Source organism: Pleurodeles waltl, chromosome 4_2 (assembly GCF_031143425.1).
Source record: "Pleurodeles waltl isolate 20211129_DDA chromosome 4_2, aPleWal1.hap1.20221129, whole genome shotgun sequence".
NCBI lineage: Eukaryota > Metazoa > Chordata > Amphibia > Caudata > Salamandridae > Pleurodeles > Pleurodeles waltl.
The window spans coordinates 1016349370-1016421458 of NC_090443.1; the positions used below are offsets into that span (position 1 = coordinate 1016349370).

The 72089-nt window shown below is 45.4% G+C and overlaps 1 long non-coding RNA gene and 3 other non-coding genes across 4 annotated transcripts; 1 reads left to right on the plus strand and 3 right to left on the minus strand.

Moving 5' to 3' along the window:
- Positions 1-17228: 17228 nt before the first annotated feature.
- On the minus strand, positions 17229-17300 carry TRNAD-GUC (transfer RNA aspartic acid (anticodon GUC)). Its single transcript has one exon. It is a non-coding gene; the product is annotated as a tRNA-Asp (tRNA).
- A 474-nt stretch (positions 17301-17774) lies between these two features.
- Positions 17775-26025, plus strand: LOC138293594 (uncharacterized). The gene is made up of 2 exons (XR_011203056.1): positions 17775-17909; positions 21369-26025. It is a non-coding gene; the product is annotated as an uncharacterized lncRNA (long non-coding RNA).
- On the minus strand, positions 17939-18024 carry TRNAY-GUA (transfer RNA tyrosine (anticodon GUA)). The gene is given in 2 exon segments: positions 17939-17974; positions 17988-18024. It is a non-coding gene; the product is annotated as a tRNA-Tyr (tRNA).
- A 20801-nt stretch (positions 26026-46826) lies between the features above and the next one.
- TRNAM-CAU (transfer RNA methionine (anticodon CAU)) lies at positions 46827-46899 on the minus strand. Its single transcript has one exon. It is a non-coding gene; the product is annotated as a tRNA-Met (tRNA).
- Between the last annotated feature and the right edge of the window lie 25190 nt (positions 46900-72089).

Genomic DNA, 72089 nt, shown 5'->3' on the forward strand with positions numbered 1-72089 from the left:
CCACCTACTCCTGCGAGGCCCTCAGGATGCAGAATCGCCAAGACCTGCTCCTCCCATGTTGTTAGTTGCGGGGGAGGAGGTGGGGGTCCGCCGCCAGTCCGCTGTACCGCCAGGTGGTGTCTTGAGACCACGGAACGCACCTTCCCCCGTAGGTCGTTCCACCTCTTCCTGATGTCCTCCCGATTTCTTGGGTGCTGTCCCACTGCGTTGACCCAGTCCACTATTCTTCGCCATAGCTCCATCTTCCTAGCAATGGAGGTGTGCTGCACCTGTACTCCGAATAGCTGTGGCTCTACCCGGACGATTTCCTCCACCATGACCCTGAGCTCCTCCTCCAAGAACCTGGGGTGTTTTTGCCGTGCCATGGGGTGGTGTAGGTGATGTCTGGGGCGGTGTGTGGAGTGATAAGTGTGCTGATATGTAGTGGTGTGTAGTCTGAGGTGCGTAGAAGTTATGTGGGTGATGGTGTTGTGTGCCTGTGGATGCTAGTATTGTTGATGGTGGTGTCTCTCTCTGGCCTTCTCTCAGTAATTGTTGTCGTAAGGGTTTGTGGGTAATGTAGGTGTGTGTTTTATATTGTATCGGGTGTGTGGGAGTGGTGTGTGTATGTGTATCAGGTGTGTGTATTTCGAATTGTCCAATGTGGTAGTGTTTTGTATATTTGTGTGTATTTTGAGCGCGGCGGTGTGTACCGCCAATGGAATACTGCGGTTGAAAGACCGCCACGTGGATTCGTGTGTCGTGATAGTGTGGGCGTATTTCTGTTGGCGTGATGGTGGAGGATTTGTTTTCGCCAGTTTATCACTGGTGGTGTGGCAGACTTGTGTGGGTGTCTGAATTTTGGCGGATTCCGTGCTGTGGGTCATTATAGCTGTGGCGGATTTCCGCTGCCGTGGCGGTGTGTTGGCGGTCTTCTGCACGGCGGTAAGCAGCTTTTACCACCAATGTTGTAATGACCGCCTCTGTGTCTCTGCCTGTCTGTGGGATACATGACTGGGTCAGAATGACAGTTGAGTTGTTTGTAAATTCACTCTAGACAGTCACACAAAGGGAGATGAGGTGTGCCCTGCATATCCTGATGGGTCTTCCTGGGCTATAGTGGTGGGAGAAGCTGACACACCTGAATAGGGCTGTGCTTGTCCTTACACAGTTTCCAACCCCCTGGAGTGTGTCTGGGGCCAGGGCAGGAAAGACAGGGTCCTGTGCACTACAAATATTTATCTTTGAAGTTTGTCTACTTCAAAGACAGAAAAGGGTATAAGTACTGGACCTATGACCCCACAAAGTTAAAAACCTTATAGACTGAGGACATTCTGTCAGGAAGAAGAGTTGGTTGCTGTACGAAGGACTGCCATTCTGCTTGTTGTTATGCTGTGCTGCCCTGCTGTTTGCTGCTTCTGTCCTGGGAGTAAAAGGCCTGGACTTTGCTTTCTTCATTCTGCTTTCCACGGTTCTCCACGGACTTGAACTGAGCTTGCATCCTGTTAAGAAGTCTCAGGGACATCAAAGACTTCTTTGAACAGTGGCTGGGCTCTTCTGCTGAGAGTCCTGACCTGCCAGGTGGTGCCAACTCAAGTTCCTGGATCCTTGGAAGTGGAAGCTGGTGACCTGAAGAAGAAAATCCATGCACTGCACTAAGGAACTAAGGCTGCGTGTCCAGAAATTGATGCATCGCCTTTCCTGCGAGGAAAGAACAAATGCATCTCCTCCCCTGCCAGTAAGGATCCAATGCATTGTCTCACCTGTGAGAAAAGAATCGACGCATCACCTCCCCTGCATAGTAAGGAACCAACGCACCGCTTTGCTTTTCTGGCGCCTCACCTCCCCTGCGGCCCGCGTTGTCTTAGTTTTTTTAAGCATCCGAGGTACTGTGTGTAAAAAGGCTACAACCATTGATTCCTATGGATTAAGACTCACTCATTTAAACCTTTAAAAAGTGATATTGTTACTTGTGTATGTTGGATTTTTGTCATTTTGGTGTTGTTTCATTCAGATAAATATTGGCTATTTTTCTAAACTGGTGTGGAGTCCTTTTGTAATGTTTTCACTGTGTTACTGTTTGTGTATGTACAAATACTTTACACATTGACTCTCAGATAAGTGTGACTTCTTGCGCCAAGCCACCAAGGGGCTCATCAGGGGTTATCTTAGCTGTGTGGCTCCCTTACCCTGACTAGAATGAGGGTCCCTACTTAGACATGGTGCAAACCATTGCCAACTAGAGACCCCATTTGTAACACTGTCCATGATGATGCCAAGGTTGCAAGCGAGGTCTGGCCGAGTGGGTGTTGCTTCTAGTTTGGTAGGCCACCAGGAGTTGTTCCATGGTGGTGCCTAGGAGGCTGGCCTGGTTTTTAGTGGGTACCTAAGGTACTTACACCTTATACCGGGTCCAGTTATCCCTAATTAGTGAAATGTAGACAGTGTTTAGAAGCCAGGATCTCTAGGGGTAGTGTGGATGAGCAGCCAAGGCCTACCTAGGAAGCATGCAAAGCTCATTAAATACCAGTGTAGTCACACAAATACTCAGTGTTACAAAAATAAAGGTACTTTATTTTGGTGACACAAATGCTAAAAATACCTTAGAGACTATACTCCCTTAGGAGGTAAGTAGTATACACAGTATATACACTAGAATGCAGAAATAGCTGTAAAAACTGTTAGAAAATAGTGAAAATCACAATAGTTAGAAATAGGCCTGGGGGAACACAAACCATACACTAAAATAGTGAAATCTGAAAGTCAGTTTCCCACCTAGGTACGTGTAATATGTAGAGGGGCACTGGGAGTATTAGAAAACACCACAGGTAAGTAATAGAATCCATCCTAGAGCCCAGAAAAGCAAGAGAATATCACAGCAACTTTCCTAGAACACACAAGAACACGAGAAAGAAGATTATGCAAGAACCAGAAGAGACTGCAAGACACCAACGATGGATGTCTGGACCTGAAGACCTGTGGAAGAAGGGGAGCAAGTCCAAGAAGCACTGAAGAGTCCAGGGAGAACAGGAGCCCATGCTAACCCAGATGAAGGTGCAAAAGAAGAACCAATGGTGAAGAACAACAGTCAGTACTGCGGGTTCATGGTTGGTGCAGAAGATGTCCCACGCCGGAAGGAAGACTGCAGTCTGGTTTGCGTCACTGGATTCTGCCAACAAGCCTTGGCACACGCAATGCTCTCGGTTAGCAGACAATGGCGCTGTCCGGGACCAGGAGGGACCTGGTGGATTCTACCCAGGACAGGGAGTCAGAGGGGGCTCTCAGCAACTCAGAGAGCCCTCAGAAGACCAGGCAGCATGCACAGGAGTCCTACAGCATGGGGACAAAGAAGGTGCAAAAGGAGGCCCACGCAGCACTACACAAAGGGATCCCACGCCGCCGAAGAACCACGCACGAAGCTGTGCGTTGCAGGAAGGAGTGCTGGGGTCCGGAGCTGCACGGTGCACAAAAAAATTTGTGAAAGGATGCCAACAAGCCTTGGCAACTGCAAAACATGTGGTGCATGGGGGTACTGTCTTGCATGGGGAGGCAAGCTTCTACCTCCACCAAAGTCGGACAGTAGGACATCAGGACCGTCGGGACCACTTCAGTCCACCACCCGTGATGCTGGATCCAAGCACTTCATCAGGAGAGGGGACCCACGCCACTGGTCATCGCTGCAGAGGGGTTCCTGCTGAAGCAGGGGAGGGACTCCTTCACTCCAAGGGAGATTCCTTCGTTCTTCTGGTGCAGGCTGAAGACAGGCTGTCCTCTGAGGATGCACGACCATGAAACAGTTGCAGTTGCAGTTGCTGGCAGGAGCTGAAGATACAATGTTGCAGAAGGCTTCTTTGCTTCTTTGTTGCAGTTGTAGACTTCCTGGAGGGTCCAAATGCAGTTTCTTCGGTAAGAAGGTGAAGTAAAAAATGCAGAGGATTCCTGCTGGAGTCTTTCAATCCGAATCTGAAGAACCACCCAAGAGAGAGACCCTAAATAGCCCTGAAAGGGGGTTTGGTCAGCTACACAGGTAAGCACCTATCAAGAGAGGACTCTGACGTCACCTGCTGGCACTGGCCACTCAGATGCTCCCAGAGTGCCCTGCCAACTTGGAATCCAAGATGGCAAAACCCAGGGACCCACTGGAGAAGCTCTAAGGACCACCCCTGGGGTGGTGATGGACAGGGGAGCGGCCACTCCTCTTTCCTTTGTCCAGTGTCTCACCAGAGCAGGGACTGCAGATCCCTGAACCGCAGTAGACTGGATTATGCAAGGAGGGCACCATCTGTGCCCTTCAAAGCATTTCCAGAGACTTGGGGAGGCTACCCCTCCCAAGCCTGTAACACCTATTTTCAAAGGGAAAGGGTGTAACACCCCTCTCCCAAAGGAAATCCTTTGTTCTGCCTTCCTGGGCTTGAGCTGCTCAAGCAACAGGAGGGCAGAAACCTGTCTGAGAGGTGGCAGCAGCTGGGGCTGCCTGGAAAACTTCAGAAGGCTGTAATGACAGTACTGGGTGTCCTCTAAGGAGCCCCCAGAGTGCATGGAATCATACAACCAATGCTTGCAAAAGCATTGGGGTATGATTCCAACATGTTTGATACCAAACATGCCTATGTTCGGAGTTACCATTATGTGGCTGGACATAGGTAGTGACCTATGTCCAGTTCAAGCGTAAAATGGCATCCCCGCACTCACAAAGTCCGGGAAAATGGTCCTGGAGATCATGGGGGCACCTCTGCTAGTGAAGGGGTGCCCTCACACACAGGTACTCTGCACCCTGCCCTCAGGGCTGAAGGGCCTCTATAGGGGTGACTTATAAGTGACCTAATGTAGTGTAAATGGTGGTGAGAGGGTGCATGCACCTTTTCACGCAGGCTGCAATGGCAGTCCTGCAGAAGCCTTTACATGGGCTCCCTATGGGTGGCAAAAGAAATGCTGCAGCCCATAGGGATCCCCTGGAACCCCAATGCCATGGGTACCTAGGTACCAAATACTAGGGACTTATAAGGGGGCCCCAGTATGCCAATTGTGGGTGAAATACTGGGTTACCAGTATGCTATAACCATAATTTAAGGGAGAGAGCATAACTACTGGGGTTCTGATTAGCAGGATCCCCGTAGACACAGTCAAACACACTGACAAACAGGCCAAAGGTGGGGGTAACCATGTTAGAAAGAGGTCACTTTCATACAATTGGGAGGTATTGTTCCCGAAGATCAGCACTTCCCTTTTGTCTGTGTTGAGTTTTAGATAGTTCTTACTCCTCCAGTTGGTGATGCCCTTCATGCACCTGTGGAGATTGATCTTTGTGATGGAGGTGTCTTCTGAGAGGATGAGCTGGGTGTCATCTGCGTAGGATAAGATGCTCATTCAGTGGATTCTGCCTATGTTGGCCAAAGGGGTCATGTAGATGTTGAACAGTGTAAAGCTGAGGGATGAGCCTTGAGGGATGCTGCAGATAATATTCTTGGGTTCCGAGATGGATTCTCTGGGTTCATCGGATAAGGAAGGATGCATCTCCTTATATTCCGAGGGGATCAAGCCTCCTGATAAGAGTGTGTGGGATACAGTGTTGAATGCTGTTGAGAGGTCGAAAAGGATCAGGGCCACCGTTTCTCCCCGGTCAAGGAGGGTTCTGGTGTCCTCAGTGGCAGCTATCATGGCGGTTTTGGTGCTGTGGTTGGTGTACAATCGGAATTGTGAGGGGTCCAGAAGATCTCCAGGTGTTCTCTGAGTTGGTGGTTGATGGCCTTTTTCGAGGACTTTGGCGGTAAAGGGGAACAGAGAGATGGGACGGTAGTTCTTGAGTTTGCTGGAGTCAGCAGAAGGGTTCTTGAGAAGGGGAGTGGACAGAGTTCATGAAGGCTGTGGTGTTTTGGGTAGTGAGCTGGTCCCAGGTAGTTAAAAGGTGGTCAGAGATAGCATTGGGGTTTGCATCCTTGTCAGCGAGGAGGCTGAGGATGCCGGCGACATTGGGTTGGGGTTTGATGTTTTTGTAGATCTTGTCGTGGATGAAGTCCGCCAGCGTGTTGCAGTGTTCCTGAGAAGTGGTGGTGATGTTTTCAGTGGCTGAGGGGTTGGAGAACTCTCTGACGATGTAGAGGAGTTCTTTGCTGTGGTTAGAGCTCTCTTCGATGTGGATGACCAGGGCTCTCCTCTTCGTCTCTTTCAGTAGTTGGTGGCATTGGTTGAGGGATGACTTGAAGGTGGCTCATTCTGTGGGATCCTTGCTGGTGCGCCATTTCCTTTTTTAGTCACTTGCACTTGTGTTTCAAGGTTCTCAGTTCCATTGTGTACCAACTGGCCTGTCTAGTGGGTCTCTTGAGGTTGGTGGGTTCGACGGGGGCAACTCTGTTCGTGCAATTGCTGATCCAGGTGGAGAAGTTCTTAAAAGCCTGTTCTAGGTTGGTTGTGGTGTCAGGGTGGGAGGTGTTGAGGCCATCGGTCCACTGGCTCTCTGATACTTTGTTCCAGTTGCTGTGTAAGGTGCTGGGAGGCTTAGTGGTGGTGCCAGGGGAACCTGTGATGGTGAAGTGGATGATGGCATGGTCTGGTCAGGTGAGTTCGGTGACATGGCTGTACTTGACTCTGTCCGTGAAGAGTGGGTCGAGCGTATGTTCTGCGCAGTGTGTGGGATCAGTGACTAGTTGGGTGAGGCTGATGTTGTTCATGCTTTTGAGGAGGTTGGCGGTGTTGGCTTTGTTGAGGTAGTCGAGGTGAAAACTGAGTCCTCAAAGGAAGATGCAGTGCTTGGAATCAATGGGGAGCTGGGCGATGAATTTGGGGATACCATAGAAGAAACTGGGGCGTGGTCCTGTAGGTCCATAGGCAAGGGTGCCTCTGATGGTGGTTTTGCTGTCGAATTGGATTTGGAATTGAGGTGTTCCATGACAGGGATGGTGTTGTCTGTGGTGCTGGTCCATTGGATGGTTTCTTTTGTGGATGATGGAGATTCCAGTTCTGTATTTGTTGATGAGGTCCCGGTGTGCTATCTTGTAGCCGTTGGGGTTGCTGAGGTGATGTCGGGAGCAGATGAGGGGTTGAGCCAGGTCTCAGTCAGGAAGATGAAGTCGGGGTGAGGGAGGTGATGGTGTCCCAGATTTCTGTGGCATGCTTGCAAACTGCTTGCAAACTGATCATATACTCCGGAAGAGGCAGTGGAATTGCTCTGAAGCAGTCGTGGTTGATGTGCTCGGTGTGGTGATGGTCATTGTGCGTGTGGGTGCTCCGGTGTTGCAGGAGAAGTGACAGGTCCTACTGTTGATTGTGGAGAAGTGCAGCAGCAGTTTTTGTTGCGTTGTCTGTTGTCCAGGACTGGGAGATCGGCAGAAATGGATTGCTGTGTGGTGGGAGAACCAGGGTTCCAGGTGCTGGGAGAAGGCTGGGCATTGACAGGTGCAGACAGGCCTGCATTCAGTGCGCCAGCGCCGCACCAGTGGCATGCCTGCTGCAGGCATCCACTGCACTGCCACACCGTGGCCTCCATTAAGTAGGTCCTGGGAGTAGGGAGGGGCAGTGGGAAGGGGGGCCAGGAAGCAGGAGGGAGATGTGGCAGAAAAAAGTGCCTGGAAAAAGCGACAGGAAAAGTGGTGATTAAAACTGGTGGGAAAGCGAGCAGGAGAAGAAACAATAGAAATTAACAAAAGCAGTGCAAAACTAAACAAGTTAGACAAGATTAAACAAGATGAGTTAAACAAGGTTGAGCACAATAACACAATAACAAAGTGAACAATTCAGTAACCAGGGAGGCAGCAAAGCAGCAAGTGGGGAGCTTTCACGAAGGACCTGCTCACTGGGGCCGTGCTGCGGCCTCCATTATAGGTCCAGGGAGGATCTCTGTGAGGCAGTGGGCGGGGCTTGCAAGGGTGTGAATTGGGAGGGAGATGGGCCAGGAAAAAGAAGCGGGAAAAAGCGGGGGGAAAGCAGCAGGAAAGAGATCAGACAGAGAAACATCAGAAATTAACAAAGGCAGTACAAAACTAAACAAGTTGAACAAGATTAAACAAAGATAAGTTAAACAAGATTGAGCACAATAACAAAGTGAACAATTCAGTAAACGGGGATGTAGCGAGGCAGCAAGGGGGGAGCTGTTATGAGGGACCTGCGTATCACAGTGATGAGGATTGAGGGTGAGAGTAGAGGCTGATACAATGATTACTGTGGTATTTAATTGTTTATGATCTTATATTTTAATGTATTGCTTAGGTCTAGGCTGACACAGAGCTGACTATATTTTTATGTTATATGACTCCCCATTACTATGAACAAAAGGTGTGTGATATTACTTATGCTAACTCTGGCATCTTAGTAAATAGGAGTCAATTCCCCTCTTCAGGTTGTAAAAGCTAGTTAGGTCCTCTGTGACGCTAGGTATGATGGGATGGCATAGCATGGGATCGAGCCGTTTGCGAGCTCAGAAAAGCTTTGTACATCTGGCCCCAATTGTCATGTTGAATGAAGGTTTCAAGCAGCCCTTTTTGCAGATGTATTCACAGCCACCAAATGAATACATTTTTGCTCTTGTGTTGCACACCAATAGTCAAGGTTTTAACTTTCAAATCTATTTAGTATCCATAATGTGCCAAGATGTGGACTCTAAACTTAGAGTATGATTGACTCTTTTATTTTTTAATCCAAACCAGTGAGACAGTAAGGGCCAGATGTATCAATATTTCCAATAGCATTTACCTAATTGCGATTTTTTGCGAATCGCAATTAAGTAATCGCTATTGGAATGTATGGAACTCCAGGAGTTTCATATTGAGATTCGCAAGGGCTCATAAATGGACCTACCTCATTAATATTCATGAGGTAGGTCACAATTTGCAACCCAATCAAATGCGAATGGCTACAATCACAGGGATGGTGGCCTACTGGGCTCAACAGACTACCATGTCTGTGATTGCTTCTCAATAAAGCATTTTTTTTTTTAATGCAGCCCGTTTTCCTTAAAGGAAAACGGGATGCGTTTAAAAAAGAAAAGTGAAAAGTTTTCTTTTCATTTTTTAAGAGTAGGCAGTGGTCCGTAAGACCACTGCCTGCTCTTAAAAATGTTTTTGCATGCATTCGCAAATGTGTTACCACCAATTTGAAATTCACAAACACATACATACACAAATACATACCTCTGCGATTCGGTACGCCCTTGACACGCCTCTTCCTAATACCGAATCGGTATGTAGTTGCAAAACCAATTTGCGATTCGGTAACAAGTTCCTGATTCGCAAATTGGATTTGTTACATTCCAAAATGCAGTTTTTGCAATCGCCGTTTGCGATCGCAGGACACTTTGATACATCTGGCCCTTTATGCCGAGTGGTATTCAAACTCCTCTGTTTCTGGGAAAGGAATCTTCTGTGTTGTTTTGGTCCAGCTGGACGTTGATGGGCTCTCAGAACTTTGACATAATGATGCAGCTTTCTGCTGCCTGAGAACTGTTACTACTAGGCTTTCACCTTCATGTTGCTACTACATCATGCACGTGTCAACCTCACCTCTAGCATGCCAACCTTACCTGTCTGTTTGACTTCGGGCTTTACGTGCTCTCAAGTGATCCCAGTTTGAGGCTCCTTCTTTGATCGAGGTAGTTCCAAATGTCAGCACAATGTGTCCTGCGCTTGTATGTGCCTGCTTTCACAGTATCCATTAGAGCAGTGGTTCCCAACCTTTTGACTTCTGTGGACCCCCACTTTATCATTACTGGAGCTGGGGACCCCCACTGAATCATTATTGGAATTCAGGGACCCCCACTGAGTCATTAATGGAAGACGGCGACATGGCCTATACATTGTCAATGATTTGAACCACAAAATAATATGCAAAAGTACAGAAACAAGCATTCCATTTGCAAACAAATAAAGAAAAATCTAATTTTAAATGTAATAGGAAGGTGGGAGCTTTTCTAAGTTCTGTTGAAGCCATATATAGTCCATAGCATATTCTGTTTGATGCTCCTGCACTGCTCCCACGAACCAATTTGAGCATACTAATTTAATTTTTAGCCTCCAATTTCAATTTTTTTGACTTTACAGTATGTTTTACATTTTTCAATTGTACATTTAGCCACGTTATTTATATACATTTTATTAATCTGTTAATATTAGTTAATTTTCTAAGGAGTCGCGGACCCCCTGAGGAGGATTTGCGGACCCCCAGGGCTCCCCGGACCACAGGTTGGAAACCACTGCTTTAGAGAAAACCAATTTCTAGAGGTGGGCAAGCCAAGGAAGGCTCTAGAAGGGCTGGGTAGGCTCTTGTCCCATGGTGACTGTCAAGCCAAAACAGAGCTGAGGCAATGATCCCAGGTGTATTCCTTTTCTATTGCAGTTTTAAAGGACATAAAACACTTAGATGTGGAAAAGCTGAAAACCTGAAATGCAAAGAGGTGCTCTTCCTTTCTGTATGTATGAAGTCAAGCTAAGCTGCAATTCACATGTGTCTCGCTGAACACTTGTAATCGGACAGGAAACTTCTTGGGAAGTCAGAACACTTTGTTTTACAGATCCATATCATTACCATTGCTGAGATACTGACTTTCGCTCTCTTTGCGGTTTTTTAAGTCCAGGGAGGTCAGTGATATCAACATAAAATAGTGTTCTGCTTTCCCTTATGCTTAACTTTGCATTTTTTTGTGAGAAACACATTTTTATATTTTATAAATTTTTTGTTACGTCATTATTTATTGAACTTCGTGTCCTAGTTTAGTTAAAGAACTAATGGAACCCAAAGCAGTATCGTTTGGTGGTAAAAGGCAGAGACAAGAAGATATTCATTTAGTGGCTGAATTGCACATGTAGCTGGTAAATCTGGGTTCAAGTTCTGTCTTCCACCCTTGAACAAATTGTATTAGCCTATGATTATTTTCTTCACTGTGCCTTATTTTGCTTGAAGGTCAAACCACCTTGAAGGAACTCAGTTTAGATTGTTCGGAAGAGGCACTAGGCCTGGTAGCGAGGTGAGCATACATACAATGCTATAATAAAACCAGTGAAAGCATGTTTGCCTCATCAGGCAATGTCACATATTGTTGTCTGAGTGCTCAGTGTCCTCTTTAAACAAACATTGGCAAAGCCAAGTCTTGCTTTTATGATGTGAGTACTGATGAGAGTGCTGAGCTGTTGTCTTTGTCAAGGTTTGTCTGTAACATATTGTTTGAAAAAAGTAAAAGACAAAAAACATTTCAAAATACTGGAAAAAAGCACAATACACTGAATTAAATGTTTTCAATATTTGTAAATGGTATTTTTCATATCATTTTCACTTAGGAGACTGAACAGAATTTAAGAAGAATAGTGACGAGTCAGAAGGTAAACATAAATGCTCGCCAAGGCCTAATTTGCTTTCCACAGGATTCAGGATTTGTCCTCTATAATAGTCCATTGAGCAGCTTTATGAGGCTAAAGAGAAGTGACATGCTAAGTAAACCTTCTGCCTCAGAAGTAAGCTGAGTAAGTGCAGCAGATGGATCTTTACCTAGTGCCATAAAACTCTGTGTGTGCCAAAATATGTGCTTTTATGCAATGTGTGAAATGCAGGAGATAAAACAAAAACAACCTTTAGAGTCTACTCTTCAGCCATACCACATCAAACATATTCTTGTTGCTCTGCTGCTTAAACCAACAACCTCGGAGTGGTAGGGAAGAACACAGCACAAGGGGGCAGGTATTTGAGGCGGGCGAGCTACATACAAAGGAGAAAGCTAGAAAACACATGTACTCTCATGGAGTGTTGAATGAAAAAGAACAATATAGTTTCTGTGAACAGTGGAAGGGTATAAACAGGGCCACTGGAATTATGCGATTATGCAGATGCATTTTTTCCTGTATGATTGAGGATTTGCTGCATTTCCCACATAATCCATCATCTGCTGCATAATCTGCAGATTTTAACAAAAGATTCCTAGCTCAAAGGGATCAAAGGTTACTAAAAACAGAAGGCCCTTAGAAAAGGTTAACTGGTCATCTTTCAGTTACTTATTTCTTTTATTGGATGCTAAACTGGTATTAATGAGGCGGAATAATTGTATTACCATGTGTAAAAATTACAAAACAATGAAGCAATTCTATCAAAAAATGTGCAGCATTATGCCGCATAATTTGCCTTTTCTTAACGCATAATTTAGTCAACCCTTCCACATAATATAATGCTCACCTGCCACATAATTCCAGTGGTCCTGGATATGCGTCAGTCAATCAAAAGTATTGCAGAGACTATACTGCAGGGGAGGCACAAATACAAAAAGTACAAGTAAAACCATCAAATGGAAGCAAGCAAATGAGAGTGGCCCTGAAGCCAACCAATGGTAAGCAACGAGCAGCCTAGGAGGCTGCTGCCAGTTCACAATACGTCGTTCATAACTAGACAGCTTGTGCTGTTTGTTAGATGAAACCTAAAACAACACTTTCCTAGCTTTCTCTTCTTACTAGATGGCATAGTAGTGGTGCCTTATCTTACTCCAGCCTTAGAGCTGTGCAGCAAGTTTAAACTCATGCATTACAGGTTTAGATATGAACATCTGCTCATGTGCTCTAAAATTCATTTTACTGTGTCTGCAGCTCAAAGCCTGACGCTTCAGGATGGACACAACATGTATGTGGATTTGTTGGTGCCTCACAATCATTTCTACTCACTGGTGCCATTAAGACACTCTACATGCCAATTTTGCTCAAAGGTATCTTAAGGCACGGGCAAAGAAGGTCTGTGCCAAGGGTGCCCACTTCTAAACCCCCCTCTCCCAAGTAAACAGTGGAGGTTTCTTCTTGAGGGCGGGGCGCGTCGCCCCCGCCCACTGCGAGCTGCGCACAAAAAAAGAGAATGGCAATGAAAATATTTAATTGCCATTTTATTTTCCCCCCCGCAGCATGCACCAGCCCAGAAATATGCAGGGCATGTTCTCTGCTGCTGGCAGGAGAGGACTGACTCTGCTTCCAGCAGCAGAAGACTGGAGCAGTGCCTGGCAGGGACGCTCCAAAGAGCGTGTCACTTTGGCCAGCTGCTTTGCGCCAGCCAAAGTGACATATGCCCTTTGAAGCTCTCTGTAGGAGGCTGGACTGGCTTGTGGTGAGTACCAAGGGGTACTTGCACCTTGCACCAGGCCCAGTTATCCCTTATTAGTGTATAGGGTGTCTAGCAGCTTAGGCTGATAGATAATGGTAGCTTAGCAGAGCAGCTTAGGCTGAACTAGGAGACGTGTGAAGCTACTACAGTACCACTTAGTGTCATATGCACAATGTCATAAGAAAACACAATACACAGTTATACTAAAAATAAAGGTACTTTATTTTTATGACAATATGCCAAAGTATCTCAGAGTGTACCCTCAGTGAGAGGATAGGAAATATACACAAGATATATATACACAATATCAAAATATGCAGTAATAGTCTTAGAAAACAGTGCAAACAATGTATAGTTACAATAGGATGCAATGGGGACACATAGGGATAGGGGCAACACAAACCATATACTCCAAAAGTGGAATGCGAACCACGAATGGACCCCAAACCTATGTGACCTTGTAGAGGGTCGCTGGGACTATTAGAAAATAGTGAGGGTTAGAAAAATAACCCACCCCAAGACCCCTCAAAGAAGAGTGTTTCCATAGTGCACTAAAGTTCCCCAAAGGACAAAGAAGTCGTGATAGGGGAATAATGCAGGAAAGACACAAACCAACAATGCAACAACGATGGATTTCCAATCTAGGGTACCTGTGGAACAAGGGGACCAAGTCCAAAAGTCACAAGCAAGTCGGAGATGGGCAGATGCCCAGGAAATGCCAGCTGTGGGTGCAAAGAAGCTTCTACTGGACAGAAGAAGCTGAGGTTTCTGCAGGAACGAAAAGGGCTAGAGACTTCCCCTTTGGTGGACGGATCCCTCTCGCCGTGGAGAGTCGTGCAGAAGTGTTTTCCCACCGAAAACCCGCCAACAAGCCTTGCTAGCTGCAAATCGTGCGGTAAGCGTTTTTGGATGCTGCTGTGGCCCAGGAAGGACCAGGATGTCGCAAATTGCGTCAGGAGAGAGAGGGGACGTCGAGCAAGACAAGGAGCCCTCTCAGCAGCAGGTAGCACCCGGAGAAGTGCCAGAAACAGGCACTACGAGGATGCGTGAAACGGTGCTCACCCGAAGTCGCACAAAGGAGTCCCACGTCGCCGGAGAACAACTTAGGAGGTCGTGCAATGCAGGTTAGAGTGCCGTGGACCCAGGCTGGACTGTGCACAAAGGATTTCCGCCGGAAGTGCACGGAGGCCGGAGTAGCTGCAAAAGTCGCGGTTCCCAGCAATGCAGTCTGGCGTGGGGAGGCAAGGACTTACCTCCACCAAACTTGGACTGAAGAGTCACTGGACTGTGGGAGTCACTTGGACAGAGTTGCTGGATTCAAGGGACCTCGCTCGTCGTGCTGAGAGGAGACCCAAGGGACCGGTAATGCAGCTTTTTGGTGCCTGCGGTTGCAGGGGGAAGATTCCGTCGACCCATGGGAGATTTCTTCACAGCTTCTAGTGCAGAGAGGAGGCAGACTACCCCCACAGCATGCACCACCAGGAAAACAGTCGAGAAGGCGGCAGGATCAGCGTTACAGAGTTGCAGTAGTCGTCTTTGCTACTATGTTGCAGTTTTGCAGGCTTCCAGCGCGGTCAGCAGTCGATTCCTTGGCAGAAGGTGAAGAGAGAGATGCAGAGGAACTCGGATGAGCTCTTGCATTTGTTATCTAAAGTTTCCCCAGAGACAGAGACCCTAAATAGCCAGAAAAGAGGGTTTGGCTACCTAGGAGAGAGGATAGGCTAGCAACACCTGAAGGAGCCTATCAGAAGGAGTCTCTGATGTCACCTGGTGGCACTGGCCACTCAGAGCAGTCCAGTGTGCCAGCAGCACCTCTGTTTCCAAGATGGCAGAGGTCTGGAGCACACTGGAGGAGCTCTGGACACCTCCCAGGGGAGGTGCAGGTCAGGGGAGTGGTCACTCCCCTTTCCTTTGTCCAATTTCGCGCCAGAGCAGGGCTAAGGGGTCCCTGAACCGGTGTAGACTGGCTTATGCAGAAATGGGCACCAAATGTGCCCATGAAAGCATTTCCAGAGGCTGGGGGAGGCTACTCCTCCCCTGCCTTCACACCATTTTCCAAAGGGAGAGGGTGTAACACCCTCTCTCAGAGGAAGTCCTTTGTTCTGCCATCCTGGGACAAGCCTGGCTTGACCCCAGGAGGGCAGAAACCTGTCTGAGGGGTTGGCAGCAGCAGCAGCTGCAGTGAAACCCCAGAAAAGGCAGTTTGGCAGTACCAGGGTCTGTGCTACAGACCACTGGGATCATGGGATTGTGCCAACTATGCCAGGATGGCATAGAGGGGGCAATTGCATGATCATAGACATGTTACATGGCCATATTCGGAGTTACCATTGTGAAGCTACATATTGGTAGTGACATATATGTAGTGCACGCGTGTAATGGTGTCCCCGCACTCACAAAGTCCGGGGAATTGGCCCTGAACAATGTGGGGGCACCTTGGCTAGTGCCAGGGTGCCCTCACACTAAGTAACTTTGCACCTAACCTTTACCAGGTAAAGGTTAGACATATAGGTGACTTATAAGTTACTTAAGTGCAGTGTAAAATGGCTGTGAAATAACGTGGACGTTATTTCACTCAGGCTGCAGTGGCAGGCCTGTGTAAGAATTGTCAGAGCTCCCTATGGGTGGCAAAAGAAATGCTGCAGCCCATAGGGATCTCCTGGAACCCCAATACCCTGGGTACCTCAGTACCATATACTAGGGAATTATAAGGGTGTTCCAGTAAGCCAATGTAAATTGGTCAAATTGGTCACTAGCCTGTTAGTGACAATTTGAAAGAAATGAGAGAGCATAACCACTGAGGTTCTGGATAGCAGAGCCTCAGTGAGACAGTTAGGCACCACACAGGGAACACATACATATAGGCCACAAACTTATGAGCACTGGGGTCCTGACTAGCAGGGTCCCAGTGACACATAACAAACATACTGAAAACATAGGGTTTTCACTATGAGCACTGGGCCCTGGCTGGCAGGATCCCAGTGAGACAGTGAAAACACCCTGACATACACTCCCAAACAGGCCAAATGTGGGGGTAACAAGGCTAGAAAGAGGCTACTTTCTCACACTCTCCACTCAGGTTTCTAAGACAGCTGGGTAGAGACCAGACACAGGCCTTCGGGCCCGAAGGAGCGCTCAGCCAGGACGCTCCATCCAATCCAGGTACTTCTTTCATGCTGGTTAACCGCATGAGAGCAGCCTCTGGATTGGTTAGGGGAGCTCTTCTGGCATCAGAGATCAGAAGCACACGGCAGAGGATGCGCAGCCCCTGGGTACGTGCCTTTTTTATTTTTTTAAATGTGCAGTGTTTGTGTAATGCATGTGTGTAATGTATGTACGTGTGTAGTGCATGTAAGTGTGCAGTGCATGTAAGTGTAGTGTTTGTGTTATAGTTCGTGTTTTTTGGGCTTTAGGACAAAGGGGTGGTTTACTTTGGGGTTTTGGAGGGAGGGGGTGTTTTTTTTTTGCGAAGTGGTGGGACACTTTGCTCGCCCCACCACTTTAAAAAGGTACAAGCCGCTGCTGCAAGTAAAGCACGCTTTCTCAGTTTCTCTCACTCTTTCTTACTTTTATTGATTTCTCTATCAGAACCTCTTTCCTTTTATTTTCTTACCTCTTTCTCTGACTCTGCCTCCTTCTACTCAGCGTCATTTTAAATAATTTTGGGCAATGGCAAAATATATTTCATTGTTTTTTATGTGATGATTTAAGTATAATATTCTGAGGTGTCATGCAGGCTGAAATTACCAGAATATATGTAATAAAATTCAAACTTGTTCCAAGCAAATGGTACGATATTTGTCTTGCCCAGGGCTTCAAAAATCCATAAATTGACACCGTTTTTGTTTTCTCCCTATTGAAACTTTTCAAACTGCAATGCAATTACATTGTGATATAAAATTCAACAAATGTATGTTTGCAACTCTCCTTCTTAGGCGTCCCAAAACGTTGTATAGAACAACTTTTCATAAACGGATATCATTTTATCTTAACGTTTTTAACTGGGAATTAGGAACCTGTTTGGTGAAAAGCGCATAGCAAAACAAGCCTGGATTTTAGACTTAATCTGTAACTGATTTGAGAAATTCGATTTTAATGCAAATTCATGCGGGATTCTCAAGTAGCAAAAAGGCTATTTTGTTGAAAGTATAAAGAATATTTGAGGAAAAAACACGTAAAAAAAAAATAATAATGTCCTCCCCGTCGGGGAATTGAACCCCGGTCTCCCGCGTGACAGGCGGGGATACTGACCACTATACTAACGAGGAACTGACGAATACTCCACCGCGAGGAGGCTACTTATATTTTGAAACCGCCGGATGTGTTCCTTCTGACACAAAGTATAGTAATTTCTCAGGTTGCAGAGAGGGAATCGCTTCTGAAAAGGCTTTGTCCGGTAGAAAAATCCAAATTGCTGCAATTTTTTCTCGTTCTGTATTAAAGGAATCTTAATAAGACGAATCATCTGCTGAGCGAGCTCACGGTAAAGAGACGAACAAATCAAGAGTTCGAGTACAGAAATTATAGCAGCATCTATATTGTGTCATATGCGGCGCAATAAATCGGTGTACGCGGCCTTCCTGATACAAATCGCTTTGCGCATGCGCCATCTTTTTTAAGACGCACACGTAAAACGACCACAGAAAAGGGTCTTCTGCGCATGCGCCTCGTATCCGCGAGGCGAGCGTAAATTCAAACACAATGCAAGGGCGTTTTCTGCGCATGCGCTATCTTGCAGTGCCTCGGAAAGTAGTTGCAACTCTGCTCTCGACGGAGCTGGACGAGGGCGGTGAACTTTACCTGTGAAATGTGTGTGGGGCGGAAAATTCGATGTGAAATCCGTTAAGGTCTATTGACAAACGAAGTAATAAAATTAGGTGAGTAACCAAAAAAAAAAAAAAATATGTCCTTCGAGCCGGATTCGAACCAGCGACCTAAGGATCTCTGTTGAGCATCTACAGTCCTCCGCTCTACCAACTGAGCTATCGAAGGCCCTAGAGAGCAAGGGTACAAGTGCACAATATCAAATGCAAACATATGTGTTTCTTTGATCATGCTTCGGGTGACCAGATCCCAGATTTCACAGCTCAGGCCTGGTTCTCACGGGACTGCCCCCTTGCCCCAATACTTTACTAATTTTCAACTACATGTCTTGGGTTTTGGGACAGAGGTCAGGTCATTCTGTAAAGCAGAATTGAATGGTATGCCCAACCCTGCCAAGTACCACGCATCCTGGGTTAGACTAACGGATAATTATTCAATTACCGTATCCCCATAGGGTCCGACATATGTCACGCAGATCACAGATGCCTTAGTAACTTGTCCAACGAAAGCTAAGCAATCATCACACTCAAAAGGCCAAACTATGTTAAGCTAGGAGCAGTAAGTAGTGTGGCCATTTGTGTTAGCTTTACTGAGGTGGAAGGATTTCTAGTCTGTATTTACTTCTGATCGTTCTTGTTTTTGGGTGCGCCCAGTCTCTCGCATTTCTTTAGAGATATGATGCCTGATAACAGCCCTTGCACATTTATCATTGGGAAATTCATAGCTTGACACTTAAATAGAATACTTTTTTAACTGAGTGTGCACTGTAGTGACACAACCGTGGATCGCTTCCTCTGGTCACCCAACCAACCATTGGAACACTGGTGCGACTTGTATGGGGCCCACACACAGAAAACAGGTTTTACCTCACACACAAACACATAATTTTTATGTTTCGCCTGCATGGCGCGTGCTTGCGCGCTGCGCTTGCAAAGTCTTTTGCTACTAAATAAAAATATCTTAGAGGGGGCTCAGAGCCCGCCCATTACTTACCTCTACTGACCATTGACTAGCTCCCATGTCAATATACTAGGGTGACCAGATGCCCCGGATTTCCCCGGACAGTTCCGGTTTTCAGATGACTGTCCCAGTGTCCCTATGCTTTTGTTCATTTTACATAAATGTCCTGGTTTTTGGGGCAAAGGTCAGGTCAACCTACCAACACTTTTGTTAATTTTAAATAAATGTCCCGGTTTTTGGGACAAAGGTCAGGTCAACCTGCAAATCAGAAGTGAAAGGTATGCTCTCCTTTTATATGCGCCTCTACAGTCTTAAATACTTCTGCTGCCTGCTCTTGTGTGTGTAGGTGTGTGTACACGTGTGTGTATGTGTGTGTACAACCACACACACACATTTACAGGACAGACCAGATATAGAAGTGAGACTAAAGGCTTTAGTCCTACTTTATGTCTAATCTGTCCCGGTTTTTTCTTTTCAAAATCTGGTCACCCTACTCTATACTTACGATTGGTTGGCTCCTACATGGGTCTCATTTACTTGGATCATGTTGATCAGCAGCTCTTTACTCACCATTGGATGGCTCCCACGTGGGTCTCCTTTCCTTGCTCCCGATTGGTCAGTGCTCCTCCAGGCCTGGGCTTCCTGTTCCTGGGGTTGGGGTCTTCGTCCATGCCGTGGCACTTACACAAAGTACTTCTTCAGTTAGTCAGTGTCCTTCTGCTCATCACATTCTTCCCCTAGGTACTTTTTGTTTTTACTTCAACAAATGCGCTCTCTATGAATGCATGTGTCCGCCGAAGCCTGCTAGCTATGCGTTTCCTGACTTTCTTCTCCCACCCCTGCTTGCCCAAACCTTCCTGCCCCACCCCTGTCGTATTGCTTCCCTGTCTGCCATAATCCCCCTTCTACTGGACACCACCCACCATGCACCCTTTGGCCCTCCTGACATCCACCACCCCTCTGCCTGCCGCTCCCAGGAACACTTTATTGTGGCTCCCTTTTTTAAACATGTTGGACAGGAGCACGAGCTGCTGTATAACATGGCTTAAAGTAAATTTAAAAAAGCGTGATGGCGGGGTCAATGCTGGCCATGCCATAGCGCTTTGCTTTTATGCTTCTTTTATGCGATTCATCATTTCGTGTTCTCATGTATCTTTGGTAATCTGGATCTTCTGCAAACATTATATAACAAGCATTTACAATGCAACGGGTCTCTCGTTTGCTCATGTTAGAGCTGATCGCGTTGTAAACTCCAAACCCGACTTTTCACCTATCGGGCAAAAGTCCATTTATTTACGTAACCCGAAAAAGTGAAATTAACTATGTAAAGCGCTCGACTTCTGCCAAGCGAGATCACGCTTGTAAATTAGAGAAAAAGAAGTCCACGAGCCCGATGGAAAACAGCGAGCCGCTCATGTTTTCTGTACTTGGTCGCTGCGCTCGAGGAGGGCTAGCCAATGGAAAAGGCATGACGTATGCGTGCCTTCGACTTATGAAAGCAAGCAGATTTTATTAGGCAAGCCCACGAACCAATAAAAAACTCTGACGTGAAGTTAACAGGGTCTCGAGCCCTTTTCTAAATACTAAAGCGTCTCGCTGCGATACGCATGCGCGAGCGCATGCAACGGAGGCTCGACCCTAAAAACTGCACTTTACTCTGTCCCCAGCGTTTGTAATGGTTAATGGGCCCTTTGCCTGCTTCTTGCCCCTAACCTAGAAAGCAGGTACGTGTTGCAGTACTATTCTAAGCTTTCTGATTGGGTAAACCTGTGTGTGCTTTTCATGCAGGTGGCAACTATATACAAATGGACTGGAAGCCTAAAAAAAATTTGTGGGTCCGCTACTTCATAGGGAGAGAATGTGATCATGTTTGTAAACGGGTTCCGTGCTAAGATATCCGACCCACCCAACTGTTATAACAAATAAAGTCACTTCCTGCTGCGTGCCCTGCTCTGAAAGTCAACTGAGACAGGGTTCCAATCTTAGCGCAGTTTAACGTTGATGTTTGCAATTAAAACACTTTTAGCTTTCCCTAGTAAAAAACAATGTCATTAATGTCTTGAGCATGGGGTGTTTTATGTTGCTGTTTACACATATTTATCACCTTACATGCAGCACCAAGATGCCAGATAGCAGCCACTTCTATTTTGGCAACAGTATAGAAAACAAACAACATAGACATTTATCCCTTAGATAGCAACAATGGACCCAGTTCACAAACGTTTTTGCACTTTTAAGTGCTGAGTGACCAGAAATCGGCATTTACAAATGTAAATTACACATACTGGTTGGATTATCGGATTTTGTTGACTCCAAATTGCACTTGTAATGGTAGAGAATATTACTGTTGTAATGTTGACTAGTTCACAAGTTGCAGCTATTTCAAATTACACAACACTGTTTTATGCCTTAGTTTTTCAAACATTAGGTGACACTCTCGGCAAGCATTGGCAAAACCAACAGTCGTGGCTTTTATTTTGAGTTCAGATTAAAACATTTTAAAAAGTACGCTGCATTAAAAACTAAGCAAAACATTGTTTGCTTTCTTGCAGAATGTATCTTTGGGATAGTGACTTCCTGTGTGATGGTTCGGGGTACTGCTGCAGTGTAAAATAGTCCCTCATGCATCACAAATCAAGCACCCCGTAGGAGGAAGAACATAGACAACAGCAAGCCTGGAGCAACAGCCCACTCTGTGTATATTCTGAAGCAATGGTTCCCAACCTTTTGACTTCTGTGGACCCCCACTTTATCATTACTGGAAGCCGGGGACCCCCACTGAATCATTATTGGAATCCGGGGACACCCCACTAAGTCATTGCTGGAAGCCGGGGACCCCAGCCTAAACTTTGTCGAAGATTTGAAACGTAAACCAATACACAAAAATACAGAAACAAGCATTCATCAAACACATATACAAATAATAATACATTTTATTGAATCTGCAAACAAATATAAATAAAAACATAAAAAATGTAATTTTAATAGGAAGCTTAGAGCTTTTCTAAATTCAATGGAAGCCACACATCGTCCATACTATATTCTGTTTGAGGCACCTGCGCTGCTCCAATGACTCAATATCAGGACACTAATTTAACTTTTAACCTTCAATTTCAAATTCCTTGACATTTACAGCACGTTTTAAAAATTTCACTTGTACATTTAGTCACTTTATTTATATACATTTTATAAATCTGTTAATAATATTTAATTTTCTAAGCAGTCGCGGACCCCGTGAGGAGGCTTCGCGGACCCCCAGGGGTCCCTGGACAACAGGTTGGGAACCACTGTTCTGAAGGATTCTGTCTACCGGAGAGCTGCATTGTCAAACTAGACCTGAAATGACCTAGCTGCAAAGATACCACAAGCTACTGTACTGCTCAACGAAGAAATGAAAAATAGCAATTTTAATTATGGCTTAATTTGAACTTGATCACACTACTTTTATGACTTATAATCAATAACTGTCCAGAAATGATTTGTTTCCAATAAGCACAGACCATTCGATCATCTTTATTCAATTTAAAATAAAACCATAAAAGTATGCAGGTATCATAAATTATATAATCATCATCTGAACAGCGTCAATCATTCAGTCACCATAAGTAACTTCCGGTGTATGTCTCCCCTCTCACTTCTCATGAACTAACATTTCTTCCAAAAGGCGTGTTTTTCTTGCACATGGGACTGGTGAATGAATGTGCAGTGGGAAGCAGAGATCAGGGCTGCAGTTCCCATTCTGGTTCCAACGAAGCAGAATGGCACCCTGACAGTTAAGTGCTGTAGGGCACACATACATGGTTCAATCAGATTGGTGGAGGAGATTTAGTGAGATGCTAAATAAACATGGTCAGTTCCTGTAGGCACTTCTAAACAAAATATTGCATCCACTGCTTGGCACCCTGGCTTGTCTACGTGATGTTCTGTGCACCCAGCCTGCAGTGTTTGCGAATGTGTTTCAGACGTCAGAGCTATCGCTCATATCACATGATGGAGATGTAGAGCAGAGCTGTCTGTTCCCTGGTTGATGCAGATGTTACAGGTGTACATTATACAGCAGCGCTATCTTCAGCACCAGAGAAGTAAAGTGCCTCGAAGTCGCACCACTGCTCCAGTTGCACAGACGCTACCAACCTCAAACAGCCCAGTTCCCCTTCAGTCTAAAGCAGTGGTTCCCAACCTGTGGTCCGGGGACCCCTGCAGGTCCGCGAAGCCTTCTCAGAGGGTCCGCGAGAGCCTCAAAAATTAAAAAATATGAACAAATATTGACAAATTAGGTCCCCAGCTTCCAGTAATAACTCAGGCAGGGGTCCCCGGATTCCATGATGATTCAGTGGGGGTCCCTGGATTCCATTAATGTTAAAGTGGGGGTCCACAGAAATCAAAAGTTTGGGAACCACTGGTCTAAAGAGATGTTACAGCTGCACGTGAGACAGCAGAGCTACCCTTAACAGTGATCGGATGATCTGGGTGTGCACCCTAGATCTGCATACACATTGAGTTATCCACAGTTATTTCACATGCAGCTCGGGTGCCACATCTCATGCTACATATACGGCCTGTTTTAGAAGAGCATCCGAGATGGTATACTGTGTCAAATCAATCACAGCTCTTCTAAAGCAGTGTATGTGCCTGTGCGATCTCGGGCATTTTATTTGTTCTGCATTTCTAGTATGGCATGGAAGGCAAAACTACATGTACAAGAATGCAAAGGGAGAACTTAGCACAAGAATACTTGGTCTCGGTTTCCATTTGCACTCTTGTCTGAACTCATGCTTATGGGCGAGCCCTTGAGTTAACTCACGTCGTGAGTCAGGAGCTCATACTTATCATTTAATGTGCAATTTGGTACATTTTTATTAGTTAGGTTTCTATTGTAAAGGAAAAAAGCATTGGCAAAGTCAACAGATTTGACATATGCAAGATCTATTGGCTCTGACATTTTTAAAGACATATTACACAGCAGAACAGGCTGATGTTTAATGTGGCTTAGGTTTAAAAAAGCAAAATTACACAATCAATGTTGGCTGCGTCATTGAGCTTTTTTTTTCTTAACAAGCTTCCCCTAATTTCTAATTCACATGTGTATGCAGTATTGCAACCCCCCTCTCCCAACTACTCTTCCTATGCTCCCTCCTGGCTGCAGCAGCATGCATTGCAGTAAAGCTGCAAATACCTTCAGCAACAGTCTGCCAGCCTGCAGTGAAATACTGTCTTTGTTTGGCATTTCTCTCAGGGTGACCATATGCAAAATGTGCATTATCTTTAAAAAAACATTGCCAACAGCTATCTGCTAGCGCGCCTTGTCCTTAGTAAGTAAACTTACAAGAGGACGCGTATAGGTCAATGAATCTTTTGGATCGCATAGGGTAACCTAGTCAAGTATAGCGAGTAAAAGACAGTATCAACAAATCAATCCAATCAACTTAAAATACCATGAACTAATCTAATTAGAAAAACCATCATCACTCATATGAAAATTAGCTCGTTTTATTCCCTATTAGTTACAATTCTAATCATAAACCTTTATTCAACAATATCATGATTTCCAAACTTTATTAGCAACATAAGCAATGAATTCTCTGCACTTTATTAATATGCGACCAACGTTAATCAAAGCATAGCAATTCATGAGCGATCGAATAATTCAGCAATATAAGTCAGTCAGTCTAAGTCACCCTAAGTCACCCTTGTCAGACTACCTATCTCCGAATTAGCATCAGCATGTGGGTCTTCATGCGAAAAACAATTTAGTAAAAAATCATTAATTTAGAAAAATCTATCTAGAAGAGAAAAACATTTAAAACAGCGCAGTTGGTACCCAGAAAGAAAAAGCATTCATTAGTCAGTCAGGTTATAGCTATCTATCCAAGATAGACCAGCAACGAGTCAGTCTTCATCTCCAGGCCATCAGTCATCAACAAGACTCGGGCTCACAGGACGTAAGCCCAAGTTTCAGCACTTCGGACAGCGTCTCCTGACGTCGTCAACTTTCGCCTCTCCGTTCTGATTCTTCCCCTCATGTCATGACTTTTTAATTGGGTCTCTCAGTCCGTCCCACAATTTGCCCATTGGTCAACCTTATCAGGGGTTATGACTCTAACCTATAATTTTTGTTTACCACCTCTCTACATTATTTTGAGAGTCAAGTTGCATTAACATGATTGGTCCTCTTGTCGATGAGTACATCATCCGGTTCTGCGGGTAACAAAATTGTTTCTCCCAACTCTTAGTCTGTAGCTCTATCATTCAAGTCCTGGGAAAGTACATTTAGCCTACTCGACACATAATTGTATCAATTTGTTCTGATCGTCTCCTGTTCGCTGCTGAGTTTGCAGATTTTTCTAGCAGTGCTTCATGGTGAACTCTGTACAGTTCAAGGTCTCTTTTCTCCAGTTCCAGTCTGGGGCGGCTCATCGCGTCTCCACGTTTAACCAAGCAAGGCCCAGCGCTGACTAGGCCTCTGGTATAGCTAATTTAAGGATATGAAACATCATAAGATAAATATATATCTCTCATTATAACATATTAGTACAATTACTAAACATGTCACATTATTTTAGTACTGTTAACACAGATGGTGACCACTCCCCGTGGGCACATTTTGCACATTATACATTATTGGGAGGGCAGTATTTGGGGTGTTACATCCCCCCTAAAATATTTATTATGTAGTAAATAGTTAGGTTCAAGTGCAATTGCGTTTTTAATGCCCCTAGCAATCTGCACTCCTCTCTCTTTCCATTACCCCTCAATCTGTCCTCATGTCCTGTTTCCCACAAAATGCATTTTAACAAGATGTCCCAGGGGGATTGTTGAGAAATCTGAAGCTCACCCTACTCCCCTTGTGAGCGCAGACTTGAAATAATTATTTTATGTAATCACACTGATGCACTAACATGAGAAATGCTTCAAATGAAAAAAAAATGTTAATAGTGTGCTTGTTACGTGGCCACCATCAGAGTGAAAGGCCTGCACATATATTTTTAAATGTGTTAACTTAGTGATGAAATAAAAATATTCTGTCTCTTTAAGAACATATGCTTTGAAAACTAATGTTAGAATAAATGCAAGGTAATTCTTGAGTTTTCTGTGATGCCTTTCAGCAGAACAAGGCCAGAGCTGATGTTGAATGTTTGCCAATGTTCCTAAAATGTTACGTTAGTAGTATGATTTCATGCCTACTGTATAAAACATTTTTTGTTCGAATTTCAAACTTGTGTAACATTTTTTTTAATGAAACGTATTTCTTTCAACACTTGTTCTTGCTGTGGCTCAAGCAAGCAAGGTCATCAAGTGTAGTTATCTGTTTGCTAAGCTGAGTTAAAAGTGTCAAAGGTTTTGTAGAATTACAAGCTTCTTTTGTTTGAATTATGAGTTTAATCTGTGTTTACTATTTCTTCATGAGGCAGCGAGGGCATTCTGGAATGTCTTGAGCAAGAGACCTTCACAAAACCCATGCAGATAAGACTGCAGGAAATAATAATTAATATATTTCTGTGCTTACGCAAAAAGGAAGAGGCAGAGGAAAATGAAATATTTAAGTTAATAGTAGAATATTTACTGATGTGCTGATGTTTTGTGATTGGATGATTTGTGCACATGTGCAGTTTTCAGCCAATCACAGAAGTTTAGCAAGTTCAATTTAATGTTTGTGAATCAGACATTGGCATTCCATTTTTGCATTATTTTCCCTGCTTTCCAGAGGCTTCACTTCTCATTCTTATGATCTGTCACTTTGACATTTCATGTGTTGCCAGTCAGTCCACTGACTTTTGGTACTTCATTAATTTGAATTATTTTCTGGGCTCCATGCAAAAATTGCTGGTGCCTAATTTAGCACATAGGGCCAGTTGTAGCAAAAGTAGGTTTTGTGACTCGGAAATTGCGACTCCGAGCGACTCGCAATTTCCGAGTCGCAAAACCATATGCAGAAAGGTGTCTCAGACACCTTCTGCGAGTCGCTATGGGGTCGCAAAGACCCACCTCATGAATATTAATGAGGTGGGTCGCAATTTGCGCCCCCATATCGACTCTGGGCACTCACGGGGATGGAGGCCTGCTGGGAACAGCAGCCCTCCATGTCCGTGACTGCTTTTAAATAAAGCTGTTTTTTTTTTCCAAGTGTAGCCCGTTTTCCTTAAAGGAAAACGAGCTGCACTTAGGAAAAAAAACCGAAACCTTTAGTTTCGGATTTTTTCAGGGCAGGCAGTGGTCCCTTGGACCACTGCCTGCCCTGAAAAAATAATCTTGGGTCCAGTCACAAAGAGGAAGGGGTCCCATGGGGACCCCTTCCCGTTTGCGAGTGGGTTACCATCCACTTCAAGTGGATGGTAACTGCGACTCCATTTGCGACCGCGGAATTGCATACCACTGCGACTCGCAAATAGGAAGGGAACACCCCTTCCTATTTGCGACTCGGAAATGCATTTTGCGAGTCGGTTCCGACTCGCAAAATGCATTTCTGCATAGCAAACATGCGTTTGCGACATCTGGCCCTTAGTGCTTAGCGCCTATAGTGTTATGCTGCCTACCTATAATAAATAATTTGGTGGTTCAGAGAACTTAATTTCCAAATTTCTGAATTGTCAACTCTTTTCACTGCTTCTGTTCTGATGCTGAGATCCCCCTGATGAAGCTGAAACCTGAGTGATGTTTACCTTCAGGAGAGGTAACTGTATTAATTATGTGTATTTGTATTTGTCATTTTGTTTTACAGCTACCAAACTACTACTGCTTAAAATTCTACTGCTATTTTTGATAGTGCGATAGCTAGATGTTTTCTAAATTTATGTTACTAAAACTTTTGCGTGCAGCTCAACATGCTAATTTGAGGTTAGTGAGGTGTTTTTCTCTATGCTTATGATTTGACATTGTTTATTGCTGAATCAAATATATTTTATTTCTCTTCCACAGATACTCATGTTATTGATTTGTGTTCTAATTATTCAGTGAATTGTTTTATTTTCTCTGTTTAAACTAAGATTTTTCAGAGCAATTCACCAGCCTGTGATGCTACTTTATTTGTACCATTCGGTGTTGAGAATAATTTTTGTGACCGTAGCATTGTTAATAGAGTGAAATAAATATCTTAATTGAGACTAAAAGGTGTGGCTGTTCATGGCCAGATGGGTCATGGTGCGTCATATATTTATTCTTTGGTGAATATTATTATTGTTTAATGTTGTTGCTTTATGTGTCAATAATCAATGTGGCAACCAAATTAATCCATACAAGTCAAAAGGTTAATTGACCTTAAGGCAACGTCCAATCACTCACCTTTATAAACTAATAAGATGAGACAAGGATCTGCACTGCAACACCCTTCGCCCCCAAATCATACTGAGCAAGCTACACCCCTGTGGCTTTTATGAAGCAGTGGGTTCCTGCTGCAGGCTGATGTTACAAGCGAGATAACAGTGCGGCAGAGGAGGCACACAACACCAAAATACTGAACTGCGCTTTGCACCCAGATCAAAAGAGATAAGCCAAGGAAAAGCATGTTCAAGGGAAGGGTGAGGCCATTGGTGAAACAACACTTTCATAAATATTAGATTGACACCAGTTGAGTCCGCTGTTGGACTTGGCCCTTTTTGCAGGTGTTAGAAATTGTGTCTCTAGTTGGCAGAGGTATACACCCTTGTCCAATCAGGGACCACAATCCTAGTCAGGGAAGTCACAAGAACAATCCAACGCAGCACCATATTTTCTGATTCATCTCCTCCTCTGCAAACCTGTGCGTCATTATTTTTGACGCATCCTAGGGACTGTGTCTTAAAAGGATACAACCACTGATTCTTACTTAAACCTTAAAAAAGTAATATCTTGACTTGTACATTTTGGATTTTTGTTGTTTTGGTCTTATTTTATTCTGATAAATAGTATAGTTTTTCCTAAACTGGTGTGGAGTACTATTTGTGGTGTTTTCCCTGTGTTACTGTATGAGTTATTGCACAATGGTTTACACATTGCCTTCTAAGTTAAGCCTGCCTGCTCTGTGCCAAGCTACCAGAGGGTGAGCACAGGATAATTTGTATTTTCCAGCACGGCACAGACGATGCATCGTTTCTTTCCACGCTGCAAGAGGATGCATCGTTTTTTTAGGAGCGCAGCCTTGGTTCCTTACTGCGATGAGGGTATATTTTGACTCCCAGGGACGATGTGTTGAAAATCCTTGAAACGCTGGTAAGAAGGAGCAGGCGCTCCTGCTACTGCGTCGATCCAGTAGGTGATGCAGGGATTTTTAAGCTGCGAGCCAGGTGCTGCATCGATTTCTGAAAGTGTTGTGCCGATTTTCCAGTGCATGGGGATTTTCTTCTCTATTGTGAAGTCTTTGTGGCCCTAAGACTTCCAAACAGAAGACAAACTCAATCCAAGCCCTTGGAGAGCACTTGCGGGGAAGGCAGAGTCCTTCCAGCAGAGTCCAGGGCCAGCAGGCAGCAGGGCACCAAGCAAGGCAGCAGTCTTTCTCAGCAAAGCAGTCCAGATGAGTCCTATGGGCAGCCAGGTAGTCCCTCTGACAGAGTCCAGGTGTAGGTCCAGAGGTATCTGATTTAGTGGGGTTCAAGACCCAGTATAAATACCCAGAAATGCCTTTCAAGTGCAGGAAACGTCAAAAAGTGGTTTTGAAGTGCACAAGTTCCCCTTTCAACCAGCCCTGTCTACCAGGATCTCTGTGGGGGGTTATCAGTCCTTTGTGTGAGGGCAGGCCACTGGCCCTTGAAGTGTAAGAGAGAGTCCTTCCACCCTTCCTGCCCAGGGAGACCTATTCAGTATGCAGATGAATGCAGATGTGACTGAGTGTCTTGTGTTTATGGCTGTCTGGGTGGAATGCACAAGGGGAGCTGTCAACCAGCACAGACCAGAGGTGGACTGGAGACAGGCTGTAAGGCACAGATGGCAGTAAGTGTAGACAAAAGCCCCTTTCTAAAAGTGGCATTTCTAAAATAGTAATATTAAATCCAACTTCACCAGTATGCAGAATTTTCTATTACCATTCTGGCCATACTAAACATGATATGGCTACTTCTTTCAGATCAGAATCTATCACTTAAACGTATATAAGGGCACTTCTAATGCTGGTCTATGAGAGGAGCAGGCCTCACAGTAGTGTAAAAAGAATTTGTGAGTTTTTCACTACCATGACATGTAAAACACATAAGTACATGTTCTGCCTTTTACTTGCATAGCCGCCTGCCCTTTGGGTTACATAAGACCTACCTAAGAAGTGACTTATATGTAGAAAAATTGTGGTTTCAGGCTTTGAAAATAGTTTTAAATGCCACGTCGAAGTGGCAGTGAATGGTAATGGCAGGCCTGAGACATGGCTAAGGGGCTACTTATGTGGGTGTCACAGTCAGTGCTGCAGGCCCACTAGTAGCATTTAATTTACAGGCGCTGGGCACCTCTAGTACCCTTTACTATGGACTTAAAAGTAAATAAAATTTGCCAGTTGGGTAGGAGACAATGTTGCCATGTTTAGGGGAGAGAGCACATGCACTTTAGCACTGGTCAGCAGTGGTAAAGTGTGCCGGGTCCTGAAACTAGCGAAAACAGGGTCAGAAAAATGGAAGGAAGCAAGCAAAAAGTTGGGGGATGACCACCCTAAGGCTGTCAGTTCTAACAGCAGGATTATTCCTAAACATTTTGCCATCTTCCTTCTATTTTTTCTGACCTGTATTTGTTGGCTTTAAGACTCTGGGCACTTTACCACTACTGACCAGTGCTAAAAGTCAAGTGTTCTCTATCTAAATTGTATTGGTAATTGGTTTACTCATGGTTGGCATATTTGATTTACTAGTAAGTCCCTAGTAAAGTGCACTATGTTTTAGAAAGTGGGCATTTTCTTGCTTAACCATTCTGTGCCTCTTCCTGTCTGTGGAATATACATCTGGGTCAGGAGGAGAGTTGCGCTGTTTGTGAATTCACTCTAGACAGTTACACAAAGGAAGCTGAGGTGTGTCCAGCATATCCTGATGGGTCTTCCTGAGCTAAAGTGGGGTTAGGAGGTGACACTTGCACCTTACAAAAAGCAGTCTCCAACCCTCTGGAGTGTGTCTGGGGCGAGGGCAGGAAAGGCAGGGCCTTGTGCACTACAAAGGCTTTCCTTTGAAGTTTGCCTACTTCAAAGGCAGAAATGAGTATAAGTGCTAGACCTCTGAGACCACAACTTTAGAACACTACTGGACTGAGGGCATTCTACCAGGAAGAACAGCTGGATGCTGTAGGATGGACTGCCACTCTGCCTGTTGCTTTGTTGTGCTCGCCTGCTGCTTGCTGCTTCTGTCCTGGGAGTGACAAGACTGGACTTGGCTTTCTATATTCTGCTTTCCGAGGTTCTCCAAGGGCTTGAACTGAGCTTGCCTCCTGTTAAGAAGCCTCATGGACATCAAAGACTTAATCTGCCAGTGCCTGTGCTCTCTTGCTGAGAGTCCTGACTTGCCAAGTGGTGCCAACTCCATTTCCTGGGCCCTTGGAAGTGTAAGCTGCTGACCTGAAGAAGAACATCCACCACCGACGTGCCACAGCAGAAAAATGGACACAGTGCTTGTCACGCTGCTGAAGAATCGATGCAGCACCTGTCTCGTGGCTGCCGAACCGATGCAGCACCATTTTCCCCGCCACTCAAACAACACAGCGCGTCAGGATTTTCCACGCATTATCCCTGGTGTGTAAATGTTTCATTGATCCCTTGCAGCAGTAAGAAACCAAGGCTATGTGTCCGGGAATCAATGTGTCACCTTTCCTGCGAGTATCGAAGCAACGCATCACCTCCCCTGCACAGTAAGGAACCAACGCATCGCTTTGCTTTTCGGCGCCTCCCCTCCTCTGTGGAACCGCAATGTGTTAGTGTTTGACGCATTCCAGGTACTGTGTGTTAAAAAGATACAACTATTGATTCCTACAGATTAAGACTAATCCAAACCTTTAAAAAGTGTTATCTTTGCTTGTGTATGTTGGATTTTTGTCGTTTTCTTCTTGTTTTACTCAGATAAATATTGGATATTTTTCTGGTGTACTTTTGTGGTGTTTTTCCACTGTGTGTATATGTGTGTGTGTGTGTGTATGTGTGTGTGTAAATACTTTACACATTGCCTCTGAGATACGCCTGACTGCTTGAGCCAAGCTTCCAAGAGGGTGAGCTGTGTGACTCCCTTACCCTGACTAGAGTGAGGGTCCCTACTTGGACAGGGTGCAAACCACTGCAAACCAGGGACACAATTTCTAACACCTGCATTACTCTGGTCCTAAAGTAACCAGACCCTTTGAAAGTTAGCAGAGCAGTATTATACTTAAATAGCACTCTCATCCAAGTGCTTTTAGTAAAGCCTTGAGTGTGCTCCACAGCACTAAGATTTCTGCTGTGTTAGGGTGCTGTGGTGCAGCTTAGTGGGTATTATGTGGACAGGCGACAATGAGGTCTGTCATGAAGTCCCCCTTTGCGGACTTCTCACAGGCCCCCCGTCACACCATTATGAAGAGAAGCATGGGGTTACAGTGTTAGCAGTCAGGCAGGCCCCAGAGGTCATTGTACTCCTACTCAGCTTTAATACTCTTTCAGACTATTTTGACCAAAACACTTGTGGAGCAAAGCAGTTTGTTGACACTATGTATGGGCTGTGAGACACTCCGTCCAGTTAACACTAAAACTGTTCACTGCATGCATATGGTCCTACAAATGTGAATTCTAAATGTGCTAAAATGCTCTAATATAAAAAAAAATGCAAATGCACATTTACTGATGCAGTTTTACAAGAACAAATGCACTTGTTTTTGAAAAGGCACTAGCAGCTGCTGGCACGCCCTCTGCAACCTCCACCACTGTTCTTTAACTATAAAGAGTATTTTATGTAAATTCACATAAATGTGACACACTTACTACAAATTCTGGATTTGTAGCCAAAAGCCATATGAAAACCAATGCTATAAATGCCAGATTCCAGGATACTGTTTAAAAAAAAAAAATTATCACACAAGATGATGCAGATAGGTGACAGGTGCTTTACCTGACAGCTCGGCAGGAGAGCAGTTTATCTCAGCTCTGCCTTGTCTTGACGTAATAAAAAAATGGGCATATTTAAAATTTCTTCTAACAATGAGAATGTCATTCGTTTGGCATCTCTGTGTATAATGCAGTATGCAAATTTGTATAGGTGATAACTTCTTCTGTGTCTTCCACCTTTGGCCTGTCCTGGCTTTTTAGCCAGGATCACTGTGTATTCTGGGGCTCATAGTTGTATTTCTGTCAGTAGTAGACTGGCTGGTAACATTACCATGATAGTGCCTGATTGGCAAGCTGCCCAGAAAGCTTTGAAGTAGCCCGAACCATTCCAGTCTCTGTCTGGCTGCTCTCACTTAAAAATAAACTATGAGATTAAGACACCCAAAATGAAAGAAGGGTTAATAAAAATGTGGCACTGACTTGAGATGACACACATGTGACAGGACCCAGTTGGTCAATATGATTTGAAAATCATAAATATTTGCCTTTACTTATTTCCCAATGCCGTTGGGTATAAACTTTCTCAGCTGATTTTGGTTAACCATGACTTCCGAGATCTGAATGTTATCCTCCTCTGGTGGTGTAACAGAGGTAGGTGTGACCTTTCCAACATGGCTGCCATAAAGGACCAGCCTTCACATCCCAACTTATGAGCCAGGTTTGCAAGATTTTAGGCTTTAAACAAATAAGGACCTCTGTGTACCACCCTCAAGCGGACGGCTTGGTTGAACTCTCTAATCACACCATCAAGTCCCTCATAAAGAAGGTAATATGTGATCAAGGGATACAAGATGATGTTCACACCTTTTGGGAAAAAGTGAAAGAAAGTTTAGAGCCAGCACAGGAAAAACAGAAACTAGTTTATGATGAGACTACTTTCCTTCAGAGGTTTAATCAGGGAGAAGGTCCTAATACTGCTACCATCATCAGACAACCAACTACTGGTCAAGGGGCAGAGTCCTTAATTAGTACTTTCCAAAGTTACTTAGGTTACTTACTGGATAGCCGTCCCAAATATGAAACAAGGGGAGCAGATATACAATGTCAACCTTCTAAAGAAATGAGAAGAACTACCTCAGTTGAATCCTCACAAAAGTGCAAATATGTGTGTAACAAATTTGTAAACCCTAGAAGCCCCCCAAGACCAACCAAAAAAAGATGGAAACAATAAACACAAGGAGCCAAATCTGCCCTACTCAGCAAAATCAGTTAAAACCCCTCCTAGACAAATACAAGGATGTATTTCTGGTAAACCAGGAAGAACCAAGTTCATATAACATGACATAGGGCCTCATTCCGACCCTGGCGGTCTGTGACCGCCAGGGCGGAGGGCAGCGGAAGCACCGCCAACAGGCTGGCGGTGCTTCCTGGGCTATTCTGACCGCGGCGGTAAAGCCGCGGTCAGAAAAGGGGAACCGGCGATTTCCCGCCGGTTTTCCCCTGGCCCAGGGAATCCTCCATGGCGGCGCTGCTTGCAGCGCCGCCATGGGGATTCCGACCCCCTTCCCGCCAGCCTGTTTCTGGCGGTTTTCACCGCCAGAACCAGGATGGCGGGAATGGGTGTCGTGGGGCCCCTGGGGGCCCCTGCACTGCCCATGCCACTGGCATGGGCAGTGCAGGGGCCCCCTAACAGGGCCCCTTACAGATTTTCACTGTCTGCTTTGCAGACAGTGAAAATCGCGACGGGTGCCACTGCATCCGTCGCACCCCTGCGACTCCGCCGGCTCCTTTCGGAGCCGGCTTCCTCATTGCAGGGGCTTTCCCGCTGGGCCGGCGGGCGGCCTTTTGGCGGTCGCCCGCCGGCCCAGCGGGAAAGTTGGAATGGCCGCCCCGGTCTTTTGACCGCCATAGTGGTGGAGGGCAATCAAGTAGTTAGGCTGTGCCATTATAGAATCCCAGAGGCTCAAAGAATGGCTGAGGAAAAGGAAGTGGAAGCCATGCTAAAATATGATGTAACAGAACTCTCAAAGAGTACCTGCCGCTCCCCTGTAGTATTGGTGCCAAACCCATTGGCAGTCTTTGATTTTGCATAGATTTTCACCAGCTCAACAGTGTATCAAAATGCAAAATATGTATCCACTCTAGACTTGACTAAAGACTATTGGCAAATCCCTCTCATGGAAGCTGTCAAAGAAAATACTGCTTTTGTTACACCCGCAGGTCTGTACCACTTCAGTTTCCTTGGTGCCCCAGCTACTTTTCAGAGATTAATGGACAAGGTACTTGGACCTCACAGACAGTTTGCCGTTGTCAGGAATCCCCAACGTGCCTCCTGCATTATCTGTCAGCATCCCCAGGGATTAGGGTTAAATCATATCTCTGTTCTTGGTTAAACCTTCATGTTTCTAAGTAAACATAATGTGCTGTGTTACACAATTGGTTTTATCAATGCTTGTTTTACCAATGCTTGTTTGCTAATGTGAGCAGGTGTAGACATGTGCTTCTCATTGGGTGTGGTGTAGACATGTGCTTCTAATTGGGTGCGGTGGCTCATCCACATGTGGAAACTCAACTGCTTTCCTGATTGGCTATAAATAGCAGAGTGAAGCATGCCTCCCTGCTTGGCTTTGTTTTGCTTCCTGATCTCAGCATCTGATTTGGCAGTCCAGCCCCTGCTGTCATCCTCGTATTCAGGACTTTTGAGGCAATTCTTTTCTTCGTTCCTGTACCAGCTGATACCAGGCATTCCTCCAGCACTCCGGAAAAGACTGCAGCTAAGTGACTGTTATTCTCCAGGGAGTTTGTTCTTTGAGCGCCGCGCTTTCCTAAGAACAGCTGGTGTATTTCAGACCTCGTATTTTGGCAGAGGGCTTATCTTGAAGAGACAAATGCATTCCTGAACATTCTACATTATTATTGTAGTTACTTGCCTAAATGTGCTTCAGGAAATCTGCTTGAGCTCAAGTACCACAAAAAGTGACAGTGCAATTTTAAAAGAGCATTTACGTGACTTTTCTTTCTCTAATAGAATAACTCTTGGATTTAAATTGTGTCATTCATGCCTGTTTCAAGTTTGAGAAATTAGCTTTTGAAGGGTTTTTCACACACACAGTGAAACCAAACCAAACTGTGCCACCCTAACTGTTTAAACCCAGAATGGACATTTGTATTTCTTGGATTGGTTTTGTTCCTTTTAGTTTAACCCTATGCAGGCAGGAAAGTTATACGTGATATAATTAAAGCCCTTGTTTCTCTTTCTTGTGCATGATAAGTGAAACCACAGTTCTAATTGTAGTGTGCAACAGTGAATCTCTGTGAAGTCTGCCGTAGTGTTGCGGTACTAATTGTTATGGTACTCAGTTTGGGATTTTGGTAATGCAGTGTTAGTAATTGTGCCAACAGTTATTATTATCCAATTAAAGTGTTGGAGCATCCCGGTGTTCTTCTATCGCTCCCGTGCCCATATCAGAAAGAGGGTTTCAGTTTCAAGGAAGTTGAGTGCACTAACTCTACTATCACTCTGTCAACAACGACCCCCCCCCGAAGATACAGGGTGCCTGGCTGGACCGGCAAGATGTGGCAGTGTTTTGTCTCTTTCTCTTCCACTCCCCCTTTCCTTTTGGGACACCTGCCGGAGGTTTCTGTGTCCACCAGGAAGTGCCAAGAGGTGTTCCTGGAGGTCGGGGGCACACCATCACTCCTGCAGACATCCTGCTTTTCAGGTGAGTGGCCCCGTCACAACAGCCTTGACTTACCGTGATGACATTGTTATATTCAGTCCATATTGGGAAACATATCCTCAACATTTTGCCGCTATTTTTACCATTTTTAAAGAGACCCATCTGGCTATCAACATTGATAAATCTACTTTTGCTACAGACTCAATTAGATATGTAGGTTACCAGTAACAGTCTGGTCAGATACAACCACAAGTGGACAAGGTCCTAGCTATCAAGGCAATTGTCCACCCAGAACTAATCGAGAGAAGAGATCCTTTTTGGATCTGGTTGGTTATTGCTGGCGTTTTGTACCCCACTTTTCTGGTCCGATTACAGACTTAATAGAAATTAATATAGAATTATAGGAAAATAAAGGAGTGGGCGCTTATTCTGCAATATAGTTTCAACCATTTGAAGGACATGCTATGTGGTGACGTAGTCCTCATTTGCCCTGACTTTCAGAAACAGTTTGTTTTGCAAACCGATGCTTTGGGCTATGGCATCAGTGCTGTGTTGTCCCAGCCAGACTCTGTAGATGTTCTATGTCCTGCTATTTACATTAGTCGTAAGTTGTTGCCCTGAGAACTCAACGATGCCACCATCGAAAAAGAATGCTTGGTAATAAAGTGGGATGTGGAATCCCTGCAGTGCTATTTATTTGGCTACTTTTTTGTTATGTTGTCAGATCATGCACCCCTTGTTTGGCTTGCCCGCAACAAGGACTTTAGTCCTTTGATTCTGAGATGGTTTCTGTCACTTCAACCTTTTTCTTTTCGGACTCACCACAGAGCTTGTCGACTACAGACTAACATGGACTTCCTGTCCCATGTGGTGTGTTCTGTGTGGCCCGATCAGCCATCCTTTGTTGGGAGATGTTGTAACGGAAGTAGTTGCGACCTTATTGTAGCACGTCAAATTAAAATGCGATGCCATGATGTCATCAAAAAAAGACCAGATGAAAAGGATGAAAATGAGAAAAGAGATGCAGAGAGGGGATAGCGGACACTCGTACCAGGAAGCGGGCAGATCGACAAAGAGAATCCTGAGCAGCGAGGGGAGGTGATATGGACATGGAGCGGTGCAACTGAGAAGAGTGGGAGAGGAGGCAGTGATCCAACAACACGAGTTGAGGACGAGGGAGAAGCGGTCATGGAAGAAGGAGAGCAGACTGCAGCTGACTTCACCAAGAGAGAGAGAGAGAGAGAGAGAGACACCGTTCTCAGCCCCAGCAGCCTGAAGTAAGGAGGTGCTGAGGTCCCTACAGATGCAGCCCGGGGCTAAGTGGGTGACTGGTAAAGGGTACCAAAATAGGGTGACCAGATTTTGAAAAGCAAACAAACGGGACAGGTTAGACATAAAAGTAAGACTAGAGCCTTTAGTCTCACTTTTATATATGACCTGCCCTGTAAATGTGTGTGTGTGTGTGTGTGTGTGTGTGTGACACACACACGAGAGCAGGCAGCAGACAACAGAAATCAATACATTTGTTGTTGAATTATTTAAGACTCTAGAGGTGCATATGAAAGGAGAGCATACCTTTCACTTCTGATTCACAGGTTGACTTGACCTTTGCCCAAAAAACCAGGACATTTATTTAAAATTAAAAAAAAGCATTAGCAGGTCGACCTGACCTTTGCCTCAAAAACTGGAACATTTATTTAAAATGAACAAAAGTATCGGGCACCGGGACAGTCCTCTGAAAACCAGGACTGTCCGGGGTAACCCGGGACATCTGGTTACCCTATACCAAAGTAAAGCATAGAGCCAGTTGCTCAGGATATCTTTTGTTTTTTCCGGGGATATGCATGGTGGTGACAAGAAGCGGCTAATAGAGAGTGGAAACCCGTGGAGGGGGACCAAACCCAAATAATCTAAGAAGAGTGAAGGAAATCTTTTGACAAACTTAATTGGGTTTGATCTACATATTCCTCATGAAGTTCAGGAAAACCTCACTAAAAAAGCTTAAAGGAAAGGTCTTGAATAAAATAATCTAAGACACCCTCAGTACTGGCCTCTGCCTCTTCTGTCTGAAGCTGTTACAGGTGGGAGCTAGGCAGCATTGTGGTGATAATAAATGCACTTTACAGACTCGCTTTGCACAAGACACTAGTCTTTTAAAATGTATCTAATTATAAGAACATCATTGCTTGGTTTTATTTGCACATAAGACAATGAAATGTCACACATAAACACGCTGAAAACATGGAAATGCCACACTTAAAAATCTGAAAACTTGGCAGCTATGATGCCTTCAAGTAATTTATCTGTTTCTGGCAAACAAAAGAGAGCTGCATGCTCCTAGCAGAGGAAGAGAGATAGCATGAGGAGGAGAGTAAGGGGGAAGGTCCTGCCATAGCTAGTATTATGTAATATACTCTGTATACTAACACATCCTTCTGACATGGTCAAACCCCCACTTTCTGCCTGGTTTCTGGTGTAATTTCGACTGAAAGTGCACTTGGTCACTGCTAAACAGGTGCCCAGTGCCAGATCTCTTTACCTAAAACTGTACAGTTGTTCTTCCCAATTGGCAAACCTTTAGTTGCCAGTGTAAGTCCCTAGTAAATTGTACCCCTGGTACCTAGGGAATGGGGTACTAAAGGAAGGCACCTGACGGCTGCAGCACAGATTGTGCTACACTTAGGGACCCTCTCACTGAGTGCTCTCAGTGCTGCTTTCACAGTCTGCTTGTCTTGGTGCAGACCTAAAATGAAAACACAACATGGCACACAGCCTGTGTGCCCTGTCCCCCGCACATTGCATGCAATATATGTAAGTCACGCGTCTGGCAGGCCTCCGAAGCCCTAAAGGCAGGGTGCCTTATATTGCATGTGAGGGCATACCTGCAAGTGCAGATATGCCCCTGCTATGTGTTTGTCGACTCTCAGACATTGTAAGTGAACAGTGAAGCCATTTTAAGTACATTTGTTGGATGCTTATTATTACGAGTTTCCCAGCTACATGATGCCTTTACTGACATGAGCTATGCTTGGTATTGAACATCTCATCTTAATGAACCTTCACTAAATACAGTGATGGATTTATTAATACATGCACTCATAGGGCACCTTAGAGGTGCCCCCTACAAACCTACCAACTCTTAGTGTGGGCACTGACTGGCCAAAACCAGTACAGCCACTTTAAGACAGAGTTCTGGCCCTTTAAGGTGAGAGTTAATGTTCACAAGGGTTTAGAACAAAGGCCTGCTCTAGGCTGAAGTATGACCTTCACTCCCAGGCAGGATGGACATTCCAGGGCGGGGAGCTTCAAAGGCCTTCCTGCCTTTGAAATGTGACCCAGGCCTCTTCAAATGGAGGAGGGGGCCGGCCTCTAGCTCCTGACCCCACTTTTGGCAGCAGGACTGGCAGGAAAATTAAGTAAATTAGGAGGTGTGCCCACTTCATTCCAGTTCCACCCCCATGGTGGATGAACTGAAGTGGACACTACTTTTAAATAGCCCTAACCCTATATGAATTAGGCCAATAGGGTTAGTGCTATGCCCACTTCCCAAAGGAAGTGATCATAGGAAGGGTATAGTCACCCTAAAGGTGAGGAGCCTATTGGCTACCACCTAGCTCCCACTGTAACTACCCTAAATTCAGTATTTAGGTAGCACCCCTGAACCCTAGAACCTAAGAAGAGCTGGACAAAACAGAAGTTGCCCAGCAGAGAAGACAGAAGATACCAACTAACTTGGCCCCAGCCCTACCAGCCTGCCTGCAGCCTTCAAAGAAACCTGCACCTAGAAGGTGACTGTCCTGCAGCCCAGCAACCTCCAAACCCTTGGGAGGACTGCTTGCCTTCAATAAAGAACAAGAACTCCCATGAACAAAGGACCAGTCCAAAAGAAACACCTCCAAAGAAGAAAGAGGTCTGCCTGAGGAACTGCAAAACCGCTGCCTGGAACCACTTCTGTACCTGATGCCCACATTCCACGTCCAAGTGGCCCACCAGTCCAATGAAGGTTCCCCAGCACTTCTGACCCATAAGCCATCATGGGCTGACCCCTGCCAGACTCCACAGAAATGCCTGCAGCCTAAATCCGAGGGCACCCCTGAATGTGACCTGCCCGGTAAGCTGTTTCTGATGCACCCCTGCACTTGGAGCTCCTAGGCCTTGGGAGCTAGACCGTTGGTGTCCCTATGACCCACGGATCTTAACTTACCTGGGTAGCTGTGGGGTGTCCTCTCCCGGCCCCCAGGCCAGAGCCTGTTTCTGAAAGTGATTTCCTGCGTTGGTTAACATTGGGAACCTGACCCTGTGTTGGCACTCTGCACCCGGCCTTATGGCCCCCCGTTGTGATTACCTCAACTCCAGGAGATTGACACTGACCTCGCTCTACTCACCTGGGAGCAGTGCGTCTCCGGTTACCCCCTGTCTCATTGGGATAACATTGGACGCCCAACGCTGTATTGGCACTCTGCACGTGGCTGCCTCTGTGCCATTGAGGGTGTACGTTTGGTGTTGCCTTGTGCTTACCTTAAGCCCTGGAGACCAACCTGTAAAGCCACTTTTACTCTGTGAGCAGTGCATCTTTGGTCCCCCCTGTCTCCATTGGTGAACATTGGGCACCAACTCTGAATTTGACCTCTGCATCCAGCCACCCTTGTGCCGCTGTGGGTGTACTCTTGGTGCTGATCTGAACCTCACCTGGTGTTGACCTAAAACCCCAAAGACTGGGACTGTAAGTTGTGTACTTACCTGCAAAACTGCATCTTTATTTCCCTTCATAGGTTAACTTTGGAGACTCTGAAAATTGCAGTGTGTCGATTTTTGAAAATGAAAAGTATTTTTATTTTAAAAATTGCTTACATTATAACAAAGTTCTTTGATTCAGAGCATGTATAAAAGCATATGTTATTTTTCTAAATTGGTCTCAGATGTATTTATTGAGCATGTGTCTCATGTATTGCCTGTGTGAGTACAATAAATTCTTAACATGACTGCTTGATAAGCATAGCTGCTCACCCACACTACCACAAATAGAGTTCTAGACCTATCTATTTCTGCCTCTGCACATCTTTGGGCATCTGCTGGACTTTCTGCACAGTGTACTTCATTTTAGTTCACTATGTACAGAGCCAGCGTCCTACAACATCACTCTAAAAGGCACCCGTGGTTTCTGCTCCTGTCACAGTGACACCCAGCACAGGACCCCATGACTGTGCTGCTGATATTAATGCACTGGCGGCCACCAGCCATGTGGCCCACATTTGCTGCACTCCACCAGCATGCCAGAGCATCTCTCATCGTAGCTTGTGCCCTCGGTGCTACGGCAGCCTCCATCAGCCACACTGTCCGCAGGCGGCAGCACTCTGCTCTGCACCTGCACAATTACTGCAGCACCAGCGATCAGGCCAGCTACGGGCAGGCAGGGGTGGTACTGGTACTATTCCGCTTCACGAGCCCAAACAAGGACTCAGAGGCCCGCTGGACGACTGCATGAACAAAGACCGTCGTCTGCTGCTCAGCAAGTAAGTACTGTGCACTGAAAAACAGGAAGGGCTCCTTTCTCATAAGAGGTGTGCACGCTAACAGATGAGCAAGGAGTGCCTTGCCAGGGTCTTGCTTGGCTAGAAAATATTTGGTAGGCAAACCATGCAGCAAGCATTATATAAAAGAATCTCAGAATCACTGTCCCTGAACAGTTAATGCAATCCTGAAGGGCCTCTGGAGGGAAGGGAGACTGGCGGGGATGGTAGCCTGTACTGTGAAGAAACAGGCCTTATCAACAGGGAGCCTAATGTCCAAAAGTAATGTAAATGTGTCCAATTGGTTAATCGCTAAATGCAGAGTCTACTTGGGATCCAGCGTAGGCTTTAATCGATGGAGTCATTTGCAGGTGCGGCTCCTCCGTTAGGGCAGAGGAGCGTTCCCACCCCCGCCAGGAGCAACAGCTGCAAATTTTTCAATACAAACCGATAATCAACTATGTTTATTATCATTTTGTATTAAAAGAGGCAGGGCCACGGACTGTGACGAGCACTGAGGGGGAGGGCTCAGCACTTCCCTTCATTGCGCATGTATGTTTGGCCGCCCATCTCGGGCCGGCCAAACACACATGCGCACTGTGCAGGCACAGGCTCCCAGTCTGTCTGGGCGCGCTCTCCCAGCCAATCCTAACGCTGCTCTAAGCAGCGTCAGGATTGGCCGCCGGGCAGGCTGGGAGCCTGTCCCTGCAGCAGAGGAGAGGCTGGGTGGTGGCGGCGGCGACAATCCAGGTAAGTGTGTTTTAAAAAAAAAAATTCTCAGCCAGGTCTCCGTCCCATGTGCCGCCCCACACCTAAAAAGTACTGCAGTCTGCTCCTGGTCATTTGAATCTTCATGGTGACAAAGATTTATTCTTTTTGAGGGTAATGTAAGGGTGTTTTCAGGTGAGATCTGAACACTTTTAAAATTGTTTGCACTAGGTACTGTCTGATTCGCCACACACACACACACATCCACACATGTACGCATCTGCAGTGATAGAATTAATCAAGTGAGTTTTCATAACTTGAGTGTATTTTCCAATGATTAGTATAACTTGGATTTATTTATCATGCAAGGTTTGCGTGTAATTTTATATGCAGTTATGTGAAGGTGAAAAAGCTAAAAAGACACTTATAGAAGATTTTATTCTTTTTAGCCACGTCTTTGACCCAGTGACCAAGGCACTCAGGATCACAGTTCCCACACCATTTTGCACTTCAAATGCTGCATGTAAATGAAGACAAATCTAGAAACACACCAAATAAACCAAGTTACTCTTCAAGGCCATTTTCATCTATAATTACTTGCTGAGGCATTTGTGCCCTGGGAATGCATCCGCAGACCCCCATGAGGGCATGTCCCTCAGTTTGAAGACCTCTGATCTGGAGGACAGCAGGGAATGGACCGTGCACATATACTGGGTAGGCAAAGATGACCTTGTGAGAATTATAGCTGATAGGGGAATCCTAGTAATGTGAAAGGTCACAAAGGTCAATGTGTGCTGCTCCTCATATTTTGTCTTTTACTAGGGCAATTCCTCCACTGAGAGCCAGTTTATATACTCCTGGGCTGTGATTTAAATTAGGCCAGGGTGAAATTTTAATTACGCCTGAGTAATCATATTAATTTTGGTAATTACACTTTATTCTTGCAATGCGAAATTACACAAAATTATGTGATTACACTAGCTCGCATAGTTTGGATTAATTTGGGGCAAAAATGCCGAACCAAGAGCACAGGAACAATGTGCAAGTCGCTGCAGCTGTCCCTGTTCTGTTACATTTAGTGCTATTTTCTTAGCTCAAAGTGCTTCCTTTGGTTCCTTTTGAAACAAGTGTGGACTTTGCCCTAATAAAATAGAGCTAAATGCAGAGTTATGCTCATTGTATAATTGCATAATTTTGTGTAATTTTGACGTAATTTTTCATAATTACGATACAGGGAATATGCGAGTTATGCCCACCCCTAATTTAAATGGAAATATAGAAGTGGGTATTTGCTGCTGAGAAGTAGAGGTAGTTCCGCACTAAAAAAAATACACCAGTGTTGAGAAGTGGTGGTACTTTTGCTTTCAAATTAAAGAAGTCCAGGTGCTCAGTGCCTGATAGTACTTATCCATTTAAAGCACTGCATCTTGTGCAATTTATATCTAGTAGTGCAGTGGTTCTCAACCTTTTGACTTCTGTGGACCCCCACTTTATCGTTACTGGAACCTGGGGACCCCACTGAATCGTTATTGGAATTAAGGGGCCTGCCCTTCCCCTGAGTCATTACTGGAAGCAGGGACCCCGGCCTAAACATTGTCGATGATTTGAACCGCAAAACAATAGACAAACAATGGGTCACGCTTTTGCTCGAGTTAGAGCTATTAGCGTTGTAAATTCCTAACTGGACTTTTCTTGTCACATAAATTGAAAATGAAAAGTATAAAAGCTGACATAAGTGAGCCAATTCAGAGAGCCATGGCCGCCATGAGCGCGAGTGCGAAGTAGAGACACAAAACGAAAAAGAAGTTTGCTTGCAGTCAAACGTATCGCAATCGTACAATTATCCAAGTAACAGGGGCCAGTCTGCAAGGTGGTAACGAACTAGCCTCAAGGCGGGACATACGTAAAGCATTTATCAATGATAAATTAAAGTGATGGGCCTTCTTACCCTTATTCATTTCGCATTGGACTCCACTAAGTGCGCACATGCATTCTCTTCACACACTCTTTCATACCTCTCCCTCTTTCCCTTCTGTACGCTGGTCTTCCATAGACGTGTCCCCCCCCGCCCGTTCACTATTACTATAGTTGTTAATCTTCTTATTACTATTATCATCATCATTATCATCTTCACTATTATTTCCATCCTCATTCACATCACCATTATTCCTCTCGTTATTGTGCTCATTTTTATTTTACACCTGTTCTCGGCTTCTGTCCTCTCTATTTTTCCTCTTACCTTTTCTTCTGCCTTTGCCTTTTCTGTTTCCTTCTTTGATATTTTCCTTCTTTCCCTCTTTTTTCCCTCCAGCTTCCATTTCTTCTTCTCCTTATACAATTCTGGTTTTCTTTATTTGTCCTTTCTTAGCCTAATTTTGTATATACTCCTATCTTGTCAGATATATTTCCCTTAACTGTGACTATATCCACGTCATTGTACATCACTATTTAGAGATACTCGTCTTTCCCCTCTACTTGGCTCCCATAGGCCATCATGTCCCATCTAAAGTCAGATGTCCCCAGCTTGGTGGTTCTATAATGTTATAGGCCTATATTTCCTTCACCACTCAGTTAGGGGTCTTTGTAGTTACGGGACCTCTAATGATGGGGCAGGTTGGAGAGGGCGGGTCTATTAGTTCTATTAGGAATACACATACCTGTGTCCTCTTTTGAGGCCTAAAGTAAGGTAGATAATTACATAACTTTATAAAATTTTAAAATGGTGTTGCTGACTTGCTCCTATAAACACATTATGTTATTCTATTCTATTATACTATATCATCGCATCTCCCCATCGAGATGCTGTGTTTTGTTATTGTATTATAGATACTTCATATGGTATATTTCAGTAGATGTTGTATATCTTAGAAATTATTACTAGATAGCAGACATTTTTGGGACGCTTTGCCTCCATTGATTGTCTCTATTGTTTCATTTGTTTGACATCTCACTGGTGTGGCCCTTTCAGGTTTTCAGTTGTATGATGCATGCGGATGTTAAGTGCTTATTGCTCTCTGTTTCTGTATGCTGTATATTGTTTTGAAAAATGACAATAAAAAATATACCACACAAAAAAACCCCACAATACTTACAACAGGTCAAAGCGCTTGCGCACTCGACCTAAAAATACAGAATCAAGCATTCATCAGACGCATACAGAAATAACACATTTTAATGAATGTGCAAACAAATATAAATCAAGAAAAATGTGTTTAATAGAAAGGTTGGAGCTTTTCTAAATTTAATTGAAGCCACACACCGTCCATACTATATTCTATTTGATGCACCTGCGCTACTCCCGCGAATCAATCTGAGGATATTAGTTTAATTTTTAATTTTTAACATCCAGTTTCAAATTCCTTGACAGTTACAGTACGTTTTAAAATTGTCATTTGTACATTTAGCCACTTTATTTGTATTCATTTTATTAATCTGTAAATATTATTTATATTTCCAAGCAGTCGCCGACCCCCTGAGAAGGTTTCCTGGACCCCGAAGGTCCCCGGACCACAGGTTGGGAAATACTTTTGTAGATGAGAATGTTATGCTTGGCTCCATGAGTACGTTTGTGGCACAAAAATGTCACACTTAAATTGTGGAAATATCAGAGATTAGCACACGGCAAACATGTAAATGTCACACATAAGCAGGCGGGAAGTCTAACAGCCATGTCCTCATGTGCTTTGAAACGTCCTCATGGCACCTTTTCTTTACGAAAACAATAATTAATGTATGAAAAGAAAGCCATCTTCTATGCAGAATGCATCAAGCTGTCTGTATTCTTTCAGGATTTTATAGATTGAATTAAGGCATACATGCCAACATTTTAGAAGAGATAAGTGGGAGATTTTTTTTAAAAAAAATAAGCAGCAGAATGTATTTCCCCCATTGAATTCCATTAAAGAAGAGGCAAATTCTCTCGAGAGACAGCCTAAATAAAGGCAAGTTTGGCTCTGAAAATTGGGAGTCTCCCGCCTGACTCGGGCCTCTTGGCATGTATGTGGAAGGGTAATTAGGGCGGCATACATACGCTATACATTGACTCGCATGACCAAGAAAACGCATGATTAAGTATAATGGCGCAGAGAGAAACACACTTTACTGGACTGAACAAAATATAAAACACAGAAAAGTAATACATGGGATGGAAGAGAAATACAAAAAATCACGTGCCCTCTGTGAGGCTCGAACTCACGACCTTCAGATTATGAGACTGACGCGCTGCCTACTGCGCTAAGAAGGCACCTCAGGCAACATTTAAATTATCTCTCACTGCCTTCGTGCTCTGATACAGTGCCTATATAGAGTACATTTGTTTTATACTGTGGAATATTTGTGGTCAGTAATAAAATTAATATATCCCTTTTGTCAAATGCAATTTGTTATTAGTAATACTGTTTGAAGTAATTACAATTCAGAAGATTAATATTTTCGCATCACTACTTAAATGAATACACTGTCAAATTCACACTTGCTCGAAACAATATATATAGTATTTGTTTTTGCAACCAACTTTGGAATCTTTTTCTCTGTCAAAGAATAGAACTCCCAAGGCAGAGGATTTTGCCGGTGGTGCAATTGTGTTCATATTGATGCAACTTCCCTCATGACCACAGGAGGGCGCAGCGAGTCTTTGTCGAGCCAAGAAAACAGAACTGAAATTGCAGGTTATCTAACATCATACTGTAGCAAGTATATAGTCCACGGGACTTATAGTCATGTTTTTATAATGATAAATCAATAAGCCCGGAAGGTGGTGAGGGAGGCGCATGGACATGTTGTGTGTATTACTTCTCACTGGACTTCACAAAAATCAAATAATGGCCCTTTATGTGGGTTAATGTATAGAATTATGCAACCACCAGATAAAAGCACTCCACCTCTATTCTGTGATGAGCTTCCCTAGTAAAACCTAATCACGTATCTGCAGATGGGAGTTTATTGCAGTTTGAAGTTCAGAGTCAGACTTTTTTTAATCTATGGATTGCTAATGTGTGGAGTTCCATAGTGTACTGGTTATTACATGGGCTTTTCACATAGAAGGTTCTGGCTTCATCCCTGGTAAACCTATATTTTGGTACATTAAACAACTGATTGATCTGTTCCAGGCCATTCGCTTCACCTTTTCCATCAATAATTTTCACATGAATATTGTCAACCAGCATAATACTGTACCACAGTACAGCGCTTAATTTGTGAAAGAACGAGAGCTGGTGGCAAAAGTGCTTTGCTCAGAAGCTGACAGCTGGCACTATTGAATGCCAGGGGTGCCAAACATCAGGGTTGAGTAGGCACGGCTCCTCGCTAGGGCGGAGGAGCGTCGCCCCCTGCCAGCAGCAGCTGCAAAATCTTAATTCAAAACGATAATAAACTGAGTTTATTTTTGTTTCGTATTAATAGAGGCGGGGTCACGGACTCCCACTCATTGCGCATGTATGTTTGGCCGGCCGTCTCGGGCACGTGCGCAGTATGCTCTCTCCAGATCTTTACCCTTTAGCATGGGCCCAGGTCGCCCATGCCAAAGGCCAGCCCGGATTGAGATGGATGAGCAGAGGGGCCCGCTGACACAAAGCTATGGAAGAAAATGGCCCTGGGGGCCCTGTAGGAGCAGTGGACTGAGCCTTGCAGAGGGAGCTGATCTGAGAGAGACTGGTACTGACAATTCTAAAGTGTGCAGAAAGATCCCCCCCTCCCGTCCAGGAGCAAGAGACATGAGCTCCAGGGTCCAACCGAGATATCCAGACCAGCAGGGGGCAGCAAACATTCACTCACTGGATAAATTAAAGTGGAGAGAAGTGGGCAGAAGGCGTCAGAGGCAGGAGAGAGGCCAGAAGAAGAGAGATGCGGGCCAGAGGTGGGACGGCATAAGCCTCACCCAGCAACTGCCCCAAAGAAAAAGGCTGTTCTCTGTAGTGACTGCAGGGGCAACCTCTGGCTCAGCATCACATGTACCAGCAGGTACTATGGAGATGTGTGTGTCACACCAACAAACCACAACCCATTTAGCTACTGGATGTGCACATAGTTTTACTTAGTTCCAGGACAAACTTGATGATTTAGAGAACAACTATAATATAGGCAAAATCTACATATGTTAACTCATCCAAAAACATGTCAATATGCCATATTTGACATATGGCGAGTCTACCCATATCATAGATTGTTGGACTACCCAAATCTGAATATTATTATTATCAGATGTATATAAATTGTTGGATGATCTCTTCTTTTGTACAAATTGTACATATTTTCTACATCAATTGCCATATAGGTTTTGGCTCACTTGTTTGCACTTGCACTGTCCGTCACTTGGAGCACCTACATTATTTTGATTACTGTATTGAAATTTCGATTTATGGAAGAGTCTTGATAAAGAAAGCATTTAAACAATCTATGGATTTGGATGTATTGGATTTATTATGAACCATACTAAGGCCAGAGACACTAATGTTAAAGTGATTGTTTCTGGATTCTTTTGGTAGGCATTCCTAGCTATATTTTATAAACTCAAAAAAGAACATTCACCATAATTCTAAACCCACAGAAAGTGGGAAAATGTATATACTTGACTGGTTCAGATTTTATGTTGAACATCCAATTCTACAAACACTATGGAAAATGCCTACATATACTTTCAATAACTATTTTTTAAACCAATCATTTTATTTGACCTAATATAAAATATTAAACGTAATCAAATTTGTTCTAGTTTTTTTAAATTATTTTAACATCTATGAAATATGTTAAACATCTATAAAATTATGAAATTCAATACATTTTAACAACATATTAAAAGTTCATAGTAAGAAATATGTTATTTTAATAAAACCATACCATCAATTTGAATATGTTAATATTTATTTTGTTTAATTAATACAAATATAATCACCAATATTATTGGATTAAATCTTCCTAATAGAAATGAACAACTCACACAATCCACACCAAAAAACTGTTATACATTAAAACAAATGTGAATCCAATATTTTCTTCAATAACTGTGAATGTAGTATAAGAATATATTTTCTTTAATGCATTTTCTGTAAAATATAAACCAAAATTAAAAAATGCAAATTAATTAAATTCAATTCAATTACATATAAATGAAACACTATGCATCCAGTAACACAGTAGCCCCCCACAACCCAGAAAAAAGAATATCCAATTACAAAGCAATTAATTACATAACTACAAAATAAAACAGTTCCCACCTAATCCTCCAATAATCTCACAATTTAAACAAAATACAAATACTTCACAACAATAAAAAACATGAACCATTAATAATGATTTTTACAAAATGAATTGAAAAATACAAAACAATTACATTTAAACTATATCAAATACCCTGACATTTTAGTAACTATATTTCTAAACTCAGTAATATTAAAATTGATGGAATTAACACATTTTTAAAAAGGTATTTTGCCCCTTATATTTTGGTCAGGTGACATAATAAAGTCGATAGTCAGGTAGCACCCCTCGGGGTAGTACCTGAACCCAGGAGTACAAATTTGTTAGAAGTAGCATCCTTGGTGTGGTTTTCCCCCTAACCTTTTGCCTTTAGACCTCCTGTTTTGCTACCTTCGTTTTCGCTGACCCTAGGACGCTGCACACTTTTCCACTTGTAACCAGTGCGAAAGTGCCTGTGCTCTCTCCTTAAAACATGTTGAATTTGCTTATACCCTATTGGCATATTTAATTTACTTGTAAGTCCCTAGTAAATTGGCACTAAATGGTAATTCAAATGCTACTAGTGGGCCTGCAGCACTGATTGTGCCATTTACTTAAGTTGAACTTTAAACCTGCCATTGCAGGATCCACTGCTGCATGAATTGGACCCATCCAAAGGCCCCACATCACTGCCGCAGTCTATTGTAACTGATATTGCCTGACACATCCTCGGTGCAGGCCTTCACATCCCTCGTTGACAGCAGCCTCGACGATGACGAACCACACATCTCAGCCTCGCAGTTCTTCGGAACTGACGTATCGCCCCGATTGCGTGCTGCATCCTCAATGTCGGACTTTGCATTGTAAGCCCCACAGACTGGATCTTCGCAACGCAGGCCCGTGCATCATAGCCTTCCCACATTTCAGAATCAATGTATCACTTCAGCTGCACGACGCATCTTCTATGCAGATCCTCGCAACGCTTCCCAAACCAGGATTTAAGATACTTTTTTCAGCGGGCCTAACTGGGTCCCACTAGCTGGCGCGCACTCCATCGTGATCAGCCTGAACATGTGACTTTATCCTGATCTGACACAACCAGATATCCACAGTTGGCAATTTGTGCTTTTTCACACTATTTTTGCCCAAATCTTTAAAAATGAATATCTCCAGTTCTACTATTTGAATTTTTGCCATTTTGCCCTTGTTGTAATTATTAAAATAACTTCTATTTTTCTAAACTTGTGTGGGATCCTTTTTGTGTGTGTTTTTCAGGTTATTATTGTTTGAAGTGCTTCACAAATACTTTACACATTGCCTCTAAGTTAAGCCCGACTGCTCTGTGCCATGCTACCAGGGGGGTGAGCACAGGTTAATTTAGGGTAAAGGGTGGAGGCTCTGAGAACCACTGAAGCCAGCATGACAACCATGAAATGTCATCTGGTAACCTCAGAGCAGTTAGTCCCTAACTGTAGGAGTCTGGCCTGGCTTGTAGTGGGTACGAGAGGTACTTACACCTTGTGCCATGGCCAGTTATCCCTTATTAGTGTAGAAGAGGTGTTTCTAGCAGCTTAGACTGATAGAAGGTAGCTATGGCAAAGCAGCTTAGGCTGAACTAGGAGACATGTAAAGCTCCTACTATACCACTTATATCATATGCACAATATCATAAGAAAACACAATACACAGAGTTACTAAAAATAAAGGTACTTTATTTTTATGACAATATGCCAAAAGTATCTCAGTGAGTACCCTCAGTAAGAAGGTAATATATATATATACACAAGTTATATGTACACAAACCAAAATTAGGTAAGTAATAGCAAGAAAAGTAAGGCAAACAGTGTAGAATCACAATAGGTTGCAATAGGAGCACATAGGTATAGGGGCAACACAAACCATATACTCCAAAAGTGGAGTGCGAACCATTAATGGACCCCAGACCTATGTGAGCTTGTAGAGGGCCGCTGGGACTGTAAGAAAACAGTGAGGGTTAGAAAAATACCCCACCCCAAGACCCTGAATGGTAGGTGTAAAGTGCACCTACTACCCCCATAGAGCACAGAAGTCGTGATAGGGGGATTCTGCAGGAAGAACAAACACCAGCAATGCAACAACAGTGGATTTCCAGATCTGAGTACCTGTAAGACAAGGGGACCAAGTCCAATAGTCGTGACAGTGTCGAGAGTGGGCAGGAGCCCAGGAAATGCCAGCTGAAGGTGCAAGGAAGCTGCCACCGGTTGGAAGAAGCTTGGAGTTCTGCAAGAAAGAAGAGGGCTAAGAGCTTCTCCTTTGGAAGACGGATGTCCCACATCGCGATGAAGCTTGCAGAGGTGACCGCAAACAAGCCTTTCTAGCTGCAAGGGTCGCGGTAGAGGTTTTTGGGTGCTGATGTGGCCCAGGAGGGACCAGGATGTCGCCACTTGGAGGAGGAGGAGACAGAGGGGGCGCCCAGCAACTCAGGGAGCCCTCACAGAAGCAGGCAGCATCCGCAGAAGTACCCTAACAGGCACTTGGAAGTAAAGTGACCCGGAGTCCATGCAAAGTCACAAAAGGGAGTCCCACGACGCCGGAGGACAACTCAGAAGATTGTGCACTGCAGGTTAGAGTGTCTGGGACCCAGGCTTGGCTGTGCGAAAAGGAAATCCTGGAAGAGTGCACAGGAGTCGGAGCAGCTGCAAATCACGCGGTACCCAGCAATGCAGTTTAGCGTGGGGAGGCAAGGAGTTACCTCCACCAAACTTGGACTGAAGAGTCACTGTACTGTGGGAGTCACTTGGACAGAGTTGCTGTGTTCCAGGGACCTCGCTCGTTAGGATGAGAGGGGACCCAGAGGACCAGTGTTGCAGTCTTTTGGTGCCTGTGTTAGCAGGGGGAAGATTCCGTTGACCCACAGGAGATTTCTTCAGTGCTTCTGGTGCAGGGTGAAGGCAGGCTACCCCCAGAGCATGCACCACCTGGAAACAGTCGAGAAAGCCGGCAGGATTAGGCGCTACAATGTTGCTGGTAGTCGTCTTGACATTTTGTTGCAGTTTTGCAGGCGTCCTGGAGCAGTCAGCGATCGATCCTTTGGTAGAAGGTGAAAAGGGAGATGCAGAGGAACTCTGGTGAGCTCTTGCATTTGTTATCTAAAGAATTCCCCAAAGCAGAGACCCTAAATAGCCAGAAAAGGAGGTTTGGCTACCAAGGAAGGAGGATTGGCTACCAAGAGAGGTAAGAGCCTATCAGAAGGAGCCTCTGATGTCACCTGCTGGCACTGGCCACTCAGAGCAGTCCAGTGTGCCCCCAACACCTCTGTTTCCAAGATGGCAGAGGTCTGGGACACACTGGAGGAGCTCTAGGCACCTCCCCTGGGAGGTACTGGTCAGGGGAGTGGTCACTCCCCTTTCCTTTGTCCAGTTTTGCGCCAGAGCAGGGCTGGGGGATCCCTGAACCGGTGTAGACTGGCTTATGCAGAGATAGGCACCATCTGTGCCCATCAAAGCATTTCCAGAGGCTGGGGGAGGCTACTCCTCCCCAGCCCTTCACACCCTCTCTCAGAGGAAATCCCTTGTTCTGCCTTCCTGGGCCAGGGCTGCCTGGACCCCAGGAGGGCAGAAACCTGTCTGAGGGGTTGGCAGCAGCTGCAGTGGAGACCCCGGAGAGGCAGTTTGGCAGTACCCGGGTTCTGTGCTAGAGACCCGGGGGATCATGGAATTGTCTCCCCAATACCAGAATGGTATTGGGGTGACAATTCCATGATCTCAGACATGTTACATGGCCATGTTCGGAGTTACCATTGTGACGCTATACATATGTAGTGACCTATGTATAGTGCACGCGTGTAATGGTGTCCCCGCACTCACAAAGTCCGGGGAATTTGCCCTGAACGATGTGGGGGCACCTTGGCTAGTGCCAGGGTGCTCACACACTAAGTAACTTTGCACCCAACCTTCACCAGGTGAAGGTTAGACATATAGGTGACTTATAAGTTACTTAAGTGCAGTGGTAAATGGCTGTGAAATAACGTGGACGTTATTTCACGCTGGCTGCATTGGCAGGCCTGTGTAAGAATTGTCAGAGCTCCCTATGGGTGGCAAAAGAAATGCTGCAGCCCATAGGGATCTTCTGGAACCCCATGGGTTCCTCAGTACCATATACAAGGGAATTATATGGGTGTACCAGTATGCCAATGTGAATTGGTAAATTTTGTCACTAGCCTGTTAGTGACAAATTTGGAAAGCAGAGAGAGCATAACCACTGAGGTTCTGGTTAGCAGAGCCTCAGTGAGACAGTTAGGCATCACACAGGGAACATATACAGGGCACATACTTATGAGCACTGGGGCCCTGGCTGGCAGGGTCCCAGTGACACATACACTAAAACAACATATATATACAGTGAAATATGGGGGTAACATGCCAGGCAAGATGGTACTTTCCTACACTAATGTATTCCACCAAATTGTTGTAGCCAACACACATGAAAGTCACTACCCAGTGGCTCTAGTTCCCTTTGATTGGGGGGGGGGCTCAAGTTCATTGAGGGTAGCTGTGAGTCTATCCATGCCTGTGGATAGTTTGCTTAACAGTGACTGGGAGCACACCTACTGGAAAGAGATGGAGCTCAGGTCTCATTTGGAGATGTAAGGGTTGCCTGAGTAGATGTTCCTGACCACACAGGTCATGACTGTCCAAGAGGATAGTCAGAAGGACATGGAGTCAAGAAGAATGACCCAGGTGCCTGCCAAAAAGAGGAATGGTAAGGGGCACTGGTAACCCTCTCTCGAAACTCCCATGGCCCGGAAGGAGGCTGAAACTAAGGGGATGTCTTGGAGCCTACAGGGGAGAATGTTACCACCCTGAGGAACATACCTGAGCTGGCCAAATGGCAGCAGGAAAAGGGTCTCACCAGAGAGGAGTTCTGCTAGGTGCAGATGGTGTGCCCCACTCTTATGGGTCTACAGTGGAAGGCTGAGGTCCAGGCAGCTGGCAACACATCTGGTGATCACCTGATATACTGAGAGAATAGTCTCCTGTATAGCGAACCTAAGGTTCCTGAGGCTGGGGCAGTACATGTGTTGGTGTTCCCCTAGTGCTATACAACCTTCCTAATAGAGCTGGCTCATGATGTACCCCTGGCAGGTCATTTGGGCCAGGACGAGACCTTTAACACACTGACACCCACTTTTATAGGTTTCAAATGAGGAGAGCCTCAGAAGCTTTCTGCCGGTTCTGTCCTACCTGCCAGGCCAGTGGCAAGTCAGGAGGTAAGTAGAAATCTCCTCTGCAACCTTTCCCTGTCATTGGAACCCCTTTTGAAAGGGTGGGCATCAACATTGTTTGGCTTCTGGACCCCAAAACAGCCATGGGCACAGGTTCATCCTGGGAGTGGAGGGCCATGCCCCCCAGGACCTGGAGGCTATCCCTCTGAGGTGACTGTGCCCGCAGTGGCCAGGGCACTGATGGCGATATGTACCTGTGTGGGATTCCCCAAGGAGGTGGGGTCAGACCGCAATACCAACTTCATGTCAGAGTCAGGCCATGTGGAAGAAGTATGGGATAACCTACAAGTTCTCCACTACTTACCACCCCCAAACCAGTGTGCTTGTTGAAACATTCAACAAGCCCCTTAAAGGCATGATCACAGGCCTGTCAGCGTCCTTGAAGTGGAAGTGGGACGTCCTCTTGCCATGCCTGTTGTTTGCGTACAAGGAGGTGCCCCAGGAGGGCGTTGGCTTCAGTCCCGTTGAGCTTCTGTATGGGCACCCAGTGCAAGGACCTCTAAGTCTGGTCATGAAGGAGTGGGAGCCGGCTCCCTGGAAGGACCCTTAGGATGTGGTCAGCTACATGCCAGCACTCCATACCCAGATGAAGTGCTTCTGGAAGAAAGCTAAAATGAACATGTAGACATTTGTGGGTGTTGGAGCCTGTAGAGCCCAGAGCCCTACGAGACCATTGGTCTGGGCCATATGAGGTGAAGGAACTCAAGAGTAAGGTCACATATCTAGTGGACCTCAAAGCTCCCAGGAGGGTTTTTCATGTCAATGGCTTCAAACACCACTTTTTTAGATTTCTGAATCAACCATGCTCCTGGTCACCGATGATGGGGTGAAAAAGTAGACTGATCATTTCCCCAATTTCCTTTCTTGCAAAGAGCAAGGTGGGTCAGAGGAGGGCATCAGCCTCTCCCCTACACTGACCCTAAAGCAACAGAGAGACTGCCCTATTTGTGGGACAGCTTGCCTTTTTATTGTCCCTTATCCTAGGACTCACTACATGGTGCACCCATGATATCGACACTGGAGACAGTACACCGGTGAAGAGTGAAATCTATAGGGTGCATGAGAAGGTGAAAGCCAGCATTAAGGAGGAGGTCTTCAAGATATTGCAGTTAGGGGTGATTGAGCCCTTAAGCAGCCCTTGGTCGAGCCCAGCGGAGTTGGACCCCAAGGCAGCCCCTCCAGGTGCCACCCCAGAACTTAGGTTCTATGTGGATTACCAGGAGCTCAATGCATTCACCAAGACTGATGCACACTCCATCTCCTGAGCTGATGAGCTCATAGATTGGCTAGAAGCTGCCCAGTTCCTCAGTACGTTTGATCTAACATCTGGGTACTGGCTGCTTGTCTTGACCAAAGGTGGCTAATGCGAGGTCTGCATTCTTTACCTCAGAAGGGCACTTCTAGTTCTGGGTAATGCCTTCAGGTTAAAGAATGCCCCTGACATTTTCCAGAGATTCACCATCTAGGCCATGGTTGGGTTAAAGAACTTCTGTGCCTCCTATCTAGATGAGAATGCGGTCTTCAGCTTCGGTTGGGAAGACCATTTGTGCTAACTCAGGGAGGTGCTTCAGACTCTGCAGAGGGCAGGTCTGACTGTCAAGACCAGTAAATGCCAGATAGGGCAGGGTGCAGTAGTCTACTTGAGTCACCAAGTGGAAGAAGACAAGGTGCAGTCCCTCTAGGCCACGATTAAAACCATTGAAACTGGGGAACCCCCAAGACAGAGGTGAGAGCCTTTGTAGGCCTCAAAAGCTACTACAGGAGACTTATCAAGGTGTAAGGCACCATTGTTGCACCCTTGAGACAGCTGACTTCCAAGAATAAGCCACATCAGGTGATCTGGACGGAGGCACTTCAGAACGCTTTTGACACCCTGAAGGAGGGCATGTGCGCATAAGCCGTGCTCAAGGCCCCTGACTTATCCAAATAATTAATTGTTCAGATGGACGCCTCAGGGCATGGCACAACACTGCTAAACAAAGAAGGCCTGGATCAACATGTCGCCTTAATCAGTTGGCAGTTACTTACCCGAGGTGGAGTGCAATTGAAAGGGAAGCCTTTGCAGTGATATGGGCACTGAAGAAGCTGAGACCATACCTGTTCAGGCAGACCACAGACCCCTCAGATGGCTAATGCAGATGAGGGGTGAGAATCCCAAACTGTTATGGTGGTCCATCTCCCTACAAATAATGGCCTTTGCGGTGCAACACCGTCCTGGAACAGACCATGCCAATGCGGATGGTCTCTCCAAGTTCTTCCCACTTTCAGTTGGGGGGAGGGTACATGTCAGACCTAGCATACCTGGCATGGTTTCCCCCCTAACTTTTTGCCTTCAGACCTCTTGTTTTGCTGACTTTGTTTTTGATGGCCTTAGTACTCTTCACACTTTATCACTGCTATCCAGTGCTAACATGCTTGTATTCTTACCTTGTCTTAAACCACATTGGTATATTTAATTTACTTGTAAGTCCCTAGTAAAGTGGCAATACCTGTCCCCAGGGCCTGTAAATGAAATGGCACTAGTGGGCCTGCAGCACTGATTGTGCCACGCACTAAGGTAGCATGCATTTTAAACCTGACTCAGGCCTGCTGTTTCAGCTTGTGTGTGCAGTTTTTAACTGCCATTTCGACTTGGCAAAGTAAACTTCATGCCAGACCCAAACCTTCCTTTTTAATACATATAAGTCTCCACGAGGGTAGACTTCGGACAGCCCAGAGTTTGATATGTCCTGGTAGTGGAAAACTCTTAAATTCATTTTTCACTACTACAAGGTCTACCCCTCCCTTAGGATAACATTGGAATTACCTTTTTGCATTTTATAAGTGTGCTTCCCAAAGGGGAACAAATAATCCTTTCATGTTTAGTGGCTCCAGAGTCGCAATTTTAAACTTATCATGTGATAGGAATTTAAATTACAGATCAGGTAATGCATTTGTTTTTGGCCTTAGCCATTTGGTGCCTACAGCGTGTCTCTGGGTAACATGACTGGATTTGGGTGGCATTTGGGCTTTACATATTCCTCCAAGACAGCCACAGAATGGAAAGCTTAGATGTGACTGGATGGGCTATCTCTGGAAGGCTGAGAGGGAAGTGCTGGACCCAGCCCCACTTACACTTGAATATGCTCTGTCCTGTCTCCACGCAAAGGGTTGCATACCCCCTGTAGTTAGTCTGGAGCCAGGGCTAGGAAGACAGGGTGCCTGTGCACTTCAAATGCATGCCTCTAAAAGCTTTGCCTCACTTCAAAGGCAAAACTAGGTATATATATTGGACCTCAGACACGACCACTTCACTGCCAAGTGGTGCCACCACAGTCTTGGATCCCTCAAAGTGGATTTAAGGTGCTCTGCCAACCTCTGTGGATCCAGCGAAACTGACGCGTCCCCTCAGCTGCACAGTGCAAACCATAGCAGAACTGACACATCTCAGCTGCTGCATGGATTCGACCCATCACAAAGACCCGCATCTCCACTACAGTCCATCAGAACTGCTACTGCTCAACGCATTATCAGTGCAGGCCCTGGCATCCCTCATCAACGGCAGCCTCAATGAGGACACCAAACTCCACATCGCAACACAAGCCCTCGCATCGCAGCCTTGAAGCATCTCAGAACCAACACATCGCTTCGGCTGAGTGACACATCTTCAACGTGGATCATTGCAACTCTCCCCTAACCAGGATTTAAGATAACTTTGTTCAGTGGGCCTAACTCCATTGCAATCCACCTAAACCTGTGACTTTGGCGCAGTCCAGCAAGTCTAGATATCCATAGTTGGTGCTTTGTGCTGTTTTGTGCTATTTTTACCCAAATCCTTAAAATTGAATATCTCAAGTTCTACTATTTGGATTTTTGTTGTTTGGTCTTGTTTTTTTCATTAAAATATTTCTATTTTTCTAAACTGTTATGGGTGATGTTTGAAGTGTTGTACAAAAACTTTGCACATTGCCTCTAGCTTACGTCTGACTGTTCTGTGCCACGTTATCAGAGGGTTGAGTACAGGTTAGTTTAGGGTTGGGTTCACACCCCAGTCAACCAACAACCAGAAGTTCCAAACGCCTTGTGCTGGCAGTATTTCAAGCTATACCTCAACTCCGGTCTAGGAAATTCTGGTTGGGGCAGTCTCAGCATTTTGGAAGCTTGGTTGGAGGTTTATGTGCTCTAAAACAGTGGTTCTCCAACTTTTGACTTCTCTGGACCCCCATTTTATCATTTCTGGAACCCTAGGACCCCCACTGAATCGTTATTGGAAACCAGCGACCCCCCCCCCACTGAGTCATTACTGGAAGCTGGGGACTCCAGCCTAAACATTGTTGATGATTTGAACTGTAAAACAATACACAAAAAGTACAGAAACAAGCATTCATCAACCACATACACAAATGATAACACATTTTATTTAAATTGCAAACAAATATAAATTAAAAATTAAAATTTTTAATTTCATTTGAAAGGTTGGAGCTGTTACCTAAATTTCATTGGAACCACACATTGTCAATACTATATTCTGTTTGATGCACCTACACTGCTCCAATGAATCAATCTGAGGAACTAATTGAATTTTTAGCCTCCAGTTTCAAATTCCTTGACATATACAGTACCTTTAAAAAATTTCAATTATGCATTTAGCCACTTTATTCATATATACTTTATTAATCTGTAAATATTATTGAATTGTCTAAGCAGTCGTGGACCCCCTGCGGAGGGGTCACAGATCCCCAGTGGACCTCGGAAATACAGGCTGGGAACCACTGCTCTAAAGTTTCAGTGTGACATACCTTCTTGAGTTCCTATTCTTTTTGCCCTCTTCCGGCCTCATTGACACACACAGAGGCCTTTTTCCCCCTTGAAGATAATGGCTCTGTTGGAGGTTTAATTGGAATGACTACAGCAGAAAAGCATCTTTAAAACTCAGTGATCAAGATGGACTTGGAGGTGTGCTCTGTTGACTGCATGGTCCCCAGTGCACTAGGCATCGCCTGTCCTTATCAATGTGGAAGGCCATTAGTGAGCTTGGTTACTAAAACCTTGAATGATTGAGGGTCCCTGGTGAGTAACAACCCGAGTCTCATTTTAATGTGCTGTGAAGCATGGGGCAGGCCACGCTGGTGAAGACAACAGTATGTATAGTGATGAGGCACAAGGCACAGAAAGCTCATTTTGAGTTGAATGGTTCCTCCTAGAAGGTTGGGACTGGCTTTGGATTTGGCTGGTCAGTAAGGACAGTCCAGCTGCCTTCAGAATGAATGCTCCTCCCTGCAGAATATCCAATTTCACCGTTTCACTCATGGAGCACTGCACACTCGAAGGTAAGGATCCCAGGAGCCCAGGCTGTCCTCCTTCTAACAGTTTGGACCATACTCTACGGACCGAGGAAGACTCTAGACATGCTGCTGCTGAAGGACCCAGGAAGTCCACTGCCCAGCAGAGAGATCTGCACTGTTCTGCAGGAACCTGGGTTCAGCAGCTTCCTATGAGGAGCACCTCCCTGGCAATACCAGTGCTGGACTAGCCATTCTGCCGCTCTGCATTCCCCTGGTAGGCTGCAGGCTAGGGGCGGTATTCAGAGCAGATGAGCTGATGTGGCCCAACCGGGCCCCCGTTGCCCTGTTGTACTCACAACTTCCTACAGTGTAGGGATGATCTGAACATGTTTGCCAGAGCTGCTTTTGGTTTCCAGTCCTTTCCTGGGCAACAAAGAGAAAATGCAACCCTGCCCTTCACAATACCTCCCTTGTGAGTAGCACATCCGAAGCTGGGGTGCTTTCCGTTACGGGAGACTGAGTCCATGTGGCACTGACGGCTCTGTGAGGTCAGTGTGCCTGCACCCTGCATTGCTGCATACCTGCTCCTCCATGCAGTGCAGATGACTCTGAGGTCAGTGAGCCTGCACCCTGCATTGCTGCATACCTGCTCCTCCATGCAGTGCAGATGACTCTGTGAGATCAGTGTGCCTGCACCCTGCATTGCTGCATACCTGCTCCTCCATGCAGTGCAGATGACTCAGTGAGATCAGTGTGCCCGTGCCCTGCATTTGCTGCATACCTGCTCCTGATGACTCTGTGAGGTCAGTGAGCCTGCACCCTGCATTTGCTGCATACCTGCTCCTCCATGCAGTGCAGATGACTCTGAGGTCAGTGAGCCTGCACCCTGCATTTGCTGCATACCTCCTCTTCCATGCAGTGAAGATGACTCTGTGAGATCAGTGAGCCTGCACCCTGCATTTGCTGCATACCTGCTCCTCCATGCAGTGAAGATGACTCTGTGAGGTCAGTGAGCCTGCACCCTGCATTTGCTGCACACCTGATCCTCCATGCAGTGAAGATGACTCTGTGAGATCAGTGAGCCTGCACCCTGCATTTGCTGCATACCGGATCCTCCATGCAGTGAAGATGACTCTGTGAGATCAGTGAGCCTGCACCCTGCATTTGCTGCATACCTGATCCTCCATGCAGTGAAGATGACTCTGTGAGATCAGTGAGCCTGCACCCTGCATTTGCTGCACACCTGATCCTCCATGCAGTGCAGATGACTCTGTGAGGTCAGTGAGCCTGCACCCTGCATTTGTTGCATACCTGCTCCTCCACGCAGTGAAAATGACTCTGTGAGATCAGTGTACCCATGCCCTGCATTTTCTGCATACCTGCTCCTCCAAGCACTGCAGTCGACTCTGTGAGGTCAGTGAGCCTGCACCCTGCATTTGCTGCATACGTGCTCCTCCATGCAATGAAGATGACTCTGTGAGGTCAGTGTGCTTGCACCCTGCATTTGCTGCATATCTCCTCCTCCATACAGTGCAGATGACTCTGTGAGATCAGTGTGTCCGTGCCCTGCATTTGCTGCATACCTGCTCCTGATGACTCTGTGAGGTCACTGTGCCTCTGCCCTGCATTTGCTGCATACCCGCTCCACCAAGCACTGCAGTTGACTCTGTGGGGTCAGTGTGCCTGCATCCTTCATTTGCCACACAACAGTGTCATCAAGTGGCATGAGGACCTTGTGAGGCCTGAGTTTTCACACTCTGCAACTTACCTACAACCTTCACCCCACCCCCCCTTGTGTGTGACTGTCCCTGCTGCCCTCTGACCCCTGCTTCACTTTGAGATTGCAGCTCCTTCTCCTGTGCATCCGGTGATGTCAGACAATGTGACTGCTTTGGACCTGGTCATGCAGTGAAGCACAGTAAGGACTGGTGCACCCCACCTGGTGCTGACCTGTGGGAGGCAGGGTATTTAGACATAACTTATATGTTTTAAATCACCTCTGCAGAGTTCGTGTGCCCCTCACAGTTTTCAGGCAACTATAATAATGTGAGATAACTCTGGTGATTAATGTTCCTTCTGGAGTGAGATCAGAGTTGTGTCTAATGGCAGGTTTGACTTATCATAAAGTAGTGTATATGCCTGTTGCAAAGAAAGTGTACCATGCGGAACACAGAACTTTATAGTTTGTGTGGATAGCTCAGTGGGGGTTACTGCTTTCGTCACAGAGCTCCTTTTGTTACTTGCGGTTCATAAGTTATAATCCTAGGTCAGCACGGCGGGCTATGAACTGTCATCATAGAGCTGCAACCAAACTTCACCATACAGGTTCAAACATTATGGGGCAGATTTATCAAGGTAAGGCGTTGCCCTTTCATCACTCACAGGAAAGGTATGGAGGAGATCCTTCCTGCGTGAAATTGGATTGCTGGTTGGGGTGTATGAGCATTTCTCAAGCAGCAGTGATAATCCTTGTGAGGATGAACCACATAAGACACTAAATTAACCTGTAGCTTACCATGAATGCAGTCAGGTTTCACCTAGAAGCAATGAGTAAATTATATACGCAGCATAGAAACAATAATAAAGTGAAACCAGAACATAAAGAACTATCATGCCAATTTAGAAAAATAGAGTAAAAGTTAATTAATTATTTGACACCAAAACAATGAAAAATCCAATCAGTTGGGCTGGAGATATGCAAGTTCAAAGATTTAGATAGTATAGCGCATAAAAGCACAAAGTGCCACACATGGTCATCTGGTTGTGCTAGACCAGGGAAAAGTCACAAGTTCAGGCCAACCGTGATGAACTGGCTACGTACAGGGACCAGGTTACTCCAGCTGATACGTTACCTTTTCAAAGTCCGGGTACAAAGAGTCCAGTTCATTGTGTAGGAGGCTGCGAGGAGCAGGGAGTGTGTGGTGGATGATCATCACTGTAGTACAGTGGTTCCCAATCTGTGCGCCGTGGCACCCAGGTGCGCCATCAAAACTAGCCAGGGGCGCCGTGCACCAAGCACTCAATTTGGGAACAAGGAATTGCTATAAATATCTGCTGTCACTATTTGCCCTGCCCTCCTGCTAACTGCAGTGTTAATGGATGACACTGAAACATAAAACCATCCCTCAACTCTGAGTTATTTAACAGGTCCTGACCCTGAGATAAACAGTTCAGAAGTGTTGCTCGAGTTAATTTTAGAAATCCCTACATGCAATTTAACAAAACTTTTTGTGCAGTATAATTAAAATATACATGCTATCTTATAACCTCCACAAGGAAGACTTTGTTATAAAGGTCATTAAGGGTGAATTTGAATAACATTGATTTAATACACAAGCTCCAAAAATAAAATAAACGGTAAAGGAATATTCAGTAAAGCACTGTAAAAGGCATTTCTCCTGCTCAGCATATAACGCAAATAGCGCCGGCCTTCATGGAAGACCTGCTGTCACAGACAACTAATTCTGTCCCTCCAACGATAGGTCACAAACACTTCACTCGGAATAAGCCACCCTAAGACAAACACTTTTGAAAAATGTGTGCAGTACAGATGCATTGTCTTTCTTTACTGTCTCGTGCACTTTGTTTTTCTTGCCCCACAGATAGGCAGTTTATTACACAGCTAACACTTGTCTATAAGACAAAGATCATAGGATACTCAGCTTAGTGACTGCAGTCAGACCTTGGCTGCATGTGTGCTAATGCACCACAGCCCACCTTCCACTGCACTCTTCTTCCATACAAGATATGTCACAGAGACAGGTAGAGCTGTCAACTATTGTACAGATAGACATAGGCCCTCATTCTGACCTTGGCGGGCGGCGGAGGCCGCCCGCCAAAGTCCCGCCGTCAGGTTACCGTTCCGCGGTCGAAAGACCGCGGCGGTAATTCTGACTTTCCCGCTGGGCTGGCGGGCGGCCGCCTTCAGGCCGCCCGCCAGCCCAGCGGGAAAGAGGCTTCCACGATGAAGCTGGCTCGGAATCGAGCCGGCGGAGTGGAAGCTGTGCGACGGGTGCAGTTGCACCCGTCGCGTATTTCACTGTCTGCGCAGCAGACAGTGAAATACATTTAGGGGCCCTCTTACGGGGGCCCCTGCAGTGCCCATGCCAGTGGCATGGGCACTGCAGGGGCCCCCAGGGGCCCCGCGACCCCCCCTACCGCCATCCGGTTCCCGGCGGGCGGACCGCCGGGAACTGGATGGCGGTAGGGGGGGTCGGAATCCCCTCGGCGGCGCAGCTAGCTGCGCCGCCTTGGAGGATTCCAATGGGCGGCGGTACACTGGCGGGAGACCGCCAGTGTTGCCGGTCCGACCGCGGCTTTACCGCCGCGGTCGGAATGCCCATTGGAGCACCGCCGGCCTGTCGGCGGTGCTCCCGCGGTCCTCCAACCCGGCGGTCATGGACCGCCAGGGTTGGAATGACCACCATAGTACCTTAGCGAGCCAGTGAAACAGCAATAACGTGCTTATAAATGCCAGGTAATGCATGTCAGCAGTGTCTGATCGCCTTAAAACGTGTAAATATTACCTATTTCAGCTGCGTACATGTGATATTTAACCAACTGAATCAAGTTGCAATAGTGCTTAGTTAAAGACCCTTACTTCAATGTGGTCCGTGCATGAAATGGAAAGCACATCCAGCTTTACTAGCACAGATTCTTTGTTCGAACTAAATGAAAGGATATGTTCTCTTATCATCTTTATCTAATTCTGTCATTCTTACTTTCTTCACTTTACTAGCAACAAAGCTTCTGCTTACTCCAAATAATATTCCTTCTTACCCTTGCAGCTATTCGCTGTCGGTTACTCTCCTAAATTTCCCTACTCTTAACTCTACTTCCTCCTTCTTACTCTGAATACTCCTATTCTTACTCCTACTGAGTCCCTCCCACCTGCAGCAGCAGTTCCTGCTCTAACCTGCATTTCAGCAAAGAGAGAGATGGGTGCCTCAACTGCTACAGCTTTGCATGTGTGAGAAATGCAGGGATGAGCACAGGGTTTGGATAGCCATCTTAAAGGGTGCTCAGAGGTTCGCGATGCCCTTCTTTTCCTTTAAAGAAATCAGTGACCTGCCTGCTGCTGGTGGAAGGTTGGCTTCCTCAGCATCAGGTTCATGTCTGAGGGGGTATCATCTTCTTAGTGTCCTGGCACTGAGACAGTTTGAATAGGAACTTACTCCCATTGCATTCAGCTATACATGGCATTCGGATGCCATCTGCAACAGACTTTTCTATCGAAGGTCCTTCTACGAATGTAGCCAACACTGCCATTTTCAGATTGCTGATGTTAATACCAGAATTCCCAAGAAAATAAATGTTTAAATTGGCTGCTCAGCGGTTGTGTCATATTTGCAATAAGTCAACATTCCTCAGAAAAAGTGGTTAAATGCTTAACATTGCACATCTGGCGGAAAGTAAGTCCGGAAATATAATATCAAGAGTACAAACATATACTGGGTGCCAACCTGGTGCAGAAACCCAACCACCACGGGTTTCGAAAATACACAGACACATAAGCGGTAGCAGAGCACCGACTACGTTGAGTGCTGTATGGAACAATATGCAAAGTCTAAAAAGAGCAACCAGGGCACTCCATGATAAATTATTTTGTAACGGATACTTTAATCCTTAGCGTTGCAATATGTAAACAAAAATACAGAGATGTACAAAGTCCATGTAAACAATTGAATATACGTGAGATCGGTGATAGCCAACACGTGTTTCGTCCTCACGGACTTCTTCAAGGCTTAATGGTTCTGTGAATTCAGGAAATGCGAAGTTCCAATATATAGTGAAAGTAAAGCCATATCCGGAAAATTGTGATTTATGTGTCCGGATAAGGGAGGGTCCTTAGTGATATCAGGGACCGATAGTACTCATCAGGGCATAAGACTACCCCAAGGGGTCCTACGTTACCTGTCAGCGTTATCATACGCTGTACCCGGCACACTTATCGAAGCGTCACTGACTCCCGGATCCTGGGGAATCACCGATCTCTGCTCTATTCCGCAGACATGGTCTACTGAGACCTCAGACGGAGTGTGTATCCCAAACTACGGATTCACCCCTTGGGGTAGTCTTATGCCCTGATGAGAACTATCGGTCCCTGATATCACTAAGGACCCTCCCTTATCCGGACACATAAATCAAAATTTTCCGGATATGGCTTTACTTTCACTATATATTGGAACTTCGCATTTCCTGAATTCACAGAACCATTAAGCCTTGAAGAAGTCCGTGAGGACGAAACACGTGTTGGCTATCACCGATCTCACGTATATTCAATTGTTTACATGGACTTTGTAAATCTCTGTATTTTTGTTTACATATTGCAACGCTAAGGATTAAAGTATCCGTTACAAAATAATTTATCATGGAGTGCCCTGGTTGCTCTTTTTAGAGGTTGTGTCATATTTGTTGCTAAGGATTGTCAGAGATATGCATTCTATTTAGTTCTGTGACATGCAGAATATGATGCAAGCTGCTGCCACTGAAGAAGATGCTTTCATGGCAGGAGCGTGTGGTTTAAGGCTTCAAGGCCCGGAGTAAAAAGGAGAGGTGGTAAAGTGAGTATTTGTTGCTGATAAAGTGCTTGATTACAGCATCAGTTCAGTGACAAAGTAGATCACAACTACGATTATAATACCTTCATCACAATTATTTTCAGGGAGGAAATGGAAGTACTCCCTATGCCGGGCTTACATCCTCCCAGCTGCCAAAAAAAGTAACGTAATGGCGAGCCACGGCCAACTGCCAATAGGCCAAGGGAGCCACGGGTCGAAAAAGTTTGGAAACCACTGCTGTAGCACGAAGATTCTGTGAGGCGTTGCAGAGTGTTGTTGCTGTAGGTTTGCATTGGCGGTCACTGTGGGGCTGTTGATGCTGTAGCACGAAGTGCAGATCTTGTGTAGCTGGATGTCCCTGGCCGTCACTGTAGTATGAAGAGTCAGCTTCTCTGGAGCTTAGCATTGGCGGTCGTTGCGGGCAGCAAGATCTCAGCATGAATGGGCCTGTTAGCGGTGGCTAAGAACCACAAAATTCAGGAATTCTTTTTCTTCCAGGAGGAGCTGAACCGATACCAAACCAAAGTTCCAGGACATGTAAGGCACCTCTTTGGGATCGAGACCTTACTCCACCAGAGGACAGCAGGGCTAAGGCAGGTCCACTTGCAGGATCGGGCAGGTCTAGTGTAAAAGGTCAGCTAGGGAGTTGCAAAGTGGCCTCTGGAACTTGTCGCTCTGAACAGGAGGCCAGTCAGCTGATCCTTGGTACCACTTCAGGTAGCCAGGGATGAAGTGGGTAGGCCCAGACTTCTTTGTCAGACAATAAAGAAGGCATTCAGCATCAGGTCGGTCCTCTGGCAGAGGGGAGGTCCTTCTGTGGTATCCACAGTTCCAGGAGTTCACTGACAAGTGGATCTCAGGGTCCAGTATTTATACCTGGTGCCAGATTTGAAGTGGGAGAATTTTGTAGATTTCCCCTCCACTTCTGGTTCGGGAATTTGTTTCCTTCCCCTCTCTGGCCCCAAGGTGTCTGGGGTGACAATGGGCTAGTGTGAAGCCCTTGGTTAGTATGCTGAGGCAGCCCCTTTGAAGTACCAGTGTGGTAGATGTCAGCTTTCCCCTTCCATCTTGACAATTGGCCTATTCGAGCAACACCTAGTCCCCCTTTGTATCACTGTCCGGGAGGAATACAGAAAGGCCAGCTGCCACCTACACCTAGTAATGTGCCACAAGATATAGGCTGCAAGCACCAAGTGGCTATGACAAGCAAATGCCAACTTTCTAAAAGTGGCATTTTCAGAATTGTGACTTAAAATTTGACTTTACAATTAATGAAGGTTTTTAATTAAAATTAATTAGAGACAAAACATGAGATGTGTATCTGATCCCAGGCAAACATTTTCATTGATTTTTTTAGATAAATTAACACACTGTTATCCTGTAGGCCTCTCAATAACTAATCAATAACTAAAGAATAAAATATTTTTTTACTACCAGGGCATGTAAAATTTAAAAATAGGTGTCCAACGTTTTAAACATGCATCATCCTGCCTTCTGGGGTGTTAAGGGCCTATCCTAGGAGTGACTTATAGTTATTAAAAATGAATTTTTAGTATTGACCAAAGGTTTATTTGTCACATTGAATTTTAAGTTTAAGACTTCACAGAAGGCTGCAATGGCAGCCCTGAGACATATTTTAAAAGACTACCTAAGTAGGTTGCATAATAAGTGCTCTAGCCTACTAGTAGCATTTAATTTACATGGTACTTGTTGTAGGTACATGTTATATCACTTTACTTGGAACTTATCAGTACATTGCCAATTTGGTGTAAGACAGTTTTGCCATGGATAAAAGAGAGATCACATTCACTTAAGCGCAGGTTAGCAGTGGTAAAGTGCACAGAGTCACAAATGCAACAACAACAGGCTCAGAAAACAGGAGGAGTGAAAGCGAAAAGTTTGGGGATGACACTGCAGCACCAGTGAGGCAAATCAACATTTCTTTATGACAACAATTGAAACTTGGGAAGAAGTCAAATATTGCAGGAACAACTGCCAGAAGAAGACCGAAGGGAGTAGAGCAGGTTGTGTTCAAACAGACGAGGATGATGTTCGGGTTTCCAGTGAAGGAAAAGCAGTGTTGCCCAATAGGTTGTCGTCTCTGATGGCAAGATATTACCACGGACAGGCTCATACTGGGGATGACCCTGCAGAGAGGAGTTGCCAAGTCCAATACTTCCTTTAATTCTTTGCGTTTATTTATTTATTTATTAATTCATGGATTTTTATATAGCACGGACAGAAACCAGAGGCTACAGAGCAATTTACAATACAGCAAAAGAACGTGATATGAGAAATTTCGAGTAACATGGCAGTAAGGGACAACATCTATAGCTACTATGGTTGCTCATGGTGAGAGTTACGTATTTACAAATTACATAATCATTACAAATTATATATTTAGAAAAGTTAATACGATTAGGGTTACACAAATACACATTCATATTTACAGAGCTGAAGCAGTAGTGTCATTATAGCGCTTGAAGTGTCACGTAAAAGTCAAGGTCACACCATTAAATGTGAGGGCGTATCCCCTGTAGGGAGCTTGTTGAGGAGTGTTATTGCGAAAAATGTCTTTGGAAGAGGAGAGTTTTAAGGTCTGTTGTAAAGATCCGAAAAGAGGCGGTGGTACAAAGGTTTGGAGTAACGAATTCCAAATTTTAGTCCCATTACTTGATAAAGCTTGTGCCATAAATCTTTCCCTTTTGAAAGCTGGAGGTTTGAGCAGCAGATTGTCTGCATTTTGTGACAGTCTAGAGCCACCTGATAGCTTGGCTTTGCTGAATAGCAAGAGGTGGGAGTGTGAATGACTGCATGGGTGATACAAGCAGTCTATCTTCAATGGTAAGCCAGCAAAGAGTTTATCAGAACAGGTGTGATATGGTATTTTTTTTTTACCCTGTAGACGAAACGTGCAGCCGAGTGGAGGATGGATTTTAAAAGACATAGGGCCTGATTACAACTTTGGAGGAGGTGTTAATCTGTCCCAAATGTGACGGATATACCACCAGCCGTATTATGAGTTCCATAGGATATAATGGACTCGTAATACGGCTGGTGGTATATCCGTCACTTTACTGTCACTTTTGGGACGGATTAACACCTCCTCCAAAGTTGTAATCGGGCCCATAGATGGGTCTGGGGAGGTCTGCAAGAAGAGAAATAAAGTCGTCCAATCTGGAGAGTACCAATGATTTGACAAGAGTTTTCAGGAATGTAGCGTCAGATCCCCCAGAGAAGGCACAGTTGAAAGAGTGCTTTCTTGGCCATGGTGTTGATTTGGGATTGAAGGATAAGCCTTTTGTCCAGAATTTGGCATTATCAACTCTGATAGGTTTACTGTTAAGAATGTTTAGATTATCCATCCATAATTGAACAGGAATTGGAGCACCTGAGGTAGGGAAAAGAAGGAATTCAGGGGGTCATTCCAACCCTGAGGGTCGGTGTTAAAGAGGCGGCTAAACCGCCAACAGGAAGGCGGTAAAAAAAATGGAATTCCGACCCTGGCGGAAACCACCAACAGAGACCGCCACATCAACACACCGGCCGCCACGGCGAGACAAACAAACAGCGCAGCGGTCACCGCCAACAGACAGGCGGGAGACAATGTACCGTCCACCCTATCACAACACACCAATCCGCCACCTTTTCCCGGGTGGTAGCCCCGCCGATAAAAACACGGCGGAAACAGACATTTCAAACGGAAAACGCTCACCTCCATACACCCCACGAGGAATCAGGACAGCATGGAACCCGAACTCCACATCCTCCCAGCGATTGTCTTCCTGCTCCTCTACCAGGAGAACGAACGCCGGCGCAGAAGACAACGGTGAGTACTGCACCTATGACACAGGGGAGGGGGAAGGAGAAAATATTACGGGCACACACATACGCGACACACCCACCCCCACCCTCACCCACTACAACACACACATCAATGCATAGAAATACATCACAGCCCCCCCCCCCAAACCCTCCGGAAGAAAGCAAAGACAAAAGGAAATGATTCTAAACATTGGAATATATTGTAATACTGGCTGAATTATATATATATATTTCTACACATCAAAAACACTTATAAACATATATGTACAAGTCCGAGCATTGTATCAGGCATTGTCCGTGGACCACTGGGCCCAAATCACATGGACAAAGCCCACACAGGATACCTGACTCCAACGGAGAGAACACTGCAGGGGCATCAGATAGGAAAACTACAGGCACCTCAGGGGGAAGGGAAGGGGGGGCACCTCAGCCAGATGAGTGCACGACGCCAGATCCACGAGGGGCCTCCATGGCCACTGTTCAATCCTGGGGAGTGCAAAGCCACAGTCTCTCAAGTCTCTACAGTGGGTGGCTTGCCCACTGTTCAATCCTGGGGAGTGCAAAGCCACAGTCTCTCAAGTCTCTACAGTGGGTGGCTTGCCCACTGTTCAATCCTGGGGAGTGCAAAGCCACAGTCTCTCAAGTCTCTACAGTGGGTGGGTTGCCCACTGCCATATCCTGGGGAGTGCAAAGCCACAGTCTCTCAAGTCTCTACAGTGGGTGGGTTGCCCACTGCCATATCCTGGCGAGTGCAAAGCCACAGTCTCTCAAGTCTCTACAGTGGGTGGATTGCCCACTGTTCAATCATGGGGAGTGCAAAGCCACAGTCTCACAAGTCTCTACAGTGGGTGGGTTGCCCACTGTAACATCCTGGGGAGTGCAAAGCCACAGTCTCTCAAGTGGACGACAGTCTCCACTGGTTCTGGAGGGGGACTGGTGCCCAGAGTGCTTCGTGCAGCCCTGCCCGACACAGATGCGGGCCTGCCCCAGCCGCGAATGGGCCAGCGGTGCTTGAGACGGCAGTGCCCAGTTCAGCAGTGCTTGAGACGGCGGTGCCCAGTTCAGCGGTGCTTGAGACGGCGGTGCCCAGTTCAGCGGTGCTTGAGTGAAAGGGCCCAGTTCAGCGGTGCTTGAGACGGCGGTGCCCAGTTCAGCGGTGCTTGAGACGGCGGTGCCCAGTTCAGCGGTGCTTGAGACGGCGGTGCCCAGTTCAGCGGTTCTTGAGACGGCGGTGCCCAGTTCAGCAGTGCTGGAGTGAAAGGGCCCAGTTCAGCGGTGCTTGAGACGGCGGTGCCCAGTTCAGCGGTGCTTGAGTGAAAGGGCCCAGTTCAGCGGTGCTTGAGACGGC